Genomic DNA, 72,089 nt, shown 5'->3' on the forward strand with positions numbered 1-72,089 from the left:
CTGCCCCAGCACTACAGCGGTCAAAACACCCCTGCCAGCATGCTCAGCCTCTGGAGCAGCTATTTTACAAGGATTGGCCACTCACCAAACTCTTAAAAACCATGCATGATAACAATATCAACATCCTGGTTGGAAGCGATCATTCCTGCAGCTCAGCACGCACTTCCAGACCCCACAACATACGTCCCCACCTAAAACCTGGCAAAAGCAGCCCTCAATGTTACACAGCAAGCTCTTGTTGTCAGAAATTACATTCTGGCTCCTCATCTTAGGCATCAGATTGATGAAGGCAAGGACATAAATCTAGTTTAAATCTCATTGTTAATTCTGAATATCTAGATCACTGTATAGTCGACTTCAGGGACCTTACTGTCACACTGAAGTCCAGCTTTCTGGCTTTCTCTTTATAGGGACATATTATGCACTACCTACCACCATCACAAGCTTGGAGCTTGATCACTGTCTATTTTAATTTAAAGATGTAGCAGTCAGATACAGAGGCATGAGTAAGGGTAAGGGTAAGGGCAAACACATGCACAGTCTATGCTTCTACGGTGCATTCTATTTCCTTGTGCCCTAAGACTGCCTTAGTATCAACCTCCCACAGAGCGGCTCCTTCCACTCCGCCCCCTTCAGGGACAGGATAGGAGCTCTATATGCAAGCCACGCATCAGCTTGATCACCTTCTTTCATTAACACAGATAAATATGGTTGTAACATTAGATTTGCGGGTTCCAAACAAATCTATAACAATTTCAATTACTCGGTCTGCTCCACCAGGTTTTGCAGGAATCTCCATATATGCAACTACTGTGGTGATGCCCACTCTCAATCAGTTTACCCAGCCACCCCCAAGAAATGACATTCAAAACTGCTAATAATCCAGCTCTGATTGAAGCCCTCGAACATCACACAGGCCAGTTTTCACAAACTACCTTATCAACGGTCTGCAGCACCTCTTCCCACAGACCCATTATTCATGGATCCTTCCCGCTCAGTCTTATCGAGACAAAGGTTCTCTTCCCGTCTGGGCTCCCTGATCTCGAAAGCAGACCTCCTTTTTCAGTTCTACACCCCTCCCTCCTTCAGGATCGGGGCAGCAACATTGGCAGCCAAGGAGAGAATCAATAAAATATCGTTAGCTTGCCCAGAGTGGGGTCTATCTCTTCGCCGGGATCACCAGAGGTTTCCTCCCACAAGGATGTTTTTCCTCTCTACTGACCTAGAGATATAGGTATAGTTATACATATACATAAGCCATACATCTATCTAACCCCCTTTTATTGTTGCCTTGTGTGTTTTTCCTGTGCATTGGCACATTGGCTTTTTCTCGTTTGTCGCATGGTTATAGAGAAGTTCCATGGGCCGGGGGTCTCTGACCTCGGATCAGGCTACTCCACATCTGCCTTCATATAAAGGGGGTTCTCATCATACAAGTCAGTGGGGACCCCCAACCACACCTACCCTTTCACAGATCATGCACTGTTACTTTAAATCAGAGGCTCAGTTCTCTCTCTTCCTATTTCCGCTCGAGCCTTAGCCTGCTAGTGTTTAGTGCTTAATGTCCTAACTAACCATCTGCTTTCAACCTGCTTTCAGACTTCCTGAGGGAGGCTCTCTGCTCCCACTGCAAGCAGCTCTCCAATAGCCAGGAAAACGACTTTGCTATCCTTTCATTTTCAGATTTGCATCTGCTACTTATTCCATCCTCAAGGGATTCTGGTTTGCATTCGCTACCTGTTCTGTCCTCGAAGGATGCTGTGCACAGTCTTGGAGGCCACGTCTCTCCTCATACAGCAAGACAACCTCTTTTATATGTTTTCTCTAGAGGTTTCTCCTCTACCATCCCAATCTATGATCTGACAAATATTCTAAATATGAGCCTGATGACAAATGCAGTTTTTGAATTGAAAAATGAAAACCATTAACAATAAATAACCTGTCTATAATACAACTACGACTACTACTACTAATAATCACTACATGTGTAAAACTGTTTTGATTATATAAAGTTCCCCAATCAGTACCTATATAAGTTAGATTGGCACAGTGCGTCCAGACTATAGGTGTAAGTCAATGGAACAGTCACCTGTTTTAGTCCTTTATCCTAGAATATGTGTTTTTATGTTTGACATCCCAGGTCGATCATTGCTTCATGTAAAATCAAATACCATTGTAATATCATCCAACAACCAGAAGATGGTGCTCCCCACATGTATATTGTTTTCTACAATGTTTTATTCTTTATCTGGAGCTCTTACTTGGTATAGAAAAAACACTTTTGAAAACAGACATGTATTTTCATATCCTAGTGTTTGTTGTAGCATTTTAAACATGTTGATAACCAGCTCTATTTTTGGTGGATATAACACATATAGTGTTTACTTTATTCAGGCTGTTCAACACACACAGAGCTGTACCCAAAAGCACAGGGGCTCTGGGGTCATTCCACCATTATAACAACTGCAAACAGTTTGCAGTTAAAAAACAACAAAATACCAAACACACACATTTGCACAGAACTGTTATTTCACAGTAATTGTGTCCTTCCCAAACTCCCATAGTCCAACCCTGAGCTCCAAAACAGGTATCCACAATTCCCAGCCCACTACCCTATGTGCATACCATCCATTGAATTACTAATCTGTCACCTTCCATTTGTACAATAAATGAAGCACTTTCTAACTGGTTGGGCAGTGGGAGCAGGAGCACAAATAAAAAACATACAATTTGCTAAAAGTTCTTCTGCCTTGTGCATACTGGAACAGGTACTATTTGCTAAGGCAAATAAAATGATTTAACAATATAAAATTAGCAACATACGGCAATTTAACTGCTCCTTCTTACAACTAAGATTGTTATATTTGGCTTCAACAGTTACAATGTTAGTTCTTTCAGAAAATATCCTGGCTCTTAGCTTCTTTTCAACAGTGAACAAAAAAATGTACAGGTCACCTCATTTGTCTCTTCAAATTTTATTTGGTTATGTTCTACTGAGCCATGTATTTTGACAGTTAAGATCCAAGGTCCCTGATACATCTGATGAATGAAGGTAGATGAATCACAACTTCAGTTTGTCTTGCCAGAATCTGTGGATTGTCTAAATGATCCTATCTGCCTCACTGGAATGAATGAACACACATATTTGTTACATTCCATGGCCCATTAATTCCAATCTGGAATCCAGTGCTCATATGAAGGAGGTTGATTAGTGACTTATATCACAACGTCTCAGCTGATTGTCTGCTTTTGCTTCAAGCAGATTTTGCTTCCAAAGCTCAGAACAGAGTTTTACTTTTCTTTAAAGAATGGTTCTTATTGGAATATAATGCTCTCATCACTATTACTGTTTTCACATTAAACTAACAAAAACAACAACCTCTGACCGCTGCACATTCCCTTTCCAAATCGCAGACAAGTTAAACTACATGTACTTACCATATATATGTATTGCTATTTTACCCTTCAATTTGACCATTTTGCATTCTTTATATTTAGTAAAGTAAAATATTGTTTTACACATATGTATGAACTATGTAATGCATTATATTACATGGATAGTAGCTATATTTACACTTTGGCTCATGCTAAAAAAAAAGTCGTATTGCATCTTTGTGACGTCAATCCAGACTTGCTCAAGCGAAAAGCATTTGTCTCAAACTCAACATGTTGTCCCGTTTTCAACATGCAGCCAACACCAATGCTCAAAAAACTTTTATTAGTCAACAAGAAAATGTAAAATCTAAGAAAACCAAATTTGACTTGGCTCTGGTAAAATTGTGTCTAAGTGTTACCACTAATGAAAAAAGTTCAAACTTGGCACTGTGTGTATGGGCTGAGCTCCCTAAAAGCCAGCTGCTGTGGAAGCTACTCTCTCTACTTGTGTTGCTGTCTCCTAGCAACATTACTATAGGACCGGGCCTTTCTACAGGCTCTGGTCAGACTGTGAAATAAATAGAGAGCAAAATGTCCTTAGTCAATGTGCCTGGCATCTTTTTAAAGATTACAATACAGTGATACTATTCTGAATTAACATTTGTTATTGTGTTGATACATTATGAAAAGATGGAAGTGAGTAGTCTATGATTATGGTAGTTCTACCATTGGCTGGTAAAGCAGCAAGTTTAACCTGCCCAGTGTAGAGTCACGGCTTAATAAACCGTGAGTGAGAACCTGTAAATCCTGTGTTTCAGCGCTAGAATATTTTATCATATTTCTTAAATCCATGTCATAGAAAACATTAAAAAAAATAAACATATGGGCTGCAGTGCATTAGGAGAAAATATTTAAACCCAGGTTTTTGTGGCATTTCATAACCGGGTTATGATGTCACAGAAAACCTCCAAGAAATATTTTCTCCCATATACTATTTATAAACATAACCAGATACTATAAGCTTAGCCTAATGATATCTCTGCTGCTGGTTACTGCAGTGCTTTTCGAAGAGTGGAGCCAATACATTAATCACTGTGGCTTGTGAAGGCACAAGCACAGTAAAACTATGATGTGAAAGACATCACAGTCATTGTTTCCTTTCTTATTCAGAAATAGGAATTGTTTCATTGGATCGCTGTTAAATATACAATTACATTTTGGCTGTCTGTTTTTCTTGTTTACTTTTACTTTTTGTTCTCAACTAACCTTTAAATATGGTGATTTTCGTTGCCTGGATAATACTGAATTATTTTTACTCACTGTAATCCAAACCATTTGTTGTTTTATATTTAATCCACACACAATTTCAAGTTCTTGCAACCTCCCTGATACTGTACTGTACTGTACTGCTGTACTGAAAACCGCCTTTCAGTTCCATAGTAGCGACCAATTTTGAAATAATTTAAGTTCTTATTAAACTGGGACTTTTTGGAAAGGTTTTTGGAAAAATGTTGGGACACCAGGAGAGTTGATGTGAAACTGAGACAGTTTTGCTCATACTGGGATGTTTGGTCGTGCCAAGGGGTACAGGATCTCCTGTTAATCCTTCCATTAGTGGCGAAAGAACATTATACGCACCCACGGTAATGGGATGTAATTGCACCACCGAAAAAATAGGTTAAAAGAAAAGGTTGAAAACCAGAACTGAACACATTTCTGCAAATTACAAACATGTTTTACTCAATAAAATATGTTTTAGCAACTGCTGTCTTTCTGGCTCTCCCAATATCGCACCACTTTCCTTGATGAGTTTGGGCAGCATGCGGGAGAATCTTACTGCCTGCTCCACCAACAGAAGCTGTTTAGGAGGTGAAAGCAATGAACACATTTTTCATTACAATTAGTGTTTTTTTATTTAGTTTGTTTTTTAATTGGCAGATCTCAGGCAGCGATGTACAGGTACTAGCACATGCATTACTGTGGCAGGGCTCAAGCCCTGCACCTGTAAATAAAGTGCTTTGTTTGATTGCAAATACAGGTTTTTTTTTTGTTTTATTTTTATTTTTTCAAATTATTGATTAATGATTATTCAATTAACTCTGGCCACATGCCTTTAAAAGAGGTCTGAAAAGCCAGTCCTGTTTTTCTTCTTTATCTACAATCTTGAAGCACATGACTGTGTATATAGCCAGGGTGAGTGAACCAAAACCGAGGCCATAACAGAGGGATTAGCTTAAGGGATTTTATCCCACAAAGGTATATTGAGTTTGTGTTAGGGAGAAGGTTGGCCGGTGTTTTTCCCACTGTGTTTTGGTTTGTATTTTTATATGTATTATTTTCACGTAGGCTGTGTTTGTGTATGCACTAGGACTACCATTGCTGTACCTTAGTGGCGGCCACCTACTACCTCACCTGTCTGTAACTGTTAATAAAATCTGGTCATCTGAGCAGCGGTTCAACTTGCCTCTCTGTGTCTCTCGTCTCTCAACGGACACTCACACGTAACAGAACACCCCTGTTACAATTACTTTATCAAAAATGTTTGTTACATGGTAGACAGCGATATCCATTCCTATTCTGACATGGTCAATTATATCGTTGTGTAAAAATGAGCTGTCCCAGTAACCCTTCTCAGACTGAAAATGTTACCTTTTTGAGTTCTGACTGACATTTTTTATTTTTTAACACAAGACCCAGGAACTGCCTCTGCACGCATAACTGCTGTGTCCAGATATAACATTAGTATTGAGATGTGATAGCATTCGATAAGGGGAGCAGTGAAAATGGCACTCTAGGTTACAAACATCTTGTGCAATAGTACGGCTATGACTACAAACAGGATATCTATTTTTTGAATACAAAATAATCTACTTGGTGTTAAAAGTGTGAATATTCCTAATTATCTCATAGAGAAGTCACATTTGTATTCACAACACTTACATGCATTCAAACTTGTTTATTTCCTGTTTAGATTAAATGGAATTGATTCATTCCTCTAGCGATGTTAGCAATTGTCTGGGAAACTGTTGAATTTCACAGACTTATAATCTTTGAAAATCTGGCCCTTGTTTCCCTGTTGGTCTGGTAACCGATTAGGCAGTGACAATTTATTAATTGGGATGTGCAAATATACTTTTGTGTAAGAGAACATGCATTATTGCATGCACTCTGCATGGAGGCATTAAACAAGCCTTGAGTCTAATCTAGCTGGCAAAAAGACTTAAATCAATAGGCTGATGAAGAGTTAATAAATCTTATCCCTGGCATTGCAATGATGGAAGGTAAAGATTGAAAACATTTATCTATATAGCCCACTTCATGCAAAACAGTTGCATCATATCAAATGAAAAGCTGGATTTGGAAGTGTCTTAATTTTAAAAAAGTGGTTGAGTCTATCGCATGTGTTAGTTAAGTGTGTAGACATCATAATTGGCTGTTTGTTGCTGTACCATTTAGAATTTTCTGACAGAGTGCCACTGGCAGTTAAGCTCAGAAATATCCCAAGTCTAAAAATACCTTTTAATAATTAAAACACTCAAAACATCCATAAATAATAAATGTGGTGTTATATACAATTAATATGTCTATTTACAGAGTTTAATTAATGAAAACAGTAGAAAATAAAATATATGAGAAGAAGTAAAATTAATGTTCTGCTTCTTTATATTCAGGTAAATATTCTCTGCATTTTTCTCCCTCCTGTTCTTAATCTTTTCAAAATATTTGTTGTTTTTTCAGATAAGAACAAGATGTGTATTATAGAGATGGAATGTCCATGTGTACACACCTTGTACAGATGGGCTTGAGCTGTAATGTCCACAATAAATGGTCTGCAAAAAGATTTTGGGGGTAATGGTCTGATTGACTTAAATTCAGGAATGAGTGTTAGAAGGGTCTAATTCTTATTTAATTATTATGAAGTTTAAAAAGTCAGTTGAATTCTGTCCAGTCAGGTGATGTTACAATTTTGCAACTAGTAAGTAGTGTTTTCTTTCAGTCAGTCACAATTCTAAATTCAACTGACACTACTAAATCCTGGTTTTAATTGACTAATTAAAGGTCATAAAGGTTATTAAAGAATGTTACTGGTTCCTATTAGAACTTCTACAACAAAATCCACTTTCACTGATTTTTTTTTTTTTTTTTTTTTTTTTTTTTTTCTCAAACACTTAGCTTCATGTCCAGTATCTCATTCTGGGTCCTGTTAAAGATTGTGATATTCTGGTGACAACTTGTTGTCGGCTTCTTCTGTTTTTTTTTTTTTTTTGTTTTTTTTTAACTAGGCCCCCAGATAGTTGAATTCCTAATGAGGCATATGTCTGACATTTTTTTTTCATTTTTTTCCACCTGGATTTAAAATGCTCTGTGATGATTTTGTATTGTTTGTTGCATATTGTATCTCCATGTTAAAATGCACTATTTTATTTTATATGTTCTTGGTGATACAGCTCCCTTCCGACCTGCGAGGGCTCTGTGTAAAGGGAACAGAGTGTCCTGGACTGGATGGCCAGACAATTAATTCCCAGGGTTAGTTGGCCATCCAGAAAGGGGGCGGAGCTCTGGTACACTAAATCATCGAACTGGAAGCCGCAGATTGGAGAAGCTGTTGCACTCGTTAACCAACAGATCATGATAGACTGTACAAAAGGGGACGGATTGCGGTTATCTGTTCCTTTGCTGTGGTTATGGTTAGCAAATGATACCGTGAGTGTTTATTTGTGTTTGTTGTGTCTAATACTGTGCTTGTTTGTGATTTATTAGATGGCTAAACATGATCCAGGAGCTGTCGCTTAAGGCCAGCATGAACCTGGACAACATTGCATCTTTGTTCACAATAAACTGTAATTAAACCACAAGCACTAAATCACTCACTGTGGACTTGTGTTTGTGTTTTGTTTAGGTGTTTAAAGAACAGGACTGTTTATTATTTTGGGACCAACCCAAAGATTACAGTAAAGCAATACATGCCGCTGTACTGCTTACAACTGTTATTATTTACTATGTGTTTTGTGTCATCAGACACTTGGATTTAAAAATAAAACGCCATTGCACCTGGATTATCGTTTATTGATCACCACAGCTCTCCTGCACCTGCACACTGGTAACCACTTTGCCACAGGTTAACATACATGTTCCTGGATTTAATGAGAGTACAACCCAACTTAAGTACTGTAAATGCTGAAACAAAACCTTAAAGATCAAATGAAAAGGTAAGAGTGTGCTGAATTATAAAAACTGTCTACTAATAAATGAAAAATGGCAGGTAGTGAAAATCACTTAACGTTACCTGACACAATGCTATTTAGATGAGAATGAACTAAAAATAGGCTTACCAATCTTGAACATATTGAACACACCTGCAATCAAGTCACAAGTCCCACAAGCAATATCAAAGTTTATCATGTCTGCAGGCTGTAACATCAGCGACATCAATATATGTTTATTATTACTAACTGCATTTCTGAATGTATTACTGAACAGGAAATATATTTCAAATCATTGGGTATTATTTGTTGCATTCCCTTGATGATACTGATAGCAATTATGTCAAGAGGGCTAAGCCTGTTAAGCATCATTGTGTATGGCTGCAATATATCTACTTCTGAATTTCAGTTTAATTACATACTGTAGTGACCCTGGGTCTGCTGTAGCCGCATTCAGGAAGGTTCTGTGACCCAGGGCCAACGGTTCAATTGCAGGAGGTGTTCATGGATGTCAGAGATGGGAGAATCACTACCAATCAGGGGCTTGAGTGGTACCCAGTTGCAACATTGTTGGCAAAAACCAAAGGATGAGATGTTGCAACCACCAGGGGATCGAGAGCTGGGTCTGCTTAGGATTGGTAGCTCTGGATGCGGGGATATGTAGTGGGCTGCTGCTGAGCTGCTGTTGGAGCAAAAAGAATAGAGAGACAGAGCAGAGCAGAAGACAAAGCCAAAGAGAAGCGGGACTAAAAAGGAACCAGAGACTGCACATAGTTGGCTGTAGCACATGGCCAAAACCATGTGCTTTGGACTTTCTATTATTTTATTCTCTTTTATTATTTGTCACATGCAGCTCAGCTATATGTGTAGCATGTGTGGTATAGTCCCAGCTTATTAAACTGTGAATTTGAGAATCTGCATATCCTGAGTGAGCCTACTTCATGTCCATGCAACACTACAATACTTTTTTTCATTGACACTGCAGTACTTCACATCATAATGCATTTTGGTCTAATGAAACAACAATTTGACTGCATTGATGAATCACCAACCTGAATTTATATATATATATATATATATATATATATATATATATATATATATATATATATATATATATATTATACCTGAATCATATATCCATGCATACAATGTAAAATGTGGCATAGCTGTTTTTTGCTTGTTTTATTAGAAACAGAACAGATAAACACACATTCTGTGAACATGTTTGTATACTTGACATTTTTCTTGTACTGTAGATTTTACTTACTATAACAATCACACACTGTTGCCAACCAATTATATTTGGTTACAAAATAAATCTTGTTTTTGATCTTTAACACACTGTAAGTCGCTATACATTGTTTTGTGATATTTGTGTTGCTCTCCTGAGATTTATGAAGTGTTTACGACGCTGTCCTTCCTCCTTGGTTGACTTCACATATAATGCTCCAGCTGGAGATTGTTTTTCTTTCAGGCAAAATACAGCTGTGCTGCAATCTGTATAGATGACAGAATAACCGAATAAATCTGCCCTCTAATGATCCCACAATTTGTCCTTGACCACTACTCTTTTTTTCTGTTGACCCAGAGTCTTTATATTCAAATGATATGGGGATTGCAAGTTCTCTTATTAAAATCATAACATCCCACCAATATGAGGGTTATTTTTGTATGCCCTCGACTTTTAAGTTATTATTAAGTGAAAATTTACGGAATTGGATACTATACTATGGGGTCTATTTTAATGATCTAAACACTAATACCGGATTGATTTAAATGTAGTGTTTGGGGTTTAAGAACTGGTGATTTAATATATGTTTTGGTCCAAGTGTGGCAGGATGGCTCAGCAGTGACATCCCCAGTCCAAGAAGCTGACACTGACACACACAGGTACTGCAGGTTGAAGCGCTGGTGTGTGTATTTATTATTTAAAAAATAAGAAATCACTTTTACAAAAACACTGCTCACAGAGCAAAATGAACATTTACACAAAACGAATCATTAGCACAAGCTCCACAAAAAAACAAGTACCGTGCTGGTCCTCCAGCACACACAGCAATGGTATTTCCTTCTCGTTCTTCCTCTTTGAACACCCACCTCGCCCACCAAATGCTGTAGGTTTTTATACACGTGATCATCTCCAGATTACCAAACACTTCAATCTGGAGATGGTCACATTCTGCACAAGACTTTTGTACATGCGTGGTCGACACCCAATTTGTCTATAATTAATTTGCTGCCAACGTATTCTCACGAGATGTAGTCTGGCAGAGACGAGCTGCAAACATTGCCACTGCCAGACTACATTAAGCTATAACAATAAACCATTCTGTTTTAAATGAACACCAAATCATAAACTAAATCACCCATTCTTAAACCTCAAATGCTGCATTTAAATCAACCCACAAAATTAAACACTGCCCCCTATTTATTTTAAATGCATTTGTGTGACCCTAAAACCATCTCTTTAGAAAAAAAAAGTCACTTCATTTGTTACTTACCCCATTGAAAAAAGTAAACTAAGTTTGCAAAAATGTACTATTTAAGTGTTTAAAGAATCATACACCACTTTAGATGCATGTGTATAATATCTTCTATTGAAACAGTTTGATTTAATGCCAATATTTCCAGTTTCAGATAAAAATTAATAGCAACACATTAAAAGGTCGGTGAACTGCACAATTGAAAGACTTCTTTTCAACAATACAAACTCTGATAATATCTGAGCTCACTAGATTAGCAGTGCTGCATATATGAGAACAGTGCAAGATAATCATCTTAGGTATGAGATTCATTGCTCACTGTCACATAAATACTCTGGAGAGTATGCCAAGATAGGTGCCAAACACAGCAACATGCTTTGAAAATAGTTTTTATATTTGCTTAACGTTTCAAGAGACCGACCATAATATATTTCAGAAGAAAAATCTTCTAAAAGGAGTTGAAAAAGTAAACCCTAGCCAATACTTAGTAAGAGATTAAAGAGGTCCAAGAACAGGTCAAGTGGAAGATAAAGGAAAATATCAAGCAAAAAGCAGGGAGGCCCCACATGAGTTGTGGGTTTTTCTGTGAAGACAGAAAAATCTTTATTGACTCATCAAATGATATAAATTTCCTCTGTTGAGCCATCTAGAAACGTTCTGCAGAAATCCTTCTCTCTATAGTCCACTCTATAAAGTTGGGAGAATAGCAAGCACAATGTGAGATTGTGGCTCAAATCAACAGCTGGGGCAAAAAACGGTGAGTTTAATTTTCAATTCAGAGGACCAAGAGTGAAATTCTAAACAAAAGGTGCAGGTACTCATATGCGCAGCCAGCTGTAAACATGAAAAAAATGAAACAGTTCGAGTGAAAATGAATACTTTTTTTTTTTTTTTAACTTGTATACATATCGGTACACAATACATTTATGAATACAAAATAAGCCTTAAAAAAATAACTTAAACATACCAGGCACGACTCTTAAAAAAAATGATGTACTTGGCCATTTTAATCTTCATATTATTCTCTGAAATCATCCCCATTGTGAAAGGATAGCATCACGCCCCAAGCTGTTACTGGCAGGAGAGAGACCCAAAGATGGAAAGCTGCAGTTTAAGCACTGTTGCACAGTTTATTAACCCTCTGCGTTCCATTTATTCAATGTTTGTCAGGCTCGTCAGGTCCAATTTATTTTCACACGCGCTGTTTATTTTACATGTGCTGTTTATTTTTTTTTTTTAGAGTCAAACAGGTTTAAAAGTCATTGAATTGCAAAAGGATACTCAAAATGCATCTCTAACCAAGCCCCACCCCTTGTTTGTTGTATTTTTCACATACCTCTTTATAGACGTGTATACTGATAAATCCTCTCCTGATCACTCATTTTATCACCAAACTCCTCAATAATGCGATAAAAGTCATTATTTTATTACTACAACATCTCAAAAAGCTCTGCAAATGTCTGTGATATTTTTTGAGCACTGGATGCAGAAGCAGTTATATCCTTTGTTAGAGACAAAGAGACCTGTGCTTTATGTCTTTTTGATGATGTCGGACAGGCACCGAAATTGGACTTGAAAGGGAAAATCGTAATGTTGGACCTGGTCCGACATAGGACCGTAAAGGGTTAAACAAACAAACAAAACACTGGAACAAATAAATAGACACAATGGCCAAAATAAAAGATTAAACAAAACAATACTGACAACAAACACTAATGTCAGGCTGTGCATTCACCTTCATTAGCACACACAGTGAAACACTCATCTACTCCCTCTCCCAGAGGTAGGCTTTCTCTTTTCTTTTATACGTATGGCCATTCCCCAATTGCCACCAATTACCTAGCTGGGGAATGGCCACAACTGTATAAAAGAAAAGAGAAAGCCTACCTTTGGGAGAGGGAGTAGATGAGTGTTTCACTGTGTGTGCTAATGAAGGCGAATGCACAGCCTGACATTAGTGTTTGTTGTCAGTATTGTTTTGTTTAATCTTTTATTTGGTTCTTTTACCTGCACCGCATTTACGGCACGGGTAGATTTAAATCAATCCCTGCCAACCTTACATTTATACACACACACGCTATTTACACAGCAGGGCTCTTGGCCTGCCACATCCATACTTTCCAGACCCAGGGTACTCATCTACAACAGGACCTGGCCATGCTACGATGACAGCCTTGGATTGTAACCTATATCCCTGTTATTTATTTGATTTACTATTATTTTTTACTTATTATTTATCCTAGAATAGTATATTATGTGTGCTTCTCTGTTGTGTTTATATGTAGATTAATTACCAGATCTATTCCAGAAAAAGATGAGTGTATTTCAGTCAGGAACAATATAAAAGTAGGCATCATGTTTTTTTTTTTTTTTTTTTTTTTTTTTTTTTTTTAATGTATTTATTTTAATATTGTGGTAACTACATAATAAGTAAAGTGGCAGAAGACACATTTTCATAAATTAATATCATTACTGTGGTTTACTTATGCCTTTTTGTAATTGTACACACAAGTGAAAACTCAAATGCAATTTAAATAAACTTGTCTAAAAAATGTAGAAAAGGCGGCACTGTACATTAATTTAATACAGTTAGGATTGCCAACTTGCCCCATAATTCTGGGACACTAAGACAGGTCAGGTTTTTAAACTCCCCTCTAAACCACAAATGAATTGATTTTAAATCAACAAGTAAAGTGGGAGTGAATTGTGTGAGTGGCTTCAATAAATGTGTTTAATTGTTTAATTGAGGTGGCAATTTTACCCGGAGAGCATCATAACACATTGTATTAAAATCGTTTTACTTGAAATGTTATATGTTAAACAATATCTATAATAACTGTGCAATTCTGTAGTTACAGAGAATGTTTACACACACTATTTTTTGTTTAACCTTGTGGTTAAGGTTCTATTTATCTAATATGTCTTCCTGCTTCAAACAGTCCCACCCCAATCAAACAAATACAGCAAATTAACTGTAGAGGTCCGATTGATGGAAATGATCCTCACAGAAAGTAATTCCCTTCCCAGACAGGTGTGTGCTTTTGGTAAATAGTAAGTAAAATAATTAAATTAATTTAGCAACAGTTAACGCAATTCACACTAAAATCTCTGCCTGCAGCCACCCCTGCGGCACCAGCATGTCATTTAAACAGACACAGTCATCTTACTGCCATCTCACTGACATCTTTATCAAGACTGCCACCGAATACAGATGGGCTGTAAAAAAAAATATTAACAACATTTAAATACTATTTAAGTAGTATGCCTCAATCTCCCTTGCCTTTCTCACCATACTGGCTGCCACACATGTCTCAATGCTCATGAGATAATCAAGCAATTCGCCTTGAGGCACACTAGTTTGATTGGTGCCAGCTATGTGGGGAGCTGTAATGCATGTCCTGTCTGACAGTGAATAGTCTAACACACACATGCATGTAATTCTATATAATTTTCATTTTGTTTGCCCGTGGACAATATGTTGTTGTTGTTTTTTAAATGTCTGTCAGCACTTGATATGGTGCCAACCCTTGGGAACAGGGGATTTCAAAAGACAAAAAACATTTTTTACATGTACGACTACATTTTATACATTAGGATACGCCTTGATCAATTAGTTCATTTCTCAAGGTAGTGCCATTGAAATGATTCATTGTATTACCATCTCAAGAGACCAGTCTTTTTGCAGGAAGCTGAAAAAAAGGCAGGCCAGCATCACAGTGTCTTTTTAAAGATTGGGAACAATATTTTTGGCTTTCTGTGTTTACGTTTTACAAACAGCATTCTTCCAAATAGTAAGTAATACATATAAGCAGTTTGCATTAATTGTAATTAAAACAATGTCAATGTTCAATCATTTAGAATTACAGCAGGATCTGCATGTTCTTTTACCTGCACTGCATTTACAGCATGCTGCCTGATGCATTGTTGTTGCATCACAGCATTTCATTATTCTTGACACCAGGTGGCAGAAGAAAACAGAAGAGATCCTTAAAATAACAGCACGGCCGCTGTGGCCTTTTGGAAGACAAAAACCTTGCAGCTAAAAACAGGACTTTTTTTTAGACAGGAAGTGAAGAATTGTTTGTTTTGATGGAGGAATCCCAAAATGTCAGATCTTGATTATTTAAGTTGTGAGACATGTCTGAGAGGTCAGATCTTTCAAAGTATTCAATATATCTTCTTGATACTCGCTACGCATGCAGAACTGCTCTTTTAGTTTAATAATGTGTCAGCTAGGGGTTTGCAGAGAACCCATGACTCGTACTCGAAAACCAGTACTCGTATGAATACTCATACTAAGATTTACTCAGATGATGTCACCGGAAGCAGCTGGGGCTAAAACCGGAAGAGTCATTAAGATACCTTTCTGGTCCTGATTTTCACTTAGAAAGTAACCATACATTATTTAACTCTCCGACAGTGGCACATATCGATTACACACTCAAATGCACCCCACAAACATAAACATTGTTAAAAAAGACAAAGAATTATACTTAGCTCCACTGTTACAGATTGTATTACACTGGTCCCTCCTCCGTCCTCCTTGGATTGGCTATCTCTATCCAGACTTGTGATTGACAGGCATCACTGCCCACTTGAAGCCAGGAGCTGATTCAGCGCATTTTTTTTGCGTAAATATATTTTTCTATGAATAACTATTAATAGCAAAATTACTTGTGTATTGTGCTGAAAATGTGCCATATTACTTACGAATATACGTTTGTACTCAGACTCAGGCACACTCCTAGTGTCAACTTTTACCTATTGGTGACAACAGATGTTAATGTAATGAAGCACATGTAGTGAAAACTGCAATGCCACTAATAAAAATTGACATTGTACTTACAAGAACTCCTGAATGACTGTAGTTATCGCCTTCTCTGTAGTTTCTCCAGGCTATCTAACAATAGTAAACACTGCTGAGTATGTAAAGTCAGTATCGCAGGATAACTGGTTTCTTAATTATGAGCCTCTATAGTGGAAATCAAGACAGATATGGCATCCCTTCAGCACCTTAGAACTCAACACACTTTAAGCAGACCTGGAGAAAAAACTATAATAGATACAGCTAGTGTACTTCTTGCCGAGGTAGCTAAGGTGGTTAGAATTTGATACAGTAGAGTAATATATATATATATATATATATATATATATATATATATATATATATATATATATATATATATATATATATATATATATATAGTTCTATTATCATATACAACTACTATTTTTACCCTAAATCTGTTGATGATACCAAAAAATTTAAAACATTCACAAAAATGGTTTGTGTTCTCTCCTTTCAATGACGCGGTTTACTTTTCACAGAGGAGAGGATTAATATTTACATAATATACATGTTAACTGTATCTTGGTAACAAAGTTGTAAAGCGCTTTGTGATGGTGGTCCACTATGAAAGGCGCTATATAAAAATAAAGATTATTTATTATTTATTATGTGTCCATATAATAGACAATCACTATCTTACTAACATAATGAAAACAAAAACTGTATATAAAACACATACAGTAACTGTTATTTTTACAGATTACATAAAATAAGTCATTTCAAGTCATTTCAAGATACCGTTAAATGATTTCCTGTGAAACATTTTTGAATGGACTTCCTGACCGTTAAGAGAAATCTTTAAATAAACAAGGTATCTCAAAATGACTCCACGTGAAAATATAGCAAGTCAAATGAAATCTGTAAATGAACAAGAAGTAATTTAGATATCTTGAAATAACATCTTGTCTAAATCTCTAATTGACAGTTTGGCGTACCATGCTTGCAAAATCCACATGGTTTATAGAGATCTACAATGCATTTTAAAGATATCTGTAAACCGATTGGAGATATCTTTATTTCATTTTTAGATAGCTCTAGTTGGTTTACAGACATCTTAAAATACATTTTAGATATCTCAAAATGTTTAAAAATATCTGTAATTCAATTTGAGATGTCTGAAGATATTTTAAGATATCTTAAATTGCATTTTAAGATATCTCTAAATGATAATTTGTCTTGTCATACAGAATCAGACGTTTGATAAACAATTATATGTAATGTGTTTTTGTTGCATTTATCATACAGTTCTTGAACTCATATTTTCAGTTACTGTCAAGATGAAAAATCACTTGATAGCAGGAAACCAGATTATCATTGTTGTGTTTTTTCCTGTTGAAAATGACCTCTTCGAACTTTTTCAGCCAACAACAAGAAATGGTTCCACTAAGATATAGTATTCACTGACTTTTTACCATGAGTGATTTATTGTGTAGAAATGACCCATTCAGTAGAACTACTTGTTAAAATGTATTGCCTACACCAAATTCTGCAGTCCAGAGCCAGACTGAGTATACACTTTTAGTGTCATACTGCAACAGTCAATTTGTGTCCGATTATACATAACACAGCAAAACATCTAACACAAAAACCTGTTAGCTAATAAGCTGCTAGAAAGTTACTCCTATCTGTGACTGTGTTTGCTCCTTTATCCGTCATGTCCTCGTTGTTTACACTGAACAAGATGGCAGGTATTTTATTTTTTCTTAACTCATATGTACATATTAGTTTAATGTTTTTTTTTTTTACGAATTAGACTTAATAATAACTACATAATTACATTGCATGAGTATATTATATTTGTACGGAATATAACTGTTGAAAGTGTTTGAGAATTCCACCTATTTTAACACTTGACTTTTCTTAGACCATCCCATTTTAAGGATTGACTGGCTGTGTTGGTTTGTGCTGGGGGAATGAACGAGCGTTCCTGGAGGGTACTTTCTTCTTTTAGTTTTCCCATGCAGCTATGATTTAGCCTTTTTTTTTTGTTTTGTTTTGTTTAAATAGATACTGATTTTTATTTTAAAACTAAGTTTAACCATTTGTAGTCTACATGGTTGAATGTGTGAATTGTGCTGTGCTGTATGTCATTTTATTTCAAAATATGTCCTTAATGAAGCCAGTGACCTTACGTTCTTTTGGGAATATATCCATTTGTTGGGCTTTAATTGAATTTGCTTTACTTATCCCCTATTCACTCTCAGTGCTGTAAGTTTAGGAACTCTACTTAAATGTAACTGTTTCTGTGCCTTACTATTGACTTGGACTGATTGGTTGCTTTTGAATTTGATTGCTGCATTGATTTATTTTGGCATTTATATGGTTTAAAAGTTTTATTTTCTTTATCGGTATAGCTGCCCACGGCCTTGCGATTCTTGGTTGTGTGAAAATTACACTTTTGTAATTGTAAACTTTATTACTCAACAAAATAACCTGTGTATGGGAAAAGTATTAACCTACATAATTTTGTGTAACATAGCATTCACCTAGGTTACATAAGCACTTTACAGATAATTCAGTGTTGTGTTTAACATATTAGAGCTAAAAAAAACAGTCCATTACTGGCTGTTAATGGATGCTTCTCAGCCAATTTGAATTTTTTTTTCATACGCTTTATATTAACTAAATATGTTTGCAATACAGTTCTTGTTTTGTAACTCAATGAGGAAATGTAATAATGCCTACCGAGATAAACAGAGAGAGAAAGAATGTCTGGAATTCTTTAATAGCCTGCATCCTCCACTAATGAACGACTGCTGTCATATCAGGATACAGCATAATCGGTTTGGAAAATTACACAATTGTTTTAATGTGCTGTGCTGTACATTATTTTAGAAGAATTAATTTGCATATAGAGTAGAACTGTTCATAAATATATTATAGACCTGCAATGAAAACCGGTTTCATGAACTTCATTATTCACATTAAGGATTTCTGTGTGTTTGTATTTATGTGTGCTAACTTGCATGAATGGTCTCAGGTGTGTTGGAGAACAGTTACTCAAACAGACATTTTCTGCTAATAAGCTGAACTTATTAAGCTTTTCTTTACCTTTTTAATTTAGAATGTTAAAATGATGCATAATGGCAATTAGTCTTATCGTGCACTGTTTAGTATTATAGATTATTCTATGGCAGTGAATTACCATTTTTAATTTGCTGAATATTTCTAATCAGTAAAATAGACTGTAAAATACCAGTAGTATATCAGCGGCATGCAGCATATACTAATTCTAGTACAAAAAAAGAAAAGTTGCCATTGCATGGAAATAAATGATGTGTTTTATAAAAAAAAAAAAAAAAAAAAAAAAAAACAGTTACACAGGTAGTTACTGTATATACAGTGGCTTGCAAAAGTATTCAGCCCCCTGACCAATTCTCTCATATTACTGAATTACAAATGGTACATTGAAATTTTGTTCTGTTTGATATTTTGTTTTTAAACACTGAAACTCAGAATCAATTATTGTAAGGTGACATTGGTTTTATGTTGGGAAATATTTTTAAGAAAAATAAAAAACTGAAAAGTATTCAACCCCTGTGCTGTGGAAGCTCCCAATTTGCACCGATGAAACGTGTCCTAACGAGGACACAATTACCTTACCATTGGCCTCCACCTGTGAATCATTAAAGTTGTTGTCACATTTTCTGGATAAAAACCCCACTGTTGAAGGACCATTGGTAAGGCTGTGAATCTGAAGGAAAATGAAGACCAAAGAGCATTCTACAGAAGTTAGAGATAAAGGAATACAAATGCATAGATTAGGGAAAGGGTACAAAATAATATCCAAGTGTTTGGATATCCCAGTGACCACAGTTGGATCAATAATCAGAAAGTGGAAGTTGCATCACACCACCCAGGCACTGCTAAGAAAAGGCCGTGCCTCAAAACTCAGCGCTTAAACAAGGAGACTTGTGAGAGAAGCCACAGAGAGGCCAACAATCACTTTGAAGGAGCTACATAGTTCAGTGCCTGGGAGTGGAGTAATGGTGCTCCAGTCAACCATATGAAGAGCTCTGCATATCACTGGCCTGTATGGGAGGGTGGCAAGGAAGAAGCCTTTACTCAAAAGTACCATCTGAAAGCACGTCTGGAGTTTGCCAGAAAGCATGAGAGTGACCCAGGTGCGATGTGGGAAAAGGTTTTGTTGTCAGATGAGACCAAGATAGAGCTTTTTGGCCAAAACTCAAAGCGCTATGTGTGGCGCAAACCTAACACTTCCCATGCCTCAAGACACACCATCCCTACAGTGAAGTATGGTGGTGGCAGCATCATGCTGTGGGGATGCTTCTCATCAGCAGGAACTGGGCATCTTGTTGCAATTGAAGGAAGAATGGATGGAGCAAAATACAAGAAAATACTGCAAAAGAATGTGCTTCAGTCCGCTAAAAAACTGAAGCTTGGGAGGAAATTTACCTTTCAGCAGGACAATGATCCCAACCACAAGGCCAGAGCAACATTGGAGTGGCTCAAGAACAAAAAGGTGAATGTCCTACAGTGGCCCAGTCAAAGTCCTGATCTCAATCCCATTGAGAATCTGTGGCACTATTTGAAAATTGCGGTCAACAAGGTTCGTCCAACCAACCTGAACAACCTGGAGCAAATCTGCCAAGAAGAATAGGCCAAAATCACTCCAACACTGTGTGCAAAGCTGGTACATACTTGCCCCAAAAGACTTAAAGCTGTTATTGCAGCGAAAGGTGGCTCTACCAAATATTAATGTGTGGGGGTTGAATACTTATGCAAGCAAGATATTTCAGTTTTTTATTTTTCTTAAAAATATTTCCCAACATAAAACCAATGTCACCTTATTAAAATTGATTTTGAGTTTAAGTGTTTAAAATAAAATATCAAACAGAACGAAATTTCAATGTACCATTTGTAATTCAGTAATATGAGAAAATTGGTCAGGGGTCTGAATAATTTTGCAAGGCACTGTAATACGAATGTATTCATCAGACATTTTAGATTTGGTACTAAATATACATGCCTCCAATATTTTAAACACTTAATCAATAGATGCATTGTGCTACATTATGTTATCTTATAACCTATGAAGTCATTGTTAATGACCAATTCTCTTTTTAGTTCTATGCAATGAATTGGTATCTCAGCCCACTGAGCTGAATAAAAAAGCATTAGCTGCACTCAAACGGTAAACCATAAGGTTCAAAGACAAACATCTTACCCTTCAACCAAAGAGCAAGCTCTGTAAAGAGGTATGTTAGTGTCTTATGTTGATGTCAGTATTAATTCATGAGCCACTAGGAAGAGATCCATGATGAATATAATACATGTTGCAAAGATTGAAGAGATGATAGGAAATGGTAAGTTAGGAGATTTTTGTATGATAAACATTTAGACTTAATGCAAGGTGGCTTTAAATTGTATAAAGTCAGAAATCAGAGAAAAAGAAAGAAAAAAAAACTTTGATCTGCAAAACAAACTAAGCTTATACACTTTAAATAGTCTATGTAATTACTCCGGAGTTACCGATATGAAATAATTATTTTTTGTACATACAATTGCATTTTAGAATGGTGCTGACTGTCTTTCATTTGCAAGTTGTGGGTTTGAGGTACCTAGGAATCTTTGTGCTTAAAGTTAGATTTAATTATCTAGCCTTTTGAGTTAGAAATCTGCTTCGGCTTTAACACAGTCAATATTGTCAATGTCAGAGTATTGGTTTCAGAGTACAAGTATTCCGAAACCTTTGAGATTCAGATGCTATTTATGAAATAGTACCGGTAATTAATAATTAGCTCTGAAGATGCTGATCAGTTTAGACAGCCCCCAATGGAGGACATGTTGCCATATACTATACTATTAGATATACTAATGGTCTCTTCTTCCCCCCGGATTGGTTCTTGATCTCTGAACTTGAGATTGACAGTCGTCACCCCCTATTGGAACCAGAAGCTGATTCAATAGATTAAAAAAATAAATAGTAATAGAACAATTATGAGGAAACAATGAATCAGTATCCTCATAGTCAATGCCACCCCAGTAAAGGAGATTGTAAAGACCGGGCTTTATAGTACATGGTCCAACCTTTCTGTGGTTTTGTGAATTTGGCCAGTGGTATCTAAACACCCTCAGTTAGATAGAATGATGTTACCTACTTTAAATGTATATAATCCCAGATGAAAACCATCTCCCTTTGTAGTCACCTTGGCTCTTATCCTTTTCTTCTGAACATCATTAATAAAAGCCTTCATCTCACATCTAAGTCATACCTTCAACTTCATCTCTTCTGTATTCTGCATGCTTTCCTTCGGTTCCTCATATATCAAACTGACAGCCACACTGCCAAGATCGAGGTAGTATTGGTTTGTAGAGCACATAGTTAAAGAAGCTTTTCATCTTTAAACTGTATGTAAAGTGTGATATACTAACAACATGATTTTTGTATTGACAAAGCATATGAAGCTGTTAATCTTAACATATTTTGAAATCTTACTTCTGCTACCAAAATACAGAACTGAAATTGACTGAACAGCAGGGAACTTGTTACAGGGTGCTTCACAGGCACAATAGATTTACAGCCTGTCCACCTCCATGGGAAGACTAAACTATCATTCATTGAACCTTAATATAATACCTTATATTATATTAAATAATTCGTCAGAGGGAGTGGTTTGTTCAGCAGTTCGGAATTTTTGTACAGTATTCTTCATCGAGTCACCATGCTAGTCAGTAACCTTTAAATGCTCTGATAGTCCCGAATTCCCCATGGGAATACCATGTTTGATACATCCTTGGTATTATTATGTTTACAAAATGATGTTTCGAGTCAATATCAGCCTAATTATGCGATATTAAACCGTCGTTGAAGACTCTACCACTTGGTAGTTGACCGCAACTGGAGTTATGCTTCCCTTGCTGAAGGCGCTAATGACAGTCAAGGTCAACTACCAGGTACCCTTGAGGAAAATAGTCCACATTTTTTTGCATTAAAAAAACAAGGATTATATAAATATAAAGAGAAAAATCACTTGTATTAGCAATTATTATAATTTTTTTTTTTTTTGTGTTTATTATTATTTATTTGTTGGGGTTTTAAACTTTTGTATTTATAGGAGATTGGACATCTGGATATTGCCAGAGAAATTAATGGAGCAATTACTGAACAGTCTGTGTAAGATGGAGCCTGAACTGGCTAAAATAATTGAATCTGTTCAGTCTGATTCAAGCTTTCAAAATTCTAAAAGGCATCAACAATGTCGACCCAAGGGACTTATTTGACCTGAAAAAAGGAACAAGGACCACGGGTCACAAATAGAAATTAGATAAAGGGGCATTCAGAACAGAAAACAGGAGGCACTTTTTTACACAGACAATTGTTGGCGTCTGGAAACAATTCCCCAGTAATGTTGTTGAAGCTGACACTCTGGGATGCTTCCAGAAGCTTCTTGATGAGATTATGGGAACAATAAGCTACTAATAACCAAACAAGCAAGATGGGCCAAATGGCCTCCTCTCGTTTATAAATGTTCTTATGTTCTTATTGGAGCATCATTCGAGCTGGCAGGAAGTGGATTGGCTGGTGCGTTATTGACGTGCGTTAGGTACAGGATTCGTTGCTTGATTGGCTGGTTTTGAGACAGAATGACGTTTGGATACAGCTGAAGATAGAACTGTGGACCAGAAATCTCTGCTGAGCATTTGATGTTTTTTTTTTTTTTTAAGTTATAGGTCAGGGTAGCATATCTTAAGCAATTTTCATTAGTATTGATTTTGAAGGCGTTTGGAAGCAGCTCTCAGACCTCTGCCATGACGGCAAAGTGTAACTATATATCTAATCATACTTTAAACAGAAGCCCTCTTGGTTCATTGATGTTTAAGATGCCAGATGATTTGTTGCTGTTTCTTTGTTTTGTTTCAGGCTTAGAGATAAATTCATGCTTCTCAGATTTGTCTTTCCCTTCCCTGCACATTTTTTGTAATCATTCTGACAAAAACATTTTCCTGAAGTAAACTCAGTAACTCATGGTATTTAAATTTCTTCTCAGGGGAGGATTGTTAAGGTGCCTATTAGTGTCAGCTCTGATAGGGATGTAACTTTGAAACATTGTACTCATTTCCTTACAGAGGCATAAACATGTTTATCATTTAGTCATTTGTATAGTTAAGTAAAACTAGCACTTACTAGTGGTTATACTGAGGTTTTGTAGCAGCTTTTCAACAGCAGCTGCTGGATCAGGTGTAGATGAGGATGGTAAATGTAGCTAATCCAGTGTTTATACGTCCCCAAATAAATCAAAATTTACATAAATACACTCAGAGTTTACGTAGTTTATCATGTTGTCAGTTTACTGAAAAATGAAAAAGCTGGTATACGCGTGGATTGATTTTAAATATGATTCATAGATGATGAGGTGATGTTCCAGCGTGCATCTGCTGTCTGATAGAAGCACACTAAAGTTGGAAGCTGGCTGATGGTATTGAATTGATTTTTAATTATCAATATAATGTGAGGGTTCCAATGTTGTTAATAGGGTCTTGCATTCAGTACAGTGTTCCAGATTGTATATGTTAATAAAGTAGGGCAGATGGCATATCCCTTAACATCTGTTTCTCAATAGACTGCAGTAATACTTTGCAGCTGCTATTGTTTGTATGTAAATCATATGGACACCTAAAGAAATCCCTGCAATGACCAACGTGGCTGTGGATATACTGTTTATTTGAAACATATGTTGCTGTCCAATGAGTATCATTTCAAATATTTAGTTGTTGAATTTTAAAATTGAAAAACCTTGTCACTGGTTTTAAATACATTACTTATGTTCAGCATACTGTTTATTACCCTGCTAGCGTTACATAATTGTTAAAAAGACCCAATTATCAATGTGAAGAAACACATAAAACAAGAGCTGCTGTTTATTTTTCAATGACACATTCAATACTTTCTGTGACCTTGAGTCTGAAATTACTGTCAACACAAAGATATTTCACATACAAGAAATAGTTATGCATCCACTGAAATATTAATGTCAGGAATTTCAGCTAGAAAATGTCTCAAATAAAATATTCACATTATATTAAATTGATATATAGGCCTTTTTTTCTCATTTGGCAATAGCTACAGAAATGTAAAGGTTACAAATAAATGAGCAAAAACATTTAGAATGGATTTCAAGAGAAAACAAGTAAATATTGCAATTGAAATACCTGCATGAGGTTTATGTAGAGATTACTTCTACTGCTGTACAAATGGTATGATATCATACCAAGTCTCCTCTTTGGCACATGTAACTTTACAATTAATCTTACAAATGAAATTGGAATGAAATTCTTAATAATTCAAGTCAGTTAACATGCACACCATGATGTTTCACCACAATCAAATTTGTTTTGTCATGGAGATAAAGATGCTTCTTCCTGGTTTTGGAAAGATGCAGTTATAGGCAGCCCTGCAAGAGATTTAAAAAAAATGCAACACATACTCTAATAATTAAACACAAAATGTACTGTGTGATTTGTATTTTTTTTAAAGTTATATTTTTTAGTGCAATTCATTTTAAGGATTTTTTTTTTTTTTTTTTTTACAGAAGTTCAAAATTAACATTATATATATATATATATATATATATATATATATATATATATATATATATATATATATATATATATATATATATAATGTTAATTTTGAACTTCTGTAAAAAAAAAAGTGCTAGCCATGTCAGTCAATGGCAGCTCCTCATGTCAATCTCCCCCTTTTTCCTATATTAACTTAGCACTACTTCCTCTCTTTGTCTTGTGTTGTTTTCTGTAGACTTCACTGCAGACCTTCTTAATATCCTGATACTATTGCTTATTGCAAATTTGCTTGCTTAGTGTTCGTGATTGTTTTGTTTGAACTTTCATTTACTGAGTATTCTCTGTGTTTTATTTCGTTTAAAAAAGGGGGAAATTCAACGGAGAACCAAATCATCATCTCAAGGTTTTTTTTTTTTCTAATTATGCATTTTTGAACACTACAGTTCAGCCTTCTCTGAAACCTATTTTAAGACGCAGTCCAATATTTAGAGGAAAAAAAAGTAAAACATCAAATAAATATGCACTAACAAAGACACAAACTCAATGACGCATATGGGGGCATTTTGCGGCCATCTGCTATCACACAGCATTACAGTTAAGTGCTGCTCCTCATTTCCAGTTGTGATTATTCTCACCTGTTTTTCTCTCAATTTATGAACTGTGGTATTGCTTGTTCCTTTTCAAGTTGAAAATAACCATCAAGGTATTGGAAATTGCCGTCAGGCAGTAGGAAATGGCTGAGCTTTATAGCAAAGCTGCCGATAGGCCTCTGCGCGAGCTGACTATATGGAGATTCTCTTCCTCTTTTGTCTTCAGCATTGGTAACGGTAGGTACTAGAGCATGACACTAACTGTACTCATTAAGCTTAGGTTGGAGAAGATGTTTCTTTGCCCCTTCTCCAAGTTTATTTCAGTTGCACTCTATTGGTATTTTTTGGTTTATAGAATTGTGTATATATTTTATATATTACTTTATATATTCCTTCACGCTTTGCTCCGGCATCGCGTTTTTGTTTACTCTCGTGGTCTTCGTCTTTTCTTATTAATATATTATTCTATATATTTAATTGTGTGTTTTTGGGTTCTGTATCTATCTATCTATCTATCTATCTATCTATCTATCTATCTATATATATATATATATATATATATATATATATATATATATATATATATATAGATAGATAGATAGATAGATAGATAGATAGATAGATAGATATTTGATTAGGACACACGTTGTTGGCTTGGCCACGCGTGCATTGCAGCCTCGGTCTTGCCTCTGGCTAGACCGCACGTGTGTGGATTCTGCTCTGCAGCCCTATATAAATCTTTCCACTGCTGTGTGTTTACCCACCGCGTGGTAGCTGTACGGCCTGCCCAACAGTCACTCCTACAGTCACTAAGCACTTGCTGCAGCGTCCCAAAAAAAAAAAAAAATCCCTTTTTTCACCATTAAGAAGACGACCACCAAACACATACTCTCTTAAGTACCAAGGTAAGTATTCACCAATAAGACACTGTACCAGCACTAGCGTCTCAGCTCTGCAGGTCAGCTGATGCTTAGGCATCTCGTGCTAGCGTCTCAACACTCGGTACTCGCATTCCACATGGTGTCAGCACTTCGGCGCTTGGTGCTTCGCTCCCGTGCTTGGTGCAGTGCTTCCACGCTTGGGACTTGGCGCTCGGCGCTCGACGCTTCCTCGTTAGGTGCTCGACGCTTCGGCGCTCGATGCACGCACCTCGATGCTCGGTGCTTCGACGCTTGGTGCTCGGCGCTTCGACGCTACACGATCGACGCTCGGTGCTTTGACGCTACATTCTCGACGCTCGGCGCTTCGATGCTAGACACTCGACGCCTTGCCTCACTGGAACGGTATCTCTCCCTGTTCAGGGGCTGATGCTGGGGCTGATGGCTGCCACCTCACAAGTCCTTCCCTTGGGCTTATTACACCAGAGACCTCTACAGGCCTGGTTCAATGCCTTTGCGTTACATCCGCGGAGAGCCAAACATCACAGGTTGACGATATCCCAAACCTGCTGGGAAGCACTACGCTGGTGGAAAGTTCCGTCAAACATCTGCCAGGGCGTGCGCTTGGGTCCCATCTTCTGGAGGGAGGTGGTTACAACCGACACTTCCAACCACGGTTGGGGAGCAGTCTGGAACGGCTCAGGGACCCGAGGATTATGGTCAGGACCCTGGAGGTCAGCCCACATCAATGCTCTGGAACTCAGATCAGAGGACCTCGCCCTCCGGCACTTTTTGCCAGTGCTTCTAGACAAGCATGTGTTGGTGCAGTCAGACAAAACCATGGTTGTGGTGTATATCAAGCGCCAGGGTGGCCTACGGTCCCCCTGCCTTCACCGAATGGTAGCACGGCTGTTGCTATGGGCACAGCCACGTTTGACCTCTCTGCGCGTGGTTCACCTACCAGGCAGAGTCAGTTATGCAGTGGATTTTCTATCCAGAGGAGGCCCTCTTGCAGGGGAATGGCATTTCCACCCTCAGGTGGTAGAGCGCATCTGGGAATGGTTCGGCATAGCACAAGTAGATCTGTTCGCTTCGCAAGAGACTACGGACTGCCCCCTATGGTTCTCGGTGAGGGACCCCGACAGCCCCCTAGGAGTCGATGCACTGGCTCACTAATGGCCGCCAGGGCTCCTATATGCGTTTCCACTGATTCCAATGCTCCCTGCCTTCTTAGAGAAGGTCAGGGTAGAGCAAGCGACAGTGATCCTGGTCGCTCCTCGGTGGCCTCAGAAGATATGGTTTCCGAGCCTGGTGCAGTTGCTGCATGGTCAACTGGGGGAGCTTCCCCTGTGAGCAGACTTATTGTCCCAGGTCCAAGGACGGCTTTGGTACCTGAACCCCAAGCTCATGCAGCTATGGGCTTGGCCCTGACAGGGAGCACCTGTCAGCCTTAGGGAACTCGACGGCGGTGATTTCGACCATTCAGAGTGCTAGAGCACCCTCTACTAGGTCGCAGTATAAGTGGCAGTTGTTCCAAAATTGGTGTCTGGAGGGGGGCCATGACCCAATATCTTGTCCTATGGCAGTGATATTACAGTTTCTTCAAAAACTGTTAGATGAAGGGAAATCTCCCTCTACACTTAAAGTGTATTTAGCCGCCATATCAGCTTGCCATGTACACATTGATGGGTTATCACCAGGTTGCCATTTTCTGGCATCGCAGTTACTCAAGGGCGCAAGACATTTGCGACCCCCAAGAATGACCAGTTTACCGTCAAGGAGCCTTGACGTGGTGCTAGAAGCCCTTACCAAGGCACCATTCGAGCCTCTCCACACTGTGGATATGAAGCTCATGTCTATTAAAACCGCATTTCTGCTGAGGGTGGTGTCAGCCAAACGAGTAAGCGAGTTACATGCACTGTTAGTGCATCCCTCGTGTACTCGTTTAGCAGGGGACAGTTCTAAGGTCTCCATGCGCCCAAATCCAACCTTTTTACCAAAGGTCATATCTCCCTTTCATATGAACCAGCCAGTCGTGTTGATGGCGTTCCATTCTTTGTCTTCCCCAGAGGAAGAACGGTTACACATGTTCTGCCCCGTGCGGGCATTGAGGTGTTATATTGACCGTACAATGACTGTGACGCAAGCAGAACAATTGTTAATGTGCCATGGTTCTAAGACCATTGGATAGTGGATGCTATAAAATTAACTTATGAATCTGCAGGCCTTCCACCACCAGGGCAGTTGAAGACACATTCCACTAGGGGTATGGCGACATCCTGGGCCCTCTTTAGAGGGGTGCTGGTGTCTGACATTTGCAAGGCAGCCAGTTCAGCTACACCGCATAACTTTATGAGGTTTTACCAGTTAAATGTACTGGATTCCTCTGCTCCACTATTTGGAGCATCTGTACTACACTCTATGGCACCTTAGGATGACAATATCGTGTTTACTATTCCACCTTAGGACAGGTGTCATTGCGAGCATAGACGCTGAGGCGCAGCTTCGCATATGCCTAGATCTATTGCCCACGCAGTTGAGTTATGACGTAAGTCTGTCCTACTGCCGAGAATCCTCCCTTGCGACGGCTTGGGTACGCTGTTCCCATACCTTTATGGTTATTTTCGACTTGAAAGGGAATGATAGGTTGCGGATGCAACCCTGGTTCCCTGAAAGAGAAAATAACCATCAAGCCGCGAGGTCGCTCCAGAAGTCTTCACAGCCTGAAGAGCAAAAGAGGAAGAGAGTCTCCGCGCGCTGCGTATAGTAAGCTCCCAGGGGGGCGGGCTTACACGGCAGCTGGCGCAGAGGCTTATCGGCAGCTTTGCTATAAAGCTCAGCCAATCCCTACTGCCTGACGGCAATGTCCCATACCTTGATGGTTATTTTCTCTTTCAGGGAACTGGGGTTGCATCCGCAACCTATCGATATGTTGAAAAATATCGGGGTCTTTGGCAATGTGCCCCGCCCCTGTGTGTATTTGTGTGTTGTATGTTGCATGTTTGTGTTAATGTTAGGGTATTGTAGTTGGTGCACAGGATATGAGGAGTCTGAGCATGAGTGTTTTAAAAATGTATAATTGTATTTAGACACGCGGGTGGCACAAATCACTTCATGTGCAAATTAAAAGTGTATTGATATGTGAACACGGGAGTGCACAAAATAGTATACATGCTGGGATTCAAGTGAATAATTAATTGGTAATTGAATCCCAGCACAATTGTATATATAGATGCATGAAGCATTCACTCAGGTTTTTGTGTTCGGTGAATGGAGAATGGGTGTGGAGATGGAGAGTAAAATAAAGAAAAATGTAAGTGTTGTGTTTGTTTGTCGGTGGAAGTAAAACTGTGTGTTATTTCTAGACTACTAAAACGATCCGGAGCTGTCGCTATTCAGCCAGCATCAAACCCAGACAACAGCACCTTCCCTTTGTTCACAGAGAACTGTCTGCACCACGATTACTAATATCGCTCACTGTAAACTGTGTCTGTGTTTTGTGTTACGTTTCAGTGTGCAGGACTGGACTTTTGGTTACGGTTCAAACCCAGGGATTATAAATATCACAGCAGCATTTTTATTTACAGTTGTTTGCTGTCAGGCTCTAGATATTGTTCATTTAATAAACACCCTTGCACCTGTAAATTGTTGTCTGTCTGTTCATTCTACCATGCAGCATTGCCTTCACCTCAACTCACTCACCACTCTGTGTTTCATTTCCTGGTGCTGACGTCACCACCACAATCGCCAGCCTGTCACAGGGTCTGATCAGCATTTTCAATCTGTCCATGCTAGTACTGTTTGTTATAAACACTGAAATTGTAAAGATTTCTCTTCAAATTTCTCAGGAAGCTAATGACGCTTCTTTGAAAGTGGCTGTTTGTATGTCATGGATGATTCAAGATCGGGCAGTAACGTTTTGGTTCGTCTTTCTTGGCAGTAAGCCACGTTGCTGCTTGTGTATTCAAGCAGTGATGTCTTTGTTCGTCTTCTCGGCAGTCAGTCACGTTGCTGTTTATGTACTCAGGTAGTCATGTCTTTTTTTGTCGATTTTAATACACGCATCACTATACTATACTCAAATTTAAAACAAAAAGTGGACATAAAAAGGATGGACCCTACATTTTCTAAATAAATGTAATTACTCATAGTGAACTTGAAAATGTACACTTTTTATCAGTTTATTATATGTTACACTGTACACAAGCACGTTTGAATTCAAGCAATGCTGATACCTTAAACTTTTGTTACAAAAAAAGCATCATATGAAATGAAAAGCTGTAGCTGGAAGTTACTTGAGTCTGTTAATTAAGTGTGTAGATGTAATTTAAATGTGTGCTGTAATTACAGATACAAATAAAACTAATGATGCAAAAGTACTGAAAGAAAATAAAATATTAGCTGAAGTTCCAAACAAGAGTGAACCTGAAATAAGCAGTGAACCGGGCAAAGCTGTAGAATAGGTACAAGGACAAGGGCAACCTCACCCAAAAACAACTTGATAGTAATTTGAGGAAGATCATGCTTACTATCAGGTTCCAAAATTAGTTAAAATAAGCTCCTGGATTTAAAGGCTTTTTGTAGATGACCACTTGGAATCTGTAATGCAAATATCTAGAAGCTGCTTTCCATGAGCAGGTACATTTTGTATTAAGCAATGTAGTTTAATTTCCTATGCATGTATTGGAGACATGAAATTAGTGTATTTTGACTGACTACCTTTGTTGCATTCTGTCAGTAAACTGATTGAATTCAAGCATAAGGGCATAATTAGTATCGTCATATATAAAATATAGTAACAGACTATAATAATAATATCATAATCTAGCATATTAAACAAAAATATTGTGGATATTTTGGGGGGCTAGCAGCAGACTTGCCACATAGTAAATAGCAATATTTTTCCAAAGAAACTTAAACTCAAGACATATATTATTGTGTGATAATATATTCTGGACCATACATTATTCTACTTGTTTATTTACAAATCGTTTTATTAAAAATAAATATAAAAAATATAAATATAAAAAAACAATGTGACTCAGCATTCAAACAACATGTACCGTATAATGCATGTTACACGTTTTATCTGCAGGTTACACAGTCTCCAACATTGTATACATCAAGGTATTAATTTAAACAACAGTTTGACTACTAAACCTTACCAATCTTTTACATAAAAAAATTCTTTATACCATATAATAAAACAAAAAAGGATGAAATAAGTTTGTCATTTTTTATACATGTGTTTTTATTCCAGACTTAAATAAAAGAATGGTGTATTTGTTTTCTTCTTAAACACTGGTATATATAATACGACTACCTTTCTTCTTTTAGATACAAGACACATTTTCCACAGCATGTTCACAAAAGTCCTAAACCATTAGGTAAAAAAAAGAGAAAGTGAAAAATGGGTTTCTTGTTGAACAATATTCAAGTCTGCACATTTTTTTTAAAGTTTCCAAATAACACTTCACTTTGTTATTTTCACATTTAAACTAATAGTCTTTGTCACTGTCTTTTCCAATATACATATCTGCTAGTTTTTTAAACTGTGGTCCCCAGTTACTAAGGTAATCGTAATCTTGGTCACCATCTGTTGCTGCTGACTCTACTGAGCTTAAAGACTCTGCTAAGGATCCATTTCCTTCATAAGCATATGTTGCAAGCGAGTCATAAGGTGGTGCAGTTGGATCAGTATCATTTTCTTCTAACCGGTGGTTAATGAAATCTCTAACATCTGCATTATCCTTAATAGGTGATGTCCGGCGAAAGGGGAACAGTATTTCTGGTATTATATCCCTCCGCAACTTGTTTGCATCCATTACTTTTGGATTCCTTAGTGTTCCAATGTCAAAGGCTTGTGTGTCCTCTTCTCCACCTCCTTCATCGTTGTAGCTGACAACGTTGTCTCTGACGTCCTCTTTGGAAATGATCAGAGGCTCCTTCTTCTTCTGCCTCCTTAGGGCTGCAAACAGCACCACTATAACTGGAGAAAACATAAGTCTGTTGTAGATGTACAAAACATATTTCAAATACAATCATGCATTTATCTTTAATCCATGAAAGGAATAGCATGCATGCTTTATTAACATTTATGTATCAGTGACTTTTTAAAATCTGTATACTGCTTCTACGCTATGAGTTGTTTTATCCTGAAATTGTATAATATTAGTATATATACTGTTGTTAGTTTCAATAGGAAACAAAAAAAATAACTTACTGAGAAGAATAATTATACAGAGGAGAATGGCGATAAGAGCTCCAGTGCTGAGACCAGCAGGAAAGATCAGAGCTTCAGCATTACAAGACTGCATGTTGCCTCTTCTGTCACAGGCACATACCCTGATAGTCAGTGTGCTTGTACTGCTCTGAATAGGATAGTCATTGTCAGATATTACAACTGACAAAAGGTAGGTATTTGTTTCATGTCGACTGAATCCACCTCTTTTTGTCAAAATGCTGGCAGTGTTATCTGTAAATAGAATCCCATCAGTCTTGTACAGTAATTCAAATTTTCTAAAATGATAGCCATATTTATTGTGTGTTTTTTTTTTTTTTTTTTTTTTTTTTTTTAACTTAGTACTGGTATATTTATGTTTCACTAACAAAATCACAAACAATTTTAACAATTGTCATCTCTTTTCTTTTAGATTGATTGATAGATACATGTATTTACCTTCATTGTCATTGATTGTAAAGTTTGGATTCATAGTATTTAAACTGAAGAAGAATTTGTGCCCAGCAAGTGGCTCATCTGTATCCACTGCACTTATGGTCTGGATCAACTATGGTTTAAAAAATGAGAACAAAGTGATGTGCTGTTACTGTCATGGGACACTTTTTGGTAAAACTATATTTTGATTTCCATTATGAACTACATAATTACTTAGGAAATACAGTATATCAGTCATACATTTGAATACATATGGACATAAACTAAACCTAATCTAATCACAAACAGTTACAGCATTATTATCAACAGATGTGAAGTTTCTTAAATGAATAAGAGTTAAATCTACCATCACTTGATGCTTTGTTCAAAAGAAATAAAAATGAATTAAATAAATTAAAAAAAGAATCACCTGGCTGTTCAATGTAAATTACATTGCTAATAACATAAACTAAATTAAAGCTGATATTTCTAAAATGCACTTTAACTTGCAGTCTTAACAAATAATGCATGAACAGATTACAGATTTTGTTTTTATAAATGAAGCACTAGTTGGATATTTCAGTTATATCAATCATATGAAACACTAAAATCATAACTTAATTGCCATTGTATGGTACATAATTGTTAATGTAAACAAAGAACAGCCAATACATTAACAAATGGATTTACTGAATACCCGCTGATAAATACTTCTTAAAAGCAATTCCAAGTACAAGTATCAGCACCCCCGTAGTAATCATCGTAGTTCACTTGACTTAATAATAATAATTCATTGGTAAACAATTATAGTGCTCACCCTTTATAATGCTATAGTGGGGAGCCATAGTTACAAGACTGTAACGAGTATAAAAGGGCTACTGTAATGGCATTATGGAGCAAACGGGAGCCACAACCCTACCGTGTTATAAACGATTCCACAATATAACGGGGCGCATTATAACGGGTGAGTACTGTACTTCTTAAAATACAAGTTATTCCAAATTAAAATATACAACGTTACAAGTAGTTTACCTGTCCAGCTTTTACATTTTCACAAACAAATGTCTCATAAAACATTGCAAATTCCGGAGCATTGTCATTTACATCCAAAACCTTAATAAAAACTGGAACACGACTGGTCTGCTTGGGATTACCTAAAACAGAAATGTTATAACATTTATTCAGCAATAAGCAATAAATATAAAATCATACAATGGCAGATAGCAATAGCTATGTCCTTAACTGTACAATTGCCAATGGCATAAGAGGCAACAGACATTCAACTGCTCTGCCTAGCAGATATTATATATATATATATATATATATATATATATATATATATATATATATATATATACGAAGTTTGATTTTCCATTCATTTTGGACTGTGGACGTTTACATTAATTGTACACACACACTTTATCATATGGCTGAATGTGGATTTTAATCTTGTGATCTTATATCTTGTTTTGATTCTAGTATTCTAACCTTTGTCTATGTACAAGTAACCAGGGTGTCAGGATTACTCGCAACATTTCATGTTAAACAAAAAAGTACCACATATTAAATGCACATTTCCAAAATATGGAAAAAATATAGTGCAGTTGTGGTTAGCAACATCACTATTAAAAAAATAAATAAAGTACAAATTGGGTCCAAAATGTCATTGTAAATATATCCACTGACACCTAGTTTGTGTACTGTTCTGGATGTCTGACACATTGAAGTCATACATAAATTGATAACTTATTGCACAATTAACAGATTTTAATGTTAATGCGAGTCAGTTCAACATATATATATATATATATATATATATATATATATATATATATATATACATCCACCTTATTTAATTCTCTCTCTCTCTCTCTCTCTCTCTCTCTCTCTCTCTCTCTCTCTCTCTCTCTCTCTACATATTGGGAGTGAACTTACTTATTTCAGTAGCAATAACTGAAATATTGTGCCAAGTCAATGTTTCTCGATCAAGATGTTTTAATATGGAAATTGAGCCATTCGTGGAGTCAATATTGAAAATTCGGTCCATATCTGTATGTCGATCTACAGAATACCTAAAATAGCAGAAAAGATGTATTTATTGAATCATGTTTAAATCACCCTTTTATCTGCTTCCTTATTAATAAACTAAACAAGGTTGCCTACAGTATATTGTAGCGACCCTGTCAGTGCAGGTCGGCAGGACTTCAGTTTTGTCCTGTCTGTTTGTCTTGTTTCGTTTGGTCCTGTGCCTTCACATTATCTGTATTGTTCTGGGGAGGGACTGCACCACTAGGTTTGGTAGTGTGGGTGTGTGTATGTGAACCGCTGTTGGGTGTGGACCATGTCTTCTAGTGGTGTGGTCCTTACCCAAATACAAACCCTGTTAAGCTAATACATTAGTTTAGTTAGCCCCTGAATCCCGACTCCTGCTTTGAGTCTAAAGACCAGGGGTCGTTACAATATAAACAATTTGCTTTAAATACAGTACATGCAAATGCAGTTCACCCGTGAACTTACCAGTATTTTATGAGCTTTTTTTATCATATGCAATCATAACCAAATTGTTATTTCGACATAAAAACAAAACATCGGCCACACAGTTTGAAATGATACCTGCTGCGTATAACAATTCTTCAACTTAACATTGCTTTTTAGCTTTGTTTAAAATAAATCTAAACAGTTTTTTTTTTTTTTTTTTTTTTTAAATTCAAGTAACCTGTAAACATCTACAGTATAATTTTGAAACTGCTATATACTCAACACTTTGACTGAACTGAATACACACATGCCCATTTAGGGTTATCTTCAGGGCACAGGGTAAAGAGAGTACTAATATTTTGGTTTATTGATTTAAAAAGCTCCTTTAGTTGGGAAAAACATATAGCACAAATGTGGTTTGTCATTATGTACTATGGATGGCGATGTTTACAACAGAAAAAAATGAGACTGGTATGCTGTTGCTATACTTTTGTTGTTGAATCGAATTGGTGGGCAGCATTTTGTGGGGCTATGCTAATATGGTCAAGTTAAAATTAGGAATACACTTGGGACACCTGGTATAGTAAAATACATACAAAAACGTACATTTGACCATCTAGCAAAAGCAAATAGTTTAGCACAGGCTCTAAAAAAGGTACAGGTAGGCAGCCTATGATAACGATGCAATGTGGTGTTGTATGTAGGTCTAATTGCTTTATACTTAGCACATACTATTTTTTGTAACCCAGCTGAGTCTCCAGGGCAAATTTTACTGGCAAGAAACTCTTATTTGAACTCTATTGCTTTCAACAAGTAGAATTCTGCTCACACTGTAGATCCGTAATGTTGGGGGTATAGTGGTAATGTTTGTAGGCTATAGCATACCCCATATATATGGTCTGAATCTCCCTGTATTTTTATACATATCATTTTAACATTGTTAATTTTTAATCTGGTATTGGTACAAACAAATTCACATGTTGGTTGATTCTGAAATATGGGTCAAACTATCTTTGTGTTAAAATTATATCTATTAGTACAGTATACATTATGATAAAAACAAATGAGAGGTGGTTATTGAACCTGGCTATTTTGTATTTAATTATGCTGTTAACAATTATAGACTATGATCATAAATAATAAGAGTATTCAATACACTTTTGTCATTGTTTTTTGTGCTGTTGTTTCTAATCGCTTATAACGGATATAAGTTCAGGTCTGTTTGTCTTTCTAGGCCTGTGTGTCTGTCTTTCTGTCTATCTCACCAATTATATGAGGCTTTTTTTTTTTTTTTTTTTTTTGCAATATAGTTATTATACACTTTTGCCATTGTTTTGTTTTATAACGGATCCCTAAACTGTTATTTTACCCATATACAATCTGTTGCTTTATAACGATTAGTAAAATCCAAGCTATTGCAAAAGTCAACATCATATAGGTCTGCTTTTATGAAGATTGTAGGTGTGATATCAATTTTAGTCTGAATACAATCATTTAAAGTGTTGTTTATAAGACAAGACATTTGTGAATGAGATTTCTTTGTGTTCTTGTGAGTTATATGAAGTTTTCGTACTTGTCCCAACCATATAATTAGGCTTGCTACTATTCGATTTTTAATCAACGATTAATATTAACATTTATTTTAAAAATAATTTACCATTTTTTGTTTAAAAAAAAAAAAAAAAAACTTTTTATGCCATTGAAAAATGTCTCATTTAGCGAAACCCCTTGATCATTTTCAACATGCAACAAAACCATGGTTACCAAAATTCTAATTTAAATAAATACCTTGTAAAGATAAAGATTTTACACAAATTAAAATAGTGCATTATGAATAGAGAACATACTGCTTTGGCATGCTAAACGTCGCTGTTAATATTGCCAGTGTGGGAAGATGAGATAAAACAATATTCTTAAATAAAATGAAAGCTTCAAACACATATCTGCTACGTAAAACACATAAATACTTATATGTAGGTTACTTAAATATGATTGTCTCTGATACAGCTGGTTGTAGTATCCACTTGTCCCCAGTAACAGAAACCGGTATGTATTTATTTGTTGATTTATATACACAGGCTACTTAAAACTAATTAGAAATGGAATGTTGGAATGCTGCACATTGATTGGTCAACCAGTAATCCAAGCCATGCCAATATCCAGTACAATGTCACGACTAGGAAGAACAGAAAATCTCTGTACCTGATCTAACCACTTATCACTGTGCCACGCAACATTAAATACATTACCTGTCAAAATACCTTGCTGTCATGGAAGATACAGGTAGACATAACTGTTTGCACACATAACAATTGAAGAATGGTTACAGAAAGAAGTTGCATGGATTCACAAAAGAAAAAGCTAACCTGAGATACAAAAATGTAATGCTCAAAAAAAAAAAAAAAAAAACTAAAAATGAAATTTATACCACTAAACAAACAAACTGGGCAGTTAAAACCATTAACAACTTTCTGAAAAAAGTATACCTTTCGACTTAAAATGAATTACAAAAGAACAGTTACATAATATCCTTAACCATTTGCGGTCCTGTGTCGGGACAGGTACGACATTACAATATAGTACTGATGCCCTTTTGCCATGCAATGCATTTTAAACCTGTTTTACTCTGAAAAAAAAAAAATTAAACAGTGCATGCAAAAAAAACAGCGCGTGTGAAAATAAATCGGACCTGATGTGCCTGACAAGCACTGAATAAATGGACTGCAAATGGTTAAAGATTTCTATGACACAGTCAGAAATTGTAAAGGTGAGAATTATGGAAGAAGCAGCTATGTTGGGCTCTGTGCTAGAATAAACAGGCATGTAAATGATCCCCCACTAAGTTGCTCCTGAAACTTAATGATTGAAACAGAATTTACAACTTCAAATAATGTGTTAAAAAAAAAATAGGATGATTAAAAAACAGAGACAAAAAGGCCAGGATAAAACACATCTTCACCCCGCACTAATGGAAAGAGACAAATAATTAGACATTCTGATGCCCTAAACCCTAACACAGCTGAAGGGCTTGTTAGCAAAGTTTGGTTTGATGTCCAGTTAGTTTTGGACGGAGGGAAAAAGAAGGAAAGAGACAACTAACAGCAGATTCCTTTATTATAAAAACAGATGAAAAGAGAGCTAAAAATACTGCCATGACCTTTAATGAAAGTACAAACAATCTAAAAAATCCCTACAAACAGAACAAAGAATCTCATGTTTGAAAAGCCTGGAAACCGCTTGTGCCCTATTGTTTCACTGAAGAAGTAATTTCTGGAAAATCCACCTGCCTTTTATCTTCATCCCCAAAAAAAACAGAACAAAGTACTGTGAACTCTTGCACAGTTTGGTATTTGCTAGAGCCAATGGGAGTGAGTTACCTAGCAACAATATTACTTAGAATATGCAGGAAGGCAGGAACCTCACAAATTACAGAAACTGTCCAACGCTGGATTCCAAGCGTGCATAACTATGTCCGTCAGCGGTAACAGATCTGAGACCAGTTACTTAGGCACCCTCGCTAGAAAATAGAAAGCGCTGGAGCAACATCTTGTCAGAGAAACACTCTACGCCATCGCCAAATAAATAAACACGATTGGGTGAAAGCTAACCCTCTTCTTGTACTTCAGTGACTCCTTCTGCAACTAAGCAAGCTTTTTATAGTTATTTAGTCAGACAAATGAACTGAAATACAAATAAGCAAGGGTTTAAAGTTATTTTAAGTCTTTATTTTTATAAAAAATGCATCAATTGAAACAAAAATAATAAAAAAAAATGCTAATGCGTTACCTGAATACTAGTTAATAGGGCCTATTTTCTGCTATGGAAGGTTACACCTCAAAATGTTAATACAGCTTCAGAAACTGTATACATTTTTCTTTTCTTTCCAGGCTTCACTTGAGTCATTTTAAAAATTACTCTGAAAAACAGAAAATGTCCACAACAAAATAATAAGGGACTTGTTGGTGAGGACAACTGTATGCTAATTAGGTAGGAGAGTGTTTTTAATGCCTCAGGCATTCCACCATTGTATTTTAGTAACATTTGTCAAACACAAGATGCACACAGTGATTAGTGATAGAACATGGTATTCTTACCTCACTGGGTTGTTAGCAGCATCAGGGTCCCAGGCTGTTACTGCTCCCATGATACTACCAGGATTGTTATCTTCATGTATTTCTATGACATAGGAGGGTCTACTAAAAACTGGGGGCTCATCCGTATCCTGAACTGTGATCCTTACTGTTGCCGTGTCTTTAAATGGACCAAGGTGAAGGAATCGATTGTCAAGGTGAGTGTTAGCAGCCTCAACTTTTAATGTGTGTATCCTTTTGTTTTCAAAATCCAAATGCTAGCCATAAAAAAATATAATTAAACATGTTTTAGTGATTTGCACTGATCGAAATACTAAAGCTAAACTAAATCATGTAAAAATATATTTAGATTTTTTATGATTTTACAATGTAAAACATATATAAAACAATCATGTACTAAACAGAACTAAACAGTAAATAGTATACTGTATTTTAAAGGGGCACTGAGGTATTTATCAAATCCAACATAGATTTCAAAGAGGACTTTACAGTTCAAGCAGGCAAATCCAGGAAACACAGGAACAAGTGTTTCTGAGCATTAGAATGGTTTATGGACACAATATAAACAGGTTGAGTTATTTGGGAGCACTGATACACTAAGGAGACAGGTTACGGCAGTAGATATTGTAAACAATAACAATATCTTTCTGAATCATCACGGGTACAAAAAATACATCATCATACAGTCTGACAACCATGTATGTGTCATAACTTTAAATCTTCTGAAATTTAGTGAATATTTGAAATAAGTACTGATAGTTAATTTTTTTTATTAAGTAACACAATATAATACATGCAGACAGACATCAATTATATTTACCTTTTTTATGGTTATAACACCTTCTCCCTTGGCTCTGTCAGTCACAATATTAAACACATCCATTCCATCCCCACCAATGATACTATACTGAATGTCAGCATTTTTACCAATATCAGCATCATTCGCTTTAATCCTGCCAATTGATGATCCTATATCAGCAGACTCTGATGTGCTAAGTTGGTATGCACCTGTTGGTATGTAAGAATTCAGTCAAATTATTTGTATAATGCCTATACTGTGTAACAGGTTTAACACAATATGAGATTGTTGTGTTTTGTTTTGTAATAGGGTTAGATCATACTCAGATGAGGTTACTGGAAGTGGACTGGGCTAAAATGGTAAGTTCCATGAATCTCTTTATGTAAATGTGAGTGTTATTTGGGGGGCATGAATGAGGGCTCCTTCCCCTACTTCCCTCCTACCAATAACATCTGCTCTCCACCCCTCTCCTCCCCTTTCCACCTCTGTAATTGCATCCTTCTCCACAGCAGCTTCCCTCTTGGGGATAAGTGAAGCTCACTTCCCAACCTTATCCCAGTTGCTGCTGGATTAGTCCTTCACGAGGAAGGTTATCTGCGAGTCAAGGAGAACCACTGGCCAAATGTAACTGTCATCTTCCCAGTCTCTCCTCTAGATCCCCCTTGGGGGAAGTATCGGTTATTTCCCAGCCTTGGAGACCGAACGGTTCAGTCTCACCTCTGCGAGGACTGGTCTCCCTTCAAGCCAAAGGGAAATCTCCTTTCTCTAGTCTAAATTATAAGCACATATTTTCTCTTATCAATTCTTGAGGTCTCTTCATCTGCTCAGCCCTCGATCATGTCCAGTGAATGTTTCTTAAAGTGAATAGAGTGTGTTTTATTGTTATTGTTTTATTGTTGTATTAAAGCATTTTGCATGGATCATGCACAACTGTCTTATTAATGTGTATATAAATACTGGCAAACACAGAACCGCATTGGGATAGCAGTGCAGCTTTTTTAACATTTTTTATTGAAAACTAACATTTAAATTGAACTGTATGTGCGTTACATTAAAACCTTTACAATAATCTTTTTAATCTAAACAAGGTGGTAGTTGTCCAGTTGCTTGGCTTTCATCAAAAACATAAATGTACTCTTACTCTGAATGAATCTGGGTGGGTTGTCATTCACATCAGTGAGGATGATGTTCACTGTTGCAGTCCCTGATAATCCACCCATCTGCCCTGCCATGTCCTTGGCCTGGATGACCACTTGGTATTTTTCCTTGTTCTCTCTGTTCATGTTTGGCAAAGCTGTTCTAATAATACCTGAATGCAAATGAAAGTTGAGATTGCGTTAATTACCTGAAACATTGCCTTGTACTGTCAAAAATGAAATGGAAAGCTGACTGATATATTTACCAGAGAAACAACATTACTCATCAATAATCTGTATGAGTGGCAATTGTTTATTTCATGCTTAAAAACATGTAAATATAACCTAGATTCTTAAATCCACACTTGGCCTAGAATGCACAGAATGCTTTCTTCCCCAGCTGGGTCTATTGGTTGAAGATCATAAGTAGAAATAAATAAATAAAAACAATCTAAATTCAAACAACCTTTTATTATTATTATTATTATTATTATTATTATTATTATTATTATTACATTCAGTAAGTTCAGCAGAATTAATAACATTAATTAACTCTCCCAAATAATTTCAATTACAGTTTTTAATAGCATTAATAACCTATGTGTCAATCCCAAAACTGGCAGATAATGGCCTGTTTGGTGGTTGAAAGCCAACCATCCCTGAAGGTCATTATCTGCCATGAAGGACCTTCGTGTAATGACATGTGTTTCATTGGCAGATTCTTCTGTATCCAAGGTGACAACATTTCTGTTTCTCCGTCAACAGTTCCAATAGTTATTCTGCAGATTTCTACCTGTGATCATTTTATGTTAGCTGTTAACTACTTCATGTACCTGGTTTTGCAATAATAACTCCAAAGAAAACACTACTTAAATAAAAGGAAATCACTGACCTGTTGCAGGTTCAACAGAGAAGTATGGCTGTCCCTGGAGAATACTGTACACAAGTTTAGCACTATTCCCATAGCTAGCATCATCAGCATCACTTGCTGTAACCTGTACAACAAAAGTACCTACCAAAACAAAAATGTGAAATACTATTAAGAGAAAATTGTCAATGTGTCTGTCTCTTTTTGATTTAGGCCCTAGGTGCATGTGTTAGGATCTGAAATTGAAATACGCCCCCATCGATTTGGGGTGTTAGGATCCTAAGCTGACCTCATCACAATGGGGTAAAGGTTAGGATATTTTAATTATCCACTATGAACTCCAAGCAGAGGAGGCCATATTTTTATATGGGATCCTGACATGTACATTTCAGATAAATCAGTATGCTACCAACAATGGTTGACAGCATTGTATTATAGTTACACAATTCTTTTCATGTAAAACCATTTCAATTGCTAATATCTCGGCAGTGTTTCTGTGGAACATAAACACTTTGTGATATTATCTCTTTAAATCTTTAAACATTTCAATATGTTAACATTTCCCCTATGTACAACACAAACTAAAATTCCAATGTCTCTGCTGACTTAATTTCCTGTGGTGATTTCCCTAATTTTTTTTTTATTGTGTTTTTTTGTCACATGTATACATTTTAGTATTTGAGAGGGAGTGGTTTTCACAGTGCTAGGGTCCTGGGTTCAATTCTGGCCTAGGGGTCGGTCTGTGTGGAGTTTGCATGTTTTCCTCATGTCTGCATGGGTTTTCTTCAGATACTTCGGTTTCCTCCCACACTCCAAAAACATGCTGTTCAGGTTGATTGGTCATTCTAAATTGCCCTCAGTGAGTGTGTGTGGTGCCCTGTGATGGACTGGTTTCTGTTAAACTGTTAATTAAAACTAAATTGTGATTTAAAACAAAATACTTAATGGTTGTTATAAACACCCTTCCTTTACTTAAGTTAATAATTTGGTAAAAATGCTTTAGAAAATTCCTCCCCCCCCCCCCCCCCCCCCCCACACTCGACACAGCATATAGGAAATGACACTTTGATTTAATTCGCTTCAGTATTTAATTATGTACTAAAATAACCGCATATCTCGATCAATAAAATGAACCCCCAATATTTGTTTTCAATTTGAATGTTACTGCCAAAAATTATAAACTTGCCATCCAATTAACTTTAGCTCAAGTTAATAACAAAGAAGAACTTTGTCTTTTATGTTAAATAACCCATTGGATGGTAGTTTGCACCTACTGGAAACATGATAATTACTACAAAATAACTTATTTAGAAGTATTTCTATGCTGTAAGAAAGAAACTGTAAACACTGCAATTAACAAAATGTGACTGTGGCGGCTCTTCTGAGGTGAGTACTACATTTTAATTGAAATCTGTTCATCTTTGACAGGACTTTTCTCTATTCAGGCGTCCATTTCCCAGCAACCCGTTTTTTGAAGGGTGCTCAGTGGTTACATGCACCTAGAAGGGACGTCCTTCTCGAGTGGAGTCTAAACCATGTACTGGAGGCTCTCACTAAGGCCGCGTTTAGGCCTATTCATTCCATAGATTGAAACACCTCTCTATGCAGACAGCCTTTCTATTAGCCATCACCTCTAGCTACAGGCTCTGTTGGTGTACAGCTCCCGTATGTGCGTCTGGGACGATGGAAACAGGGTATCGTTGCGCACGAACCCCGCATTCCTCCCTAAGGCGGTTATGGCTTTCCACTTAAATCAGTGGAGCTAGAGGCTTTCCATCCCCCTCCATTTTCTTCGGAGGAGGATCAAAGACTAAACTGTTGAGGTGTTATGCTGACAGGATGAGAGCTCTGTATTTGTGACCAGCTCTTCGTCTGCTATCATGCAAGGACCCTGGGTCAATCCCACTCAAAGCAGTAGCTGTCTCACTGGATTGTGGACACAGTTTCAACTGTATATACTAATGCTGGCCTATCTCCACCTGAACGAGTGTCTCCGCATTTTACCAGAGGGGTGGCTACATCGTGGGCCCTCTTTAGAGAAGCCTCACTATGTGACATATCTACTAGTGCTAGCTGGGCTGCTCTGCATACTTTCACCAGGTTCTACCAACTTAATGTGGTAGATCCCTCTATGCCTTCATTAGGCACAAGGGTCCTTGAGGTTGCACGCTTGCACCAGTAACCATTGTTTTGCGGTTGCGAGACGTCCCTTGTCTGCTGTCTCCTCTTATGCTCCCTCGCGATGGCTTTGGTATACTTTTCCCAAAGGTATTGTTGATGATTGTCTTCAAATTGAAAGGGAATGTTAGGGACGGATGTAACCCTGGTTCCCTGAAAGAGAAGATGACCACCAACCTGCGAGGTTGCATTGGCTGCCTTCGATGCTAAAGAGGAAGTGAGCTCCGTGGAGAGACTAATTGTTCCCTCGGAAGGCGGGACCTAGCACGTCACTCCCCAGAGGGGCCTATTGGCAGCTCTGACATAAAATGTTCAGTGAATACCTGACCTGTGGTGGTGGTTGTTGGTGGTCATCTTCTCTTTCAGGGAGCCAGGGTTACATCTGTCACCTAATGTTTCTATAGCTGATGCAGAGCGTGGTTGTGTTGGACCTTAATGTTGCGTGACATGCAGCAAGCAAGCAAGCAAGCCTGCCTGTCTCTGAGCCTAACTGGTGAGAAGAAACAAAGGTTTGGCGTTTCACTAGTCTCCTTATTATTGAACAGTACTCTGCGCATCACATTTCAGAATCTATGCTAAAAGTCTAACCTGGATGCAGCTGAGTTATTGGTGGTATGGCATTTTCTGACTTTTGTGACTTCAAGCTACAGCGTTGAAGTTAATTAATTTTTTTTAGTAAGTAATGTCCTGAGTTGTGTGGCTTCCAGCCCGAAACCATAACTATGTTTTAAATGACACTTTTGTAATGAATATTTATGTATAACCAAATGACACATCTGAAGAGAATGAAACAGTGTGATAACTAAGAAAATGAAACAGTGTGATAACTAAGTGTACAGTATCTACTGTACTGCACTTAAATATATGTTTCATTACCAGAAAAGCTCTACATTGAGTATGAATTTCTTGTTGTCATACTTTGTGCAGTACAGTATTCCTTCGAATTTAAGACTCCCTCGAATTTAAGATGCAGCCCAAATTTACCACTCTCAATTGAGGAAAAAATAAAACATCAAATAAATATGCATTTACATTGTTTGTGACTTCTCAATCGTTTTGCATCTTGTTAGTGTATGTCAAGATCCTACACATAAATATGATCACATCTATTTGATCCGAAATGCATGCAAATGTTCAAACAACATTGTGATTTAGCAACCAAGTGTGGACAGCCACACATACTGCACTGGCATGTTGCCATCCAATACACAGATAAGAGGAATGTGCTAACCAGTTACAACACTCAACACGTCCCCTAAGCTTTAGAGAAAAGACTGCTTAAGACCTGTCAAAAAATACACTGAATATTAAACATGTTTGCAGAATTATGAAATATGTTCTTTGCACTTTTCAAATATCTGGAGGTTTTACATAAATATATGTAGATTTTAATTGTTCTGAACTTACCCACATCAGACATTTCAGGGACATTGGCTTCATAATTGTTCTTTGTAAACTTTGGTTCATTGTCATTGATGTCATGGATTTTAATGACAAACTCCGATTCTGGTTCCAGTGGTCTGCCTGTCCTCTTGTTTACTGCTTGAGCACGGAGTGTGTAGTAAGCCTTTTCTTCTCTATCTAGTCGCTTTGTAGCGTGAATGTCACCTGAATTCTCATCAATAAGAAACAAGGAACCGGCCCCGTCTCCAGAAAGGACATATTTTACACTTCCGTCTTCTCTGTCTTGATCAGAGTGCAACTAAATTGGGAATGAAAACAAATATGACATTAGCAAAATTATATTGTAAGTAGGTTACATTTCAATAGGTGAATTTATTGAGAATACAATATATACCATTGTGGCAAAGTGGCAATTAGTAGCAGGTGTATAGCAGGTGCAGTGCTGGTGCAGTAATCCTACGAACAAACAGACAACAAAGTACGAGTAAAATGGTTTGTTTAATGGTTATTAATCCAATGGTCTGATGACCAGCCAGCAAATAATAATGAGCTGGCAATACACAATAATGTGTATTGCACAGTAGTGACAAGGGTTACAGTCCCGTAAACAATAAGCACAGTACTGAACACACACAATTAGACACACACAGGTGAGTCTACACAGGCAAGTGAGTGCTCTCAGTGTTGGTGGTGAAGTATAACATAATACATGCTATATCTGTGAACAAGTGGTGATAACAATTTTAACTGCAGTGCAGTGTTGATCCGTGTTTGTGCTGGCCCTTGACGACAGCTCCGGATTCGTGTTTAGCCATCTGGTGATTTAACAAACAAGACAATTTCTAACAACACGAAAAACAAACAAACACTCACAAAATACTTTCTTTTCATCTCACATGGGCCTTCCAGTTTCTCAATATAAACTAAGCGAAGGAAAAGATTTACGATCCTCTGGCCCCTTTATGCTACCCCTTGGAAAGCGATTGCAGCTGACTCTATTGCCTGCAGCTGCTACCTCGTTTACCTTCCGGGTCAATATGTTCTTGCAACGAGTCTCGTCTTCTTCCAGGCTTTCCAACTTCCCGACCCAGGAAATGAACTGTTAGGCCAGTCCGTCCAAAGACTTCCCCCTTTGCTATTTAGCACCCTCACAGGTCGAGAGGGAGATTTCCAACCAGAACTCATTATATTTCTGTCACAACAATGTATATAATGACCCTGGCTTTTAAAGCAGTTGTGTTCTGTGACTGGCTGATTGACCAGCAGCTGTCATCAATGTAAAAAAAGTGCTGTTTGAGTTATTCATTCAAATTTTCACCCTTCAAAAATAAATTAATAGATGACTAACACTTGGACTGGAGTTATACAGCCCTTCAACAGAATATCTTCTGTATAATATGCCATGATTTTTTCAGACAGATTATAATTTTTTCTTTTTTTTTTGTCTGGGCATTGTGAACTCCATTTCACAACATCCCCTGATATGAACGAATGTGCGCGGGAAGGCTTCTCACATCAGTTCATATCTGCTTTGGTGTTGCTACACACACTTACATTTTCTGCAACAACAAGAACGATCCTCAATGTCTGCTGCCAGCTTGGAAAAATATGTCTGTTTTTACTACAGTCAAAGCAGATTTAATTCATTTTAAAACTGTGTTGGTGAAAAGTGAGTTTTTATGTTTAAGTAGGATATACAAAGTTCATGTCAATGGATGCATTTCTTTTTCCGTGATTCTTTCATTTGGCCTTGCATGTTTTCAGGCGACTAAATGTATTTTACTAGTGCCACAAGCTGCGATTTGTTTTATTGATGGTAGTTTCGCCAAGGGCTTCTGGGTGAATTCTGAAGTTACCACTTTTTTTTGGCACTTCTAGATTGGCCCAGAACTTGAAAAAGACGACTGGATGAAACCCAAAATTCAGTGAAAACTGTTGAAAAAATGAGTTTTGCCCAGTCGTCTAGAAGTGTTGAAAAAAAGTGGTAACTTTCTGATTCCCCTAGAAGCCCTTGTCAAAACTAGATTGGCCCAGGCAAAACTAGACTTGCCACACCAGCACATCTGATCTACAACCCATTCAGAAACTGGGTCAGAGTCAGCTAGCCCATTGTGTCACAATTCAATGTAATTCTGTCTAATCTTATCCTGCGAGAAAATGATTCATTATCATAATGTATTATTGTTGCCTTTCCTTTTACTGTGCACCTCCCACGTGGAAGATATATCAATGGTTAAAACAGGGAGGGACGCTGATAGACTGAGCTCAATAGGACCGCGCTTCCAGGAATTTTCAATCACATGTGTTCACTGTCCCAAAGCCAATTCAAAAACGTTTAAAAAGAAAGAAGGAAGAAGAGCTGTCTAACACGGTAGTGAAGTACTCTAGGATTTATCAAATGTTCACGTAAGGAATGGGTGCACAACAATTCGTCCAATTCTCGAAGTTTATGACGTCATATAAACCGAAGATGGAATTATTTTCCTGTAACTCACTGAAGCCCATCTATTATTCTATCTATATCCCCCCCCCCTCTCTCTCTCTCTCTCTCTCTCTCTCTCTGTCGATATATATATATATATATATATATATATATATATATATATATATATATATATATATATATAATTGTAGTAAAAAGTTTACATACCCCAATGGAAATGTAGAAATTCTACACATTAAAGTTACAAGAAATAGACAGCTATGTGCCCTATCTACCTTTAACAAGACTTTTCTCGTGCAAATGCAAACTATGAAACACTTGCATGCAGATAATGAATCCCTTCATTAACACCTGCAGCACCGTCAGTTACTTATGTTTTCAGGATATAAAAATCACTGCCTTTTTCAGTGAGTGAGGAGACAAGGCGAAGGAGCATGAGATAGTGAGAGATAAGGCTAAAAAGGTGAACAAAGCAGCTGTGGTATGAAGTGATTGGGGCTGCCATGGTTAAAAGAAGGAAAATATATATATATGATTGCTTTTTGTTATTTTTTTACTTTTTTATCTGCTGTTGCTGATCTTACAATAAAAGTGACTTGTATTTTACTCCTGTGTCTTGACCCTGTTGAATGCTAGTTCAGTTGGTTGAGTAGCTTTGAGACTAAGAACCTGGGCGTCTTTTGGTAAAAAAAAATATATATATATTTCTGAAGGTGCAATACCTACAGTGGCGTAGTTCGGCTATAAATTATTTTAAGTTTCCACTGACCATACGACATCTCCTCCAGTTGCCACTCCTGTCCTCTCCTCTTTCTCTCCTCTCTCCATTGTTGATGTCTCTGGCTTACTGTTGAAACCAACTACTGCCACATGCTCCCTGGACCCCTGGCTGACTAACCGACTGACTGAAATTGTGAATGATCTCCTGCTTAATGCTGAAGCTGGTTCGTCCTCTGGGCTTGTCCTCCTTAGCCTAACAGATGCTTTTGATATCATAGATCAATGAATTATTCTTGACCACCTTCAGAAGTATGCTGGGATCTCTGGAACCCATCTCTCATGGATGTCATCTTACCTATCCGGACGCATGCAGTCTGTTTTCTATGCTGGATGCAGTGGTGTCACAAAAGGATCTGTTCTTGGGCCCCTTCTCTTCAATATCTACATGCTTCCCTTAGATCATCTCATCCGCCAACACAACCTCATGTTCCACTGCTATGCGGACGACACCCAGCTTTACTTAAAACTCAACACTGGAAGCCCCTTTGCCATGGTCTGGCTCTGGGCTTGCATTCAAGACATCGCCAATTTTCTTCAGCTGAACACTACAAATCTGAACTCCTTCTTGCAGGATCTATAACTCAACTTAAAAATCTCAATATTGCTGCTCTGAACCTCAGAAACTGTCTGCTGCTGCCTTCCCCCACAGTACAAAGCTTTGGTGTACTTCTGACAGCAACCTCTCCTTTGATGCCCACATCTCCTCCGTGATGAAATATTCCTTCTACCACCATCAAAACATCTCCAAAGTCTGTCCCTCTTTCCCTCCCGGATGCGGCGATACTTTATTATGCATTTGTCTTCTCTGGACTCGACTACTGCAACTCTCTATATGTTGGTCTCCCAGCACGCACCATAAACCGACTGCAACTAGTCAGGAATGCCCCTGCCAGGATCCTTACCAGATGTAAAAAACATGAACGCCACACACAGGTCGCAAGTACCTCCTCAACCTGCTGACCCGCTTGTTTTCGCTTGCTTTAACCCTTTGCAGTCCTATGTCAGACCAGGTCCGACATTACAATTTTCCCTTTCCAGTCATCAAAAAGACATAAAGCACAGATGTACAATACATCTTTTCATCTGCAATCGGCAACATGACAGGGGGAAAACTGCTAGTTTATTTACTTATTTTATATATGACGTCATAAACTTCGAGAATTGGACGAATTGTTGTGCACCCATTCCTTACGTGAACATTTGATAAATCCTAGAGCACTTCACCAACGCGTTAGACAGCTCTTCTTCCTTCTTTCTTTTTAAACGTTTTTATATATATATTTTAATACCATTTTGTCTGGAGCAGGGGAGCGGAGTGGAATTAAAGAAAGAGCGGAGCAGAGCGGAGGATTTTATTATGAGCTGTGAACGGAATTGTCACTGCTTCACTACACTCACATTCTATGAACACAACACAGACGCTTGCCATTAAAACATATTGTCTTTAACACAGGATTTGCACATCACAGGACAGTAGAAGTGAGTAAACAATATATTGCCCAAATTCAAAGTGGGTAAATGCCATTTACCTGCATATACCCTAGACGTACACCACTGAGTAAAACTCCAAAGAAAAGTTTAAAGTACCTGCTATTGCAAGGCAGTCTCTCATCCAAATACTAACCAGGAACGCGTATTATTAATATTATTTTTTTTTTTTTAGCAGACACACTTATCCAGGCCAACTTACAATTGTGACAGAAAATTATACAATTATATAGTAAGGTTTTTAACTGGACCAGCAGCAAAGCATCCCCTACTGGAGATTGAACTCACAACCTTCCAGTCAAGAGCACAGTGCTCTAACCATTACTCTACAGATGCTGCAAGTTACATCAAACTGCTTGCGATCGCTGGTTTACTTTGACATTGACCAACGTGGAATCACATGATTGGTAGATCTCCAGTTATTTAGCTTTATATATTAGCGACCACATAGATAACGTGGAATCACATATGGTAGATATCAGGTATTAGGGCTTATATATATATAATATATATATATATTATATATATATACTATATATAATAGATAGATATATCTATATATATAAGATATATATATATAGATATATATATATCTAATATATATATAGATAGATAGATAGATAGATAGATAGATATATATATAGGCCACACGCTCACCATATCATTTAACGGATGGACATGACCACTGTTATTTCCAAAAAGAGTCTATTCATTTTATTAGTATCAAACCTTTTAAAAGAACATACAAACAAAATGACGCATTTCACCACATCCGTGCCTTCACCAGGTTTTACATGAATTACCTACAATTGCATATAAAAAGGCAGTTCAGGCTATCAATCAATTAACAAGTCCTTACTTAAATAAATTTATATTACATCATCAATTATTCATTAAATCATTCAAACAAGTAAAAGACATTGCAACAGGGCAAGCTGTTCGAGAGGCAAAACGAGAGCGAGTGAGGAGAGATTAATCTAAAACTAAAAGTAGATCAAAGAAGGCTATTGCCAAGCCTGATCATAATATTTGTTGTCTGTGATTTTGTTTGTGTTAAAACTTTTATTTTGGCTCTGCGAGCAAGTGTTTTTGTTTAAACCTTTTATTTATTTTTGTTTAAGAAATGACACCGTAAGCTTCTTTTTGCACTGCAGTACCTTTTGCCTGTTATTCTTCCTTCATTCCATCCTGATGTCGACGCAAAGCCATATCCTCTCACAGACATATACATTCTTACAGATACAAAAAAAGATTTAAAACACTACAAACAAATACAGTATTACAGCTCTCAGCCATTGCACTTATTTCATATGACATATTATTAATTAATCAGAAGCCTGTTGTTACAAATAAGGACTGAGGTCCAGTGTTTCATTACATAAGGTTCCATTGTCTTCAAAGTGAAAATCCAAAATGAGTCCCTTTGTAATAGATTCTTAACTATGTGGCCAATATATTAATGACATTGCCTAAAGTTCACTACTTCAGAATATTTTATTTTGGAATAGGTACATTGATGATATTATTCTATTGTGGACTGGTTCTACAGATGATTTATTGGTGTTTAGAGATTATATAAATATCACTGATACTACTTTGAAATTTACTATGGAATATAGTCAAACTGAGACACACTTCTTAGACCTGTGTATTTCTATAAACTCTGATGGTAAATTTAAAACCTCAATCTTTCGTAAGCCTACTGACAGAAATATGATTCTTCATGCAGATGGTAATCATCCTAAACATATGATCAAAAATATAGCATATGGTCAATTTTTGCGCCTTAAGAGAATATGTAGTGACACATTAAACTATGAAACTAAAGCTAACAACATGAGGAATCGATTTTTGGCTAGAGGCTGCAAAAAATATATAGTTGAAACAGCATTTAACAGATCAGAAACAAAAAAGTTGGATACTCTTAAAAAACGTCAAAAACTAATGAATCCACTGAGAATAGATTCACTTTCGTAACTGAACATAACCATACGGCTAATGATGTTAGGAAAATTATACTGACAGATTGGAAAATATTGGAATGTAAAAAATATTGAAATGTGATCCCCAGTTAAAATCATTTGCTACATCCACTCCCAGATTTTATTTTAAACGGGGGAGAAACATAAAAGATGCAGTGGTCTCCTCGATGTATAACTCAGCAACACCTAGTGGAAACTGTTTATCAGGTGAAACCTGATGAAGGCACGGACGTGGTGCACACCCAATTGCCACCACTTAGATTGTGTACATTTGTGTAAATACGCCCACAATAAGTGATGGACAGTATAAGCATGGAGCGCCTCCCACACTAACCTGACATTCAAAATGTCCCCCAATCACCAGTACAGTAATCAAAACAAACAAGAGTGTATGCGGCTAAAAAGCCTATTAAAACCTCTAAATGTAATAAAAAGTTACTTTTTAATGTAAGTGTGTGATGGGGTATGCCCACCGGTGTTATTTGTGTATCAATATGATTTAAATGGAGTGTTTTGTGGTTATTTAAAGAAATGTTTTATTGTTGTTTTGCAGCATGGATGGGGTTAAAATTCTCCATTCAGCTAAACGCGTGCTTAATGCGGCCATCTCCAAATGAAATAAATAATTACTAGTTTGGCCGTATATATAAAAGTGCATTAGCCGCTCAAAAAGGACAAAGGGTTGAATGGAAAACGAGAGAGAGAGAGAGAGCGAAGGAGATAAAGGCTTTAAAAACAATTGCTACGCGAGCTGGGTTAAGACCAGCACAATACTTGTTTTGTTTAGTGAGTGGTTTGTTTGTTTGGCCACCGAGCCATTTTGTTTATTATTTGAAGTTTTATTTGATTTAATAAAATAAAAGCGCATTGGCAACTCACCCGAGAGTTCTTGTGTGTGCCTATATTTTCTGGTCTGTGACATCACCCACACAGCCATCCTACCACAAATTGTAAAATAAATAACATATACAGTACACTACAGTACAGGTACATTACTACAAATTGTTTCCAGTGAAGAACTCTGTGATACACATCTGGACAGTCTTTTTTGGTAGTATGGATGCCAAACTTGTTCAACTTTTCCTTACATGTCCCATTCCGGCTGTGTGTGGAAGCTGCTCCATAGCATGCTGCAGTGTTAAAAGCACAGCACGCACATCGGCGGCATTATCAATGGCTGTTCCTCTTGGTCATTCAAGTTATCCAGGTCCTGCTCATAATTCTCAGCATTTTTCGTAATGTCACGCATTGCGCCAACTACCTCTTATGTCATTGGTGTCCATTTCAGGCAGAGCGTCGTGGTCGCCAAGGTGACACAGCTGAAAGTATTCTTCTTCTGACATCCCATTTGGTGTTGTCAGTGTCAGTTTCTGTTGTATTTCTGTCAGCACACTCCTCTTCAACTACAGAAAACGGGTCTAAGAGCTGGATTATGCAGGTTGTGTTGGCAGGGAGGAAGATAAGACGTATGTTCTTTAGCCCAGAGATGTAAGGATGACCAGAAAATTGTCTAGGTGCCAGGACGATTTTTAGACCTGTTAGTTTGCAATCAATAACGAGATGCAAACAGCTGATTGATCGATCTGTCAGAGCATTAAATATTTAGAATGTTTAACATGGTATAAACTATGCCTTTGTTATTGAAATCAGCAGGAATGGAAAATATAAATATAAACAGCTGCCCGCAATAATCCTGGACAGTGTAAGTGGTGGATATATATATATATATATATATATATATATATATATATATATATATATATATATATATATATATATATATATATGTATGTGTGTGTGTGTGTGTGTGTGTGTTCATCCCATATAAATAAATAAATATATAATAAAAAAAAAAAACCCATAACTTTTTGTGTTTGACTGCTTTCTGATTTAACTGTTGCCATGTAAATTTAACCTCACCAACAGGCCAGGTGCATGATTAAAATAATACAGTAACAAGTTAACACTAGCGATCACCAAAATTAGAGCTATCTAAATTTCAATCAAAATGGATTATTTTAATTATAAACACAACATACAATGAAATGTGCTTGAACAAATACCTCTGATCCTTTGAAGTAATTCATTGATAAACCTAAGTGCGAATACAAACATATCTGAGTTGAGTTTCTCAGTGACTGAGTGCCTAGTATGATTTGCTTGTTAGTGCTCTAGTGTAATAACAAAATGTGCTGTGTAAACATAAAACATTATGTCCCAAAAGTATTAAAGCTTTTGCTACGTTTCCTTGCATAGTTTGTTATAGGAATATCTATGACAAATGTATTTCTATATCTTGTGCCAGTCCAGCAAATGATTGACAAGCCAACAGTAAAGCTCTCATTACACACACACACACATATATATATCTTTCCACATAGCTGAAGTGCTTTTGTCTCAAACGTCCTATATATGTGTAAATGGAAATCAGCTGGATTTCATCTAATTGATTAATACAGTACTGCCTACCAAAATACCTGGTAAAAACATATGTAAATACAGTTTTCAGAATTGCTTCTTATACCAGCAATTGTAGCATCGATTGGAATCAATAGGACAGATGAGTAAAAAGAAGCAAATTAGGAATCACCCTCTCCTCATTCCTATCTCCATTCACTGCTGAACCTCTTCCCAGCTCCCTGTGCGGAAACCTTGGTGTGCAGTGTATCATTTTGGGAAGGTGAGATAAGAAGGACTCATTATACTGGTTGCAGATTACCTTGCTTTACTTCTCACTAACAATGTCCTGTTCCTCCCTCATGCACTCTCAAGTCTTGGTTTGTACTAAATAAGACTTTACATCTTGGACCACTCCAGCTATAGGCCTATTACTTGCAATGTAAATTACTTGAGACTTTTCTTTACTTCTAATAGCTGTCTTTATTTCTAAAGTCTTAAAACATTCTTGATCAAAAAATCTTTAGATTTTTAAAAACAGCAATACCCATTAAACTCATAGGGTCCAGCTCCACCTAATCTCTTATTTTAATATTTCAAATATTTTGCACTGGTCATAATCTCATGTTCGACAGGCTTTTTTTTTTTTTTTTTTTTTTTTTTTATCCCTCAAGAATTCTGCTCCAGTAGAAATTGAATTATAATTAACATCTTATCACATACTCCCTCAGCAATATAATATAGTAGACAAAACCTCAATATACGATATAATAAAACCTACCTTGCCAACATACTGATAATCAGAGCCTGTGTACTCCTCCAGAAGAAAGAAATGATTCCACATCCAACCACGTTTGAAGCGATGTAGTACCTTCTCGTCACTCTCTGATATACCAGTGACCTTGACTTGTGTATCTTCATTAGTTCTGTCTGACAGAGTTTTCATAAAACTTAGCAGTGGGCAGGAGGCCAACAGCAGTAGTAATAGGCAGTGTTTTAATATCATTGTATCCTGTTTTTTAGTCCACAATATAGAGTCTAATAACGAAAGTAGTTTTGTATTTCCCGTGTCTTAAAATGCTGTATTACCGGCACTGCCATTTTATTCCTTTCACTGATCCTCTGCTGAGCTCTGAAAAGATAAAATGTACAATTTAGAAACAACAAATGATAACACAGTCAAGTGAAGGCGAGCCCACATACAGTACACCATTTTCAAAAGTGTTTTTTTTTTTTCTAAGAAAAAGCCATGCCTTTACTTATAGCAAATATCATTCATCACAGCCAGTGTGTCTTTCCAAGCATCATGCCTTTTGAAATCAATAAGCTAGTTAACATATCCTTATTTGCACTAAATAGCTGTGTTACAGCATTGGCACCCAGAATGAAACATTCTTTTTCTAGAACTGGGATGTAACCATACAATCACTGTACTGTATTTTTCAAAAACTTGTGTAAATGTACATTTATAGGGTGGTATGAGGTGGATAGGCCATGCCTTTCTGGCTCAATGAAACATTTGGGGGAAGTATTTTATTCCCCAAATACTACTCTTACAATGGCAGGTACTGCTGAAGCTGTGGCACGGATGATTGCATTGGCTGAGGGAGGAGGGGTAACTCCAAAAAAACAAAAACAAAACATGTTTCCCCATAAAACCTATTGCTTTTGTATAACATTGTAGAACATTGACTTTGTATAATATTTGTGTGTGTGTGTTCATTTTCTATATACCATTTACTTTGTATAACTTGTGAATGAAAGCATATTGTTGCAATTGCTAATTTGTAAATCCTCTGCTTTGTATAACCAGTTTGGATGTGGTCCTGTGTGCTGAGAATGCGTTTCCATTTGGGGGAAGGGACTTAGGTATGTGTAACTTGCAGAGAAGCCAGAAAGGCTCTGGAAAAGAACAATAATGTCAGTCTGAAGGTAACCACACACAGCAGCATCACAGCAAGTTGAGACACAGCCTATGTAAGTCAGACGTAGAGATTTCTTACAACCAAAAGCAGCATTCTAATTTGACAGGGTGTTCATCCAGACGTGGCAAATATTACTTCTGTTCTGTATTAGGCAATCAACTTATAAACAAATATGTTTATAAGTTGTCACAATTTTATATATAGATCGATCCTACAATTTAGACTATGAGTCATATTAACCTTTGGTAAAAAAGGACAGGAACCTTACACTGAGTGATGGTCTATTTATTTTTGGTATACTGATGTATTGTTATTTATTCTTAATTATCTCATAATTATGTTATAACTGTAATTTGATATGTTGTGGTAGAATATAATTTGATGAATGCGGACAGGTAGCATACGAAGGAAGGCCGCCCAGAAGGGAATTGCAGTAGTCAAGGTGGGACAGTACCACTACCAAAAACTGTATTTGAAACACAGATGCAGCTGATTCCATTGCAAAAGAGTGTGTGTGTGTGTGTGTGTGTGTGTGTGTGTGTGTGTGTGTGTGTGTGTGTGTGTGTGTGTTTTAAACCCGACACAAAAATAAATTATCAGAACAGCACTAAATAGTATGAAGCTGGTTGGCCTATGTCATCCTGCCTGTACTGTGTCACTTTGGTCCTAGAAGCTGTATTGAAGGTTTAGTCATTTAGTGATGCTGTGAAAAACCTAGACAATGATTGGAATGAGAAACCCTTGGTCACAAGAACACAAAAATGGTTCAAACACAATATATGCAAAACAAACACAAAAAACAATGTAAATAGTATTACAACTTTAACACAGGCTTTTCCTTATGTCCCTTAAGTCAGCAAATTCAGCATACTGAGAATTACTCTCTTGTTAAGCTGTTGTATACAAATAATATACACAGTTACAATCTAAAGGCTTCAGTCTCTCAAATGATGCATTGAATTAACACAGCTTTGTTCATAACAACTCATGCAGTATACAAAGTTATGTATTAATTGTCCACTGATCTTAGACAGCACTGTACACAACCCTTGTCAATACAGTTAGGCGAATGGAGGAACCCTGGATAGATGTTAATGACATTTTGTAAAGCTGTTGTATACAAATCATTTCTACATTGTTAAAATCTAAAGAATTTGCAAAAAATGTTTTGTGTGGTGTAATTGTTTGAAACACATGTTAGCTATACCTGGACTGCTCACATCATCATTTAGCTCACAAAATAAAATAACTTGCCATTAAACATTATGATACTAACATTGTACACTTTATTGAAATTTCTGTTGATTTTAGAAATCACACACACACACACACACACACACACACACACACACACACACACACACACACACACACACACACACACACACACACACAAGCATTTTTACTGTTTCACTGGGCATGCAAATAAGCTAAGCAGTGGAGTGGTTAATAACAAATGTGTCAGCAAATAGGTTCATTATTACAATACCCAGCAACCTAATACAAACCAAACCTTTATTTAAACAGCAGCCCCAATATCAAAAGGGCATTACATTACATTTTAGCCTTTCTCATAGTATGCAAAGCAACTTAAGGACTAGCTTCCCATTTTAGGGAGTAGCAAAGTTAAACCACTGCAAACATATACCCTGGCACGCTACAATATTGATATATGCTAATCTGTTTATCTCATTGTACAAGTCATTGATTCCTATATGGTATACTGTACATTTCAGGATACCTCATACTGTTTCTTCAGTATGTCATTGTCTGCAAAATCATTCAACTGGGATGACTGAGACAGTGCAAAATCAATTGTCACTTAGATTCCACATTCTAATTTGACTTTGAATCTTAACCCTGTGTAATGAGTTGAAATCATTCTGATCATGTGGCCTTGATTATTGTGTTCAGTGTGGTCATCTGTTACACAGCCACTTAAAATTGAAACTTTTTTTTTTTTTTTTTTAATGGTAACACCTTTACAATGAGAGAGATCTTTATACGTAACACATTTGGAGACTAAATTTGTAAATTTAGTCAGGAAAGTATAAAATGTGTTCCTGCTTGCACTGTACCTACCGTGTTGATATAAGTTTAGTATCTGTATTGTATTTTGCTGAATAAAATATTGCAAAGATAAAAAACTAAAATGTTACATACCGTATGAGTGGTATCTAGAACAAAGAAAAGTCCCGTACGAAAGAAAATAAAAGCTATAAGTAGGCATTCTTCAATGAGCAAAGGAATTAAACAAACTGGAAGAAAACCAATGCACAGTAGTTAAATAATAATAATAATAATAATACAAATTAACTTTGCAATAGTACTACCAAGATACTTAAGTAAATACATATTCATAACAATGACTGAATAACTAAATACTTTTTAAAAAATATACCTGTGAGAACCTGTTACTGGTCCTTTATGGAAGCAGCTAGGACACGCAACAGGAGGTGTCATTAAGGAAATAATTGAGCAGATAGGCTTGCCCGATGCCGAGCTGATAGGGAGGTCTGGATTGGCTGGGAGGGCATGCTGAAGAGGCTGCGTGGAGATCAAAAAGCATCAGCGCCCACAGCTCAACCCTACTGCACTGTTATAGCCATACAGGGGCGCCGAGCAAAAGATTGCTGTGTTTTGTTTTGTGTTGTTTTGTAGACTTGTATCAACCTGAGAGCTGAAGCTATGGATCCATCACTAACCCCAGGAACATCTACCAATGCACACGACCACAACCCAGGAGAGCGTCTGCTCCGCAGGGGTAACTACTACAGAACCCTGCAAGGCGGTGCTTGTGAAGGCTTGTCCAGCTGAGGCCGTGTGAAGAGGCAGGAGGCTGGGACCCCGGGAGCCCAGAAGTAGGTTAATTTGGGGGAGGTTGATCCTAAACAGTGTAGAGCGGGTTTACGTAGAGTAGTAGGTTCCTGGAGCGTATGTTTCTTTTAGTGGGACTAGCGCTCACCATTTGTGTAGCAAACTTTTATTTTTAGATTTATTTTGTTTTCTTCATTAAATGTGACACAAGTGCTACCATTTCTGGTACCTTAGTGTTAGCACTGTGCGGAGCGTCACACCCAGTGCTCTGCGTCTCCCTCAGTATTGTGCAGTGACCACCCATACACATAACACCACCCCTGTTACAATAACGTTTTAAATATTATAGTTATTAATTACAGACTTAAGGAACTAATTTTTGTGATTGAGAAAAGTGTCTTGTTTTATTTCTGAATATTGTACAAGCCATTTTATCAGTGGAAAAACACACTTAAGGGTGTGCTCATTGTGAAATATACCACTTCCCTTCTTACAATATGACTGCACACCCTGTTGTGTGTTATTGCTTTCACATTGGGCTTGCCAATACTCTATTGGTGACTAATCAAATGTAATAAACATTATTTTTTGTATGTTTATATATATTATATTATATATATATATATTATATAAAAAGGTTTAATGAATTACTCCAGATTGTACAGACCCCAATTAGCACTAATGTTCGACAGCCTAATATTACCTTGAGAAATAGTCCAAGAGGAGTGCTTTTCCAGGTCTTTGAAACCAGACAATAAAGATCCTGCAGACAGGCACCACGGGAAGGTGAAAGTCTGTAATCCACTAATACATTGTCTCCCTTCATGATTGTTGAATGTCTAAGGAACTCTGGTGTTTGTTTTAATTTTAAATCAAAGGAAGCACATCCCAGTAAAAAAAAAAAAACATGTCATTGTAACCCACAAAAAAAGCAGATTTTCAAATGCATAATTCTATTACTAACTAACTAATTTGCATACTACCAAAGTCAGATATTATTCCAGAAAATCCTTGAAACAAAATTTAAGAAAAATCTTCACGTTCGCTAGACAATTTTAAAATACAATACAAATTAGTTTCTTGCTAGTTTTAACCGATAAAATAATTGTATTCCTCTTTGAAAATTTGCATTTGCCCTTGCTTCAAAATAAAGCAGAACCCTCAATGTTTACGCAAAATAGCTTTTACACTAATTATGTAGTAGCTTTGATTTTTGTTTTGTTTTTTGAAATTCTACATTTAATAATGCTTGGACAAAAGGTTTATGAGGTGAAGGATCATTTAAATATTCTGTCAAGTCATAAAAAAATCTATGAATAAAAACCAACCACTGGTAAGATGGAATACCAGTTAGCACAGTGCTCTGCCTCAATTTATTTTATTGCTGCCTTGTTATAGTCTCAAGAGGAAAGTGACAAGTATAATTACATTTCCATTTACAATAGAGCAAACACGTCTTATTTAATTTAGTAAGCTCAGCAAATTATCCTAGAACCACATTTTATGTCATTGTATCTGTTTCATATTTTCATTTTACCTATCATTTATTTTAAAATCACACTTTCATTATACATGGATATTTAACCTAAATGATGCAGCGTTTTCAACTTAAATGGATGAGTAAAAGTCAGATGGGAAGTTATGAATTCAACTTAGTGCTGTCTTGAAAACTGTTTAACGGAAATTCTATGTTAATTAGTTTGACTAGCTTTTCTGGCATAGCGATTAAATACAGTACACAAGTATTTGTTTACATTCTTATACCGTATGTCTTTAAAAACATTAATAAAGTAACTACATTTATTGATTTTGATCAGCAGTCACCTTTATCCAGATACAGGTACAGCTGTAATTCACTTTGGAATATAAGTAGCGTTTTACCTTGTCTCCATCAGTGACGCTGAGTTCTCCAGTTGCTGTTTTTTTTTTTTTTTTTTTTTTTTAAGATCACCATACCAAGCATTGCTGATTGGCTAATCAGACTCATCAGACTCACTACAGTGAAAGAGCACAACTTCACATTCAGACACACTTGGTTAAGAAAACAACAAGTGGATCACTATGACAAAGTGCTGGGAAAACGGACAAATTCTGCTGTGTATTGGAAACAACTACCATTGTTGATTGGAATGAATACACACTTCACCTTTGTTGTCATATTCTGCTTTACAAATACCATTGGTACTTACATTAGTCATTGTTAGAGAAGATGAAACACAATCTGTTTTAAGTTTGAGTCAAGACAAATGGTAAGAAATGTTTAACCATGTAAAATAAACAAAAAATACAGGTATTGCTCCTTTACTTTTGTTTTATATTTGTGTCAACACAGTGCTGTTTTTCATTTGGAAGCACCAAAACAATCGGTCATGTTTAGAAGTTAATGTAATAAGGTAATCCCAAACAACACTGCCATTTTGTTTTAAATGGGGTTGATGCCTGATGATTTGCGGTTTTGCCAGAGCTCTTCTTTTGTCTATATTTTTCACCCAGTTCTGAGCACCAAACAGTTCATGTTTTAGAGTAATGTAAAATGTAATCAAAAACACTGCCATTTTGTTTTAACATGGGGGCTGCTGATTTGCGGTTTGCCTCTTCAGTGATAGGATTAATTCAGAGTTGGCAAGCTTTAAGGGCGGGCCCACAGAATTAAATTCTTCTTGTTAATCAGGGTTCTGGTATGCATCCCTTGAAGCATTGTTTTGAAACTCAGGTACTGGTTTCAGCACAAATGATGGTGAAAGTGTATCTAGAATGGACATTTCAAAGCACAGAAGAAAAAATGGATTGGCTGATTAGTTTATCTTTTCAATTACGGTACTTTAAAAGTTATTTTAGATGATAAACAAAAACAATGGCATGGTTTTCTAAAATGGGTCTTAAGATTTACAATGTAAATCTACCACTGGTAAGATGGAATACCGGTTAGCACAGTGTTCTGCCTCAATTTATTTTATTCATCATCATTATCAGAGCAAAAAAGGTCATGAGCATTGGGAACCAAGCAGAGGTTCATAGCAACGGGTAGGAGTAATCTGATAAGACTGTTTCTGCAACTTCACGCTTGTTGAAGCAAGTGTTAAAAATTAGTCTCTGGTCAACTTTTATTGTGAAGCTATTAGATTCCAGGTTTCTTTTTTGAATACGTTTCGACCACCACACTTCTTTTTTTTTTATAAAAAAACTTCAGGGCTGACCTCATATCATTGCTGCTATGCAATGGTATTGTGGCTTTTTGGGGACAAAATACTTATATTGTCATGAAATCTGCATTCTAAAGAAGATGATTGTAATAAGAAAAATGGTAAGAAACACCTCAAGACCACGTGCATGTCTACAAATTAATTGTTTGAGTAGTTTAGTAACTTTATTCGATGCTAATGATGATTGGGAGTAAAAATCCTTTAGTATCTAGTTTTCTAGTCTTGACTGATTCGTAGTTCAATGCTATCAGTAGACATCTTTCTGAAAATCATTGCCAAAAACAAACAGCAACATTCTCTCTGAGCCCCAAGCTAATAACCAAATAACATGAAAAATTCCACCAAGTGAAGCATTAAAATAATGGATCATGAATAAAATAAATCATCAAGTCATGGCTAGAACTGAATTTGAAATGCTTGAACTGAAATCCATTCTGAATCATATCAAATTCTTCCTTCCATTAAATAATCGAAAATCATTTGTGCAACTTTTGGAAATCAGTATTAGTCTACAATAATTTATTTTCTTTTTTTTTTTTTTTTTTTTTTTAATTTATTTATACCGTAGTGTCAGTATGTAACTTTTTACAGCATGGATGGGTAATAAATAAGGACCATTTAAGCCCAGATCTGTCTCCAAAGAACTGGGTTTCATAATACATATTTTTCAATAATATTAAAATATTGCTATGGTGTTTACATAATAACAAAAGACAGATGGAAATATTATGTTTATGAGTTAATATGGTCAGAAATATCCTTGTTGCAAGTACCTGTGGGAACTACTATTTGTTTCCTGATTTTATAAAAACATAAAAATATGATAATATGATCTGTATTTATTGCATTCATTCAAATCTGAACTAAAACAGAATTTAACATTATCTGGTAAACTACTATTTATTCGTTATGCTTCTCAGGAAATCATTTGTGCTGAATCCCTATCTGAAGCATGTCAGCCAGCCAAAAACTGCCACTAGATGGCACTCAAGACCTGTCTGCAATGTTTGCATTGGTCTTTTTCAGCATCATTGTAGTTACAGGTGGACTTAAATATAAAACATTTGTGCAATGTTCACTTTGATATTGACCACAGATACTTAACATCTCATGTCTGAACCAAGGGGTAAATGTCTCTCAATTTCTGTAATATTTACACCTGTTTAATTTTCTAAATATTTGCTCTCATTGACCCTATTCACTTTAATAATGTACAGCAGACAGGAATATCTGTAAACAATACCCAATTAATAACACTTCAGTTTTGTATAAAGTACTGCAGAATATAAAAAAAAGATTGATTTCAAAGATTGTTGTATGAGGACAATCAGTTTCTATGAGCTCAGCACACATCAGTCTCACACTGCAGCTAATTACACAGAATATTACAATGCTTAGCTGACGTTACAGAGAAGCACTATTATGAGGGTCAATGTCTTTTAGAGGTGATCTAAAATCATGCACGCTGTTTAATTCAGTAATTGATACAACTATTGGATTATTTTTTAAATACTATTTTTTTTTTTTTTTTCCAACTTCAGTTTTGACACATACATTTATTAACACAAAGATATTAGCAAGTTTCATTTTCTGATGTTTTAGGAGCATGCTTCTGATTTTTTTAGATATCCTGGTCATCTATGTACCTCTATAAATCAATCTATCTACCTACGCATCCTGTTTTGCAAAGCAATACATATTTTGACTTGGTCGTTTTAAACCACCTGGAGTCTCAGGATCCAAGGAAACAAGCTCAGTATACAATATACAATACAATACATGCATTGATTTCAAAATACAGTACATTTTTGTTACATGAAATATGTCTCCCCTTGGTATGTTTTGCCATTAAAGTCGCAATAGAAATGTAATATTGTATTTGTTGTTAAAAAAATAAATAAAACAATAAACTAGTAGTTTGCAGTTTAGTTTCCAGTTCATTGATGTTGTCTGAAACTTTTTTCTCTTGTTAAAATAACTGAATCTGCAAAACAACTACTAACATACTGAACAATACAGTTGAATTAGATGACCAATTCATCACATAGTAATAGCTGGAATTGGTGATTTTTGGCATGAAGAACTAATAAGCTTTATGGGGGATGACCTATATGTTGTAGTATAAAGAGGAGAAAGCACAGGCAACACAAGCAGTTTTTTTGGGTTAATTCCCTCATTTATGAATTATCCCCCCAGAAAAATCCAAAACAACAGTTTGACACAAAAGGTACCTGTATCATGTATGTCTCTGTGCTTGCAATATGTGTAAGTCGGTAAACTGCATTTTCAACAAACTGGTCAATTAGTTTGAGCCAGCAATGCTACCTTCTTGTTCTTAAAATCCATTTGAATTTGCAGCACTAACTCAACATAAAATGTGGATTTCATTGTCCAGCTCATTGTTGTTTACTGTTAACCACATAAGAACTACAGTTAGAAAGAAAAAAAGGTAGCTATTCATATGAAAAAGACTTATTTCGGTTCAGATTTTACTGCATTGAAAGAAAAACAATGGGCAGATTGTGCATTCATACTTAAACAGTTACTGGTTTGCACACATCCTGAATACCTAACTATGCTACATTTACATCAGTCTACTTTTGACGTTGATAAATTATATAAGATGATATTTAATCTATATATATATAACTATATATAGATATATAATATATATATATATATATATATATATATATATATATATATATATATATATATATATATATTAATATATATATATATATATATATATACGAAATTGAGTGAATTTAAGTGTATAATTTTCATAAATTGGGAAGTATGTGACATGCTTTACTCTAGTCAATGTTCACAGTAGTCACCTTGAAAATAACGTAAAAGTGTAAACCTGTACCACTTCGCAAGTCAAATTCACGATTGCGAGGTATTGGGCTACCAGACGTGATCTAACTCCATCCAGCTGCACTTAGATTTCGAGACTGGCTACAGTTGTATCTAACTCCAGCTGGCTCTCTCTGCATCACTTTTAGCTCTGGAAGGCAGAGAGCTGAAGCAGAGGGGGCTCTCTTTTTGATTGGCTCCTACGGATTAATAAAAAAAAAAAAAAAGAAAGAAAAAAAACACACAGAGCAATACTGGTGATAAAGCTGCAGAACTGAGGATGAGAAGGTGAGATGCAGTGGGGAGGATGGATATCCAGGTTTGCTAGAATGTAGTGGGAGTGTGCAAAAAGGAGGTCTTTGTTAAGACAGATTGTGATAGATTGACTCTCTGAGGTTTAATACCTATAGCAATCATGCCAATCTAACCTGCTTTCCATGATAATAAAACTGCAAAGACATGTCCACAATCTGTAAGTCATTTTGAGATGAGATATTCTTTCCTCATGTCATATTTGCAATAATTGAAGAGCAGTCTTGATGCAGTCATTAGCATTATGCAAAGTGAAACATTTCAATTTCTGGCCTTAAACGTCAATAACAAGTTGATTCCTCTTCCCATTATTATTTCTGAATAAAATGATAATGTAAATCATCACCATTGGTTTGACCCAATTTTTTAAACAAAAAAAGATTTTAACTTTTTCTAAAATGTCAGTTTTTCTTTTTTTTTTTTTCTGTAATATCTCCCTTTGGGGTTGGATCTCCATTCAGCATTTAAGGCTGTAAAAAAAATAAAAAAAATAATAATAATAAAAATAGGGGGTGTAACAGGGCGAGGAGCCTACAGTTGTTTATGTTTAGAACGGGGTCTCCCCCTCCGCCCATGTTGTTTTGTGTTTATTTATTATTTACGTATATAAATGACGGCAAAAGCCGTGTGGTTTGTTTATTATGATTTATTTATTGTTATGTGTTATGTATATATGATGGTGAAGCGCTGTGTGTTTTGTTCTTGTTTTAAAAATGTATTGTATTTAAAAATGACGGTGAGAAGCTGTAGTTTGTTTATGTTTTGTAGCATGGAGGGGTAGCACTATCCATGAAAAAAACCTTATGTAGAAGGTGGTCATCTCCCAAGTCTAATTAATTAATTTATTGATGACCACCAAGATGAATACCAACAGCTCTCTACACTCCGTGTGGGTGTTCAGAGGAAGAACGAGAGCGAGCGAGAAATAAATTGAAAAATAATTTATAAGATCCATGAAGGCTACTGTGAGCATTGTGTTTTGTTTAAATATTTTATTTATTTTGTGTATTTAAATAAACGGCACACAGCACGTCTTTTGCCTGCAGTACCTTGCTGTGTTGTTTTTCCTGCATCTGGCCTGACGTCACCACTCGTCATCCTGTCACACGGGGAAATGATCTTTTCTTCAATACTAACTAAATAAAAACAATAAAATATATAGCATACTGTGACAGGATGGTACCAGTGCGCATGTGTGGTGACGTCAGGCCAGAAGCAAGAACTGAAACAGATACTGCAGATAGGGTGCAATTATTTTCAAAAATAACAAAATAAAAAGTTTAAACAAAACAAACAATTGCTCACCGAGCGAAACAAAAGATTTAAACTAAAACAAATCGTGAACACAAGACAAACCTTTTTGTACGTCAGGCTGGGTAGTAGCCTTCAGTAGTAGCCTACTTTCTTTTACTTTTTAATTTGTATGTAAGAGATAAGGCACAAGAGGGTGTGGGATATACTCTAATATCCACACGCCTCGAGTGCGTTATAAGCCATATAAGTGCCTTTAATGTTTTTGGTTATAAAGAAAAACACATTTAAAAAAAAAAAAAAAAAGTTATATACAGTCAAACAATTGCAATGTACCTGGAATATAATGTACACACTGATATAAAGAACCAGTATCTTGGAACTGAATAAAATCGTATTAAATCCTGTTTAAATTCTACTTTTAGTACATAGTCTGATAGTCCATACTCCCTGTTATTACACACGCACCGCGATGGCACGCAGTTGTCTGTGCTGCACATATTGCGTACTCGTAGGTCAACTTCTTTGAACTTGACCTTGCTCTGTATTATTGTAATTTATGCAGTATATCATGGCCAGCGCTAAATGATCGTCAATTTCACTTAAGGACAAACTGTACATTATTGGAGAAATCTCAAAGGGACAAAAGCAGTCAGAATTATGTTGTCAAAGAGCTCAAGTTTAAAAAGCAGCAGTCGCTGTGGCAGTCGTCTAAGGTCTTGTCCACATTACAGCAAAAAAATGGACAACCGGGTTCAAAACTGATTTATCTGAACCATAATCTAACAGTGTTAGAGCGTCTAGATTGCCGTAATGAATCCGAGTTTAATTTAATCCAGCTGTTGAAAAAACACTTCAATGGATGACTGTATCCCAGAAACCACTGTAATGTATACACATTCTTCTTTCTTTTCCCCTCTCGTAAATGTTGTTTATTTTCATTGAACACGGGAGCAGAACGGAGGAGCTATGAGAAATTGTCTAAGTAATCAAAATGAGAATAATTTGTATGGGGGGGGGGGAAACACCCATGTCATAGTAAATAAATTAGATGAGCATTTGCACAATGGGAAAATCTGGGGCAGATAAGACGTTTTTTAATTTAATTAAAAGTCGAAATAAAGACCTTTAACTTGCTATGTAATATGCTAAAATAATTTAAAAAGTGTTTTGGACACATTTTAAGTTTTGTGTACTACAGTACATTAGCATATCTGACTGTACCAAAGGAATATGACAAGAATAAATCAAATCATCTTGTATTTTAATTCAGGCTTGTCTTTTTTTTATTCTCATCTCATGTAACCAAGGGGATTATGGTAACGCACTACCGCAAAGCACGGATATCAGAGGATACTGTGTAACAAGACTCAAACACGGTTCACGTCCAGATTAAAGTTAAGCCAGTTTATCTAACCCTGTTATGCCGACAACTGAGTTCGAGACTACCTCCTGAGAAGGTTTCAAACTTGGTTGTTGAACTCATTTATGAACCGCGTTTAGTGTGGATGCAAATCGATTTAAGCACTGTTAAACAGGTTAACTCGGTTCTAAAACGTTAATGTGGCCAAGGCCTAAAAGACTTCTTAAAATAGCGAACAGGCAATGATTACTGTACTGTACCTGAACTGACGGTTTGTATGGTAATGTCTATTGACTTGTATATTATTATTATTATTATTATTATTATTACTATTATTAATTATTATTTTTATTAATTTTTTATTAATGTGTTTATTTTACTAATTACAGTACAGTATTATTCAGTACATTATGTTTTAGTTATTTTTTATAATTCATTTATCCGACCATCTTTATCCAAGGCAACATAGAATTACTGTGTTAAATAATTAAAACACAGATTGTTACATACTGTATAGAAATGCACAGTACTAGTTAAATGTTACATTGTTTCTTCTGTAATAAACCTCTATACTATATTTCTATTTTTTTTTATTTTAATTATCACTTCCATTTAGCAACATGTCCACTCCAGTTGTCATGCTGGATTTTTTGTTTCTGGGAAGAAACCTGGTAATGTAAGAAATAGAGGCATAACTCTCTTCTTTAAGGTGCCCTTCAAGATGTTTCAGAAATGATTATGAATGTGCAAGACTATCTGAAAAGTGTAGAACCTAATATCAGAGGTTGTGCTCAAAACGTAGCGTCTGGATTTCCACAGTGGTAGGCTAGACTTGTTCTGCATCAAAAACCAAGTTCTTCATAAATTACACAGAGTTAGAAAGGATTCCAGCAAGTACTGTTTTTTTTTTCCTTTCTTTTCACGACGCAACTGCTTCAAGATTCAAGACTAGAGTGGCTTTGCTGAAATTGCCATGTGGTCTGGGTGAACTGTGAAAGAGTCCTGCAATCTGTCTCCTTTTCCTTTAACTGACATTAAGGGCTCTCCATCATCACCCTCAATACTACCATTCAAGATCCTAATAAATACGATGTATTAGCTTCATAAATTTAAAAAGGAAATATATAACAATATTGGATGGACTTCATAAAGATGCCAGACTAGTGTGTCTCTTCCAGGATCAGTATTACTGCAATTAAAAAGGTTAATTTCAATGGTATCTGTGTGTCACCAATCTGCAATTGCTTTGTTAAATTAAATGATTAAGTGTTTCTCAAAACCTTGCCATAGAAGTAATTCTGGTACTTTTAAATAGTCCACAATTTTACTCATAGGTTGTGCGACTGTGATGAAGACAAGTGTAAAGACACATATTTTGTTGTCTGATCTTGGACAATTTGATCAGATTGATTTTTAACATCATGGCTAACAGGAAAAAAAAAAAAAAGATTAATTTCTCTGAAACCAAGAAGCTTACTATATTAGACAAAGTGTCAAAAAACATAACATTGCTTAAAAGTAAAATTAACAATGCAGTTACTGTTAAGGAGAAAAATCAAGCCTTGGCAAAGATCACTGAAGCTGTAATCTGGAGGTAAACAGAACAGTTGACGAAATAAAAAAGAAGTGGAAAAACATGGTTTCTGATGCTAGGAGAGAATTCTCCAAAATGAAAAAAGACTAAAAACAGGGGGCGGACCGCCGATTGAGATTGGCTATTTATCTTGGCTTATTATTGACTGTTTGGAGAAAATGAGCAAACATTTGGAGGATTTTCCCCAAGGATGGGACAGTTCATAATTTACGGAATCTATCAGGTGGTTAAATTAAACAATTCAGCAAAAGAAATTTAGTAGGCTACCTTTATTTCCATCAACCCTGTTGAATAACATTACTGTATAGATGATTACCACATACCAACGTCTCCCTTTCTTCGTCCAACTGCTGCTTCTCACTCTCTCAACTGCCAGTTCCTGCTGTCTCTCAATGTAAACGCCACCCTGTAGTAGGTGGGACTAATTACCGCAAGCATCAAAACGCACAGCAGGACAAACTTGTATGGCAGGTCGTAAAAAAAAAAACATCTCGGGGAGAAACGGAAACCGGAATATTATTCAAGATCATTATAAATATATATATAAAAAAAATTTGGCTCGGTCACTAAATATTCATTTTCTTCAGAGGGCTCTGCAAATATGTAGTTTATATGTAAGGCTAGACATTGTTGTTCAGTTTAGAATTGTAAGTGATTTGAAATGACTGACTTAAGCCTCCCCCTATACAGGCTTGAAAAGTAAGTCTGATTTATACCGATTGTCAAGTCCAGCTTGACATATTGCAACCTTACCTATTTTCAAATCAGACTTGAAGTCTGACTTGGGAGGGAAGTCTAGCATATGTGTTTATTGCAACGGGCCCCGGGTAACTAGGAAATGCATCTCACTGAAATTCCATTGCAATAAGGTTTACGTCAATGTGCGTCAAAGACCAGTAACGAGATTTTTATTATTAATGTTTTTTTTTTTCTTTTACCAAGCCCGATCTTCACCTTTTAACCAAAACCATCCAACAGGTTAGTTTTACATTTTCTTTTTCTCACGTAGGTGTACAAGCAATTTCATTTTAAACAATACAGTTCATTTAACAGCATCCATGTAATGGGGATGGTACTTAATCCATTACATATACTATAAATTATGGGGCACTTTTAATAAGCAAGTGAATGCTAAAAG

At 36.5% G+C, this 72,089-nt stretch overlaps 1 protein-coding gene across 1 annotated transcript; it reads right to left on the reverse strand.

The window, feature by feature from the left end:
- Positions 1-31,945: 31,945 nt before the first annotated feature.
- Positions 31,946-56,749, reverse strand: LOC121314207 (cadherin-6-like). The gene is made up of 11 exons (XM_041247231.1): positions 56,409-56,749; positions 46,541-46,835; positions 42,980-43,099; positions 42,093-42,260; positions 40,973-41,160; positions 40,156-40,409; positions 35,519-35,655; positions 34,616-34,737; positions 33,608-33,716; positions 33,152-33,403; positions 31,946-32,917 (listed from the first exon to the last, which is right to left on the reverse strand). The coding sequence occupies exons 1-11, from the start codon at positions 56,631-56,633 to the stop codon at positions 32,427-32,429; spliced, it is 2,361 nt and encodes a 786-aa protein (XP_041103165.1). The 5' UTR covers positions 56,634-56,749; the 3' UTR covers positions 31,946-32,426.
- Between the last annotated feature and the right edge of the window lie 15,340 nt (positions 56,750-72,089).

The sequence above is a fragment of the Polyodon spathula genome, chromosome 4 (assembly GCF_017654505.1).
Source record: "Polyodon spathula isolate WHYD16114869_AA chromosome 4, ASM1765450v1, whole genome shotgun sequence".
Classification (NCBI taxonomy): domain Eukaryota; kingdom Metazoa; phylum Chordata; class Actinopteri; order Acipenseriformes; family Polyodontidae; genus Polyodon; species Polyodon spathula.

Excerpts from the sequence above, each read along its gene's own strand:
- LOC121314207 (XM_041247231.1), bottom strand. The coding sequence starts at position 56,633 with ATGATATTAAAACACTGCCTATTACTACTGCTGTTGGCCTCCTGCCCA. Across the intron at positions 46,836-56,408 it reads ATTATCAGTATGTTGGCAAG|TTGCACTCTGATCAAGACAG; the intron begins GTAGGTTTTATT and ends TTCCCAATTTAG. Across the intron at positions 43,100-46,540 it reads CCCTGAAATGTCTGATGTGG|GTACTTTTGTTGTACAGGTT; the intron begins GTAAGTTCAGAA and ends TTGTTTTGGTAG.